The sequence below is a fragment of the Pseudochaenichthys georgianus genome, chromosome 3 (assembly GCF_902827115.2).
Source record: "Pseudochaenichthys georgianus chromosome 3, fPseGeo1.2, whole genome shotgun sequence".
In the NCBI taxonomy this organism is placed as follows: domain Eukaryota; kingdom Metazoa; phylum Chordata; class Actinopteri; order Perciformes; family Channichthyidae; genus Pseudochaenichthys; species Pseudochaenichthys georgianus.
The window spans coordinates 21059470-21131558 of record NC_047505.1 but is presented as its reverse complement, the minus strand read 5'-3'; the positions used below and the strand labels follow the sequence as shown (position 1 = coordinate 21131558).

Here is a 72089-nt window from a genome sequence, read left to right as displayed (position 1 = left end):
AAGGTCAAGGATCATCAATGTCATACTTTTTTAGTATCAACAGTTAAAGTACTTGCTCTCAAGAAGAATGGTACCTTTAACTTATAATAGTATATTATTTGCAACTTTAGTATCAATGTGTAAGTAGTTTAAACACTGGTTTATTATGTTATTATGTATTGCATTTAAACGTTTATTGTGTACTTAGTATGATGTAGCTATAGCTCAGGGAGTAAAAAACCCAATTATTTGTATGTAGTGAAGTGAAGTAGAAGAATACAATGGCATTACTCAATCAAAGAACAACCTGCAAACAGTAGATAAGTACATGCTAAATGCTAACTGATTATAGTGTGAAATATCTAAAAATCCAGACTAGTAACAAGCAAAAACTTCAATCTAGCAAAGTGCCTAATTTGTTTTCCTTTGTGTCACAAAACTCTGGGATTGGCTTCCTTCCAGACAAAACTGGGCGTGTCAAGCGTGGTTGGCTCTTGTGAAACTGATGCTTTGATGAGGCTTCCTTTCTATTGTAAACTCTCTGATAGATGATTAGTCACAGAGGTTAATCATTACTGTCTCTAAGCAAACCTCAATAACAAAAAACACAAAACAAGTGTATACAAGAATTTGGGGCATAAGCCCAGTGTGACAATGTTTGTAAGGTATCAAAAAGGCTTGGTAACTTTCCTTTCCACTCATGTCAGGGCTGGTAAACACTCAAGCTGAACAGTGGATTTTTCTGTCTCTCTTTGTCCTAGCTACGACTCAGATCCCAGTCAAAGCTGAAAATGAAGTTATCAGAGAGGCTTTGATGGACGAATACCTCATCGAACAGTCTTTACTCCCAATATTGACAACTAAATCGCCCAAAAGAAACACTACCGTTCAGCAGATAACTGACACTACTCAGGAAAGTGCTAAAGGGGTGTCCATGGATCACATATCTACATCCACCAACTTGCCAGAGGACACTCAAGACAACATTTCAGATTCAACCACTACCCCAAACCCTCAGCTTAGCTTTACCTCTTCAGAAGAGCCAAATGAAGCCAAGTCAGGCGTCACGGCCACCCACATCACAGTCCCTCAAACTACTGACCTTACGACTGCCTTCGACATTGCCTTCCGGTCCACCCTGAGTTCTGAATCAGGCTCTAGAGATGGAGAGATGTTTACCCAGCAGCCGACTACAACACCCAGTATGACGTCAGGCTCTAGAGATGGAGAGATGTTTACCCAGTACCCGACTACAACCCCCAGTATGACGTCAGGCTCTAGAGATGGAGAGATGTTTACCCAGTACCCCGACTACAACCCCCAGTATGACGTCAGGCTACTAGAGATGGAGAGATGTTTAACCCAGTACCCGACTACAACCCCCAGTATGACGTCAGGCTCTAGAGATGGAGAGATGTTTACCCAGCAGCCGACTACAACCCCCAGTATGACGTCAGGCTCTAGAGATGGAGAGATGTTTACCCAGCAGCCGACTACAACCCCCAGTATGACGTCAGGCTCTAGAGATGGAGAGATGTTTACCCAGTACCCGACTACAACCCCCAGTATGACGTCAGGCTCTAGAGATGGAGAGATGTTTACCCAGTACCCGACTACAACCCCCAGTATGACGTCAGGCTCTAGAGATGGAGAGATGTTTACCCAGTACCCGACTACAACCCCCAGTATGACGTCAGGCTCTGGAGATGGAGATGGAGAGATGTTTACCCAGTACCCGACTACAACCCCCAGTATGACGTCAGGCTCTAGAGATGGAGAGATGTTTACCCAGGACCTTACTACAACCAGTTCACCATCAACATACATGGCTGGTTTTATCGCACCAAGAATGTTTGCAGGAAGCGAAGGATCAGGTGAAGGATCAGGATCAGATATTGAGAACAGCGGTATAGTGCTAATCAATGAGACAGCTTCGAAGCAAGAACCTTTGAGAAATAGCGAAAATAGTAAGTATCTAAAACCTGCCTCAATAGTTATGCCTACAATCATGAACATTGTGTTTTATTGATTGCCAACGGGAAATATAAAACCTGTTTTTTCTGTTGTTAGGTCAGATAGGCCTACCGGACGATCCTGCCACTAACATAGGACACAGCACACCAGGTACGTTTTGAAAAAATTGTAAATCAGATTTGTTCATGATCAAACTCTGCCATCGTCAGTCCTAACTTCTTATCTCCCATATCTCCAGGTTGGATCATCATCGTTGGTTTTATTGTGGGCCTTGCAGCATTGATAGTGCTATTTGTTGCCATCGCTACCAGAGACAAGTAAGGCTTTGAAAAAGGACAAATATAGCTATATATTTGTTGTTATAACTGGTTAAGCCAAGAAAAACATTCTTATTGTTCCTTATTTGTGCAGGTGGAATGCACCAAGCCAGGCATCCAAGACCAAGAGTAGCTCCTCCAACCAGCAGAAGGAGATAGAGATGAAGACGTTCGTGCACAAAGACAATCCCAGGGAGAATGGAACGGCGGGAGAGTACACGGTCATCCCCCTGGAGGAGCTTCCAGAACCTTCCTCACACTGAGGTTCAGACACAGACTCTCCGGAGGCTTCAGACTCATCACAGAAACACAAGTCAGAGTTTGAAACAGAACGCTTTGATCAGAGCAACAAAAGGGTCGGGGCTGTGGAGCACAAACGGTTCCTGTGAACTTCTCAGCTCTGATCCTAGTCTGAACACGAAACATAATGTGACTTTTCCTGTCAACTTTCATAAACTCTCATTTACTTTTAAACTTCAGCAATATTCATGCTTTTATTTCCATTGTATTATCCGGAAATAAATGCTGTTAGACGTTTTATTGTTTATTTTTTGTATGTTTTTTTAACTGGCAATGATTCTGTGAAAATCTATTTTTTGCAATAACATTATTATTTTAAGCTGTTGTGTTGTTTCCCCAACCTTTATTAAAAAACCTCTGATTCCTGAACAGAGCCCGACCCACTGACTCTTATGCAGAGGCGCGGGAAGGTATTTTGAGTGGGGGTGCTGAGGTGCTGGACTCCAGTGAACACTATTACGAGCACTATAGAGCACGCACAAAAGCAATCCCCACACGCAAACACACAGTACACCCGCGACTGTTATAATGAAGGCTCGATAATCAGCTCACGGCATATAGGCAGGGGTAAAGTGCTATTTTTTACTAGTAGGGAGCGGACCTCACATCCTCTAGGGGGGTCCGGGGGGATGCTCCCCCGGGAATATATTTTTTTAAATATTGAAGTTAAAAGCATCAATCTGGTGCACTTTAAGAGCAACATTAAGAGATCTATGGATACATCTCTCAACACCCAGATGAAACACAACTGTAAGCAGATGTTCTTTTTCTTTATGGATATTTTACAAATCACTCCCCTTTCAAACTATATTCTTGTTTGACTGCCATATAGTATTTCATAACTTTTTTCCTTTATTCTCTTATTTGTTTTATAACTATAATGATCATATGAAGGTGTGCCGCGGAAATAATCTTTTGAATAATTTGTGACCAAACCATTTGAGACCCACTGAGATAACTTAGACTAAAGTTAACTATCTAAACACTCAGAGAGTCCTTTAGCTCACCTGAGCCTCTCAGTCTGAGAGGAGAGCTCTCCTCCAGCTTGTTGTGGAACAAACAACAGCTCCGTATGTCCGTTAGTGCAGCTAGCTAACCAGATGCTAACAACACGGTCCCTGCTGCTGGCACCGGTCCCTCCCTCTCTCCCTCTCTCCCTCTCTCCCTCTCTCACACACACTAAATGCGCTATGTCCGCACACACACACACACACACACACACACACACACACGCACACACACACACACACACGCACACACACACACACACACACACACACACACACACACACACACACAAACAGAGCCGAGTTTGAATGACACAAGCACACTTTTATTTCCATGCAACTCTCTGATTGGTCTGGTGTCTTGCCTCTGTTGCATTCACTGAACACGGGAAATTACAGTCCTGCCATCCTCTCGAGTGTCATGATGAGGTTCACGTAAAACACGGTTAATGTATTATATTATTGATGTAGAATTGTCCGGTGCTACAGAAAAAACATTCGGGGCAGGCCAAAATATTATTTTACCAACAATGTGGAATTTATTGGCTACATATTACACAGATTATGCACAGCGGGAGCAGCAATAAACGTCAAATAATAATTCAGAAAGGGGAGCTCCGCACCCCCTGCCTGTCGCTAGGGGGTGCTGCAGCGCCCTCAGCACCGCCCTTCCCGCGCCCATGCTCTTATGGCACATTTCCACTGCAGCGGGGTAGCCCCGTTTAAGCGTCCCTAAGCGTCCTCGCTCAGGCCTCGGGCTGCCTCGCTGGCCGTCCGAGGCCGTGGCGCATTCCCATTACAGTTTAAGACCTGGGGTAGCAACGCAGTGTAGGTGGGGCGATCGGCTTTGTTGTTCCGTCGAGCTCCCGCTGGATTTTATCATCCCCAATGAGATGTAGGAACGTCGTCACCTCCTCGGTCGACCACGGTGTGCTTTTCTTTGACGTTGCCATTTTTGTAGCTCCTCCGTTTACAAAAATGCTGTGTATAAAAATGCTGCAAGCTTGCTTCTAGATATATATGCGACGCTAGAGATGATCTCGTGCGCGATCTTGTGACGATTCTCTCTGACCAATCAGCAGTCAAGAGTGTTGACGTCACTAGCCCTGGCCTGGCCTGATAGAACCACGATTTTATGGGGCTGGAAAAAGAGGGAAAAAGTACCCGCTAGCCGGTGCTACGCTATATGGAAAGGCCACCAAAAACTGGCCTGGCTGCTTGAGGACGATTAAGGATGCTTAAACGGGGCTACCCGCTGCAGTGGAAATGCGCCATTAGACAACCTACACAGCACTCCATCTGTCGTTATTGCATGTTCATATGATGAATTAAACCGCATTTTATTTGAGAAATAAACACAACCACAGCTTATCATCAATAAACATTTATTTGTTTCCATTAATATTTACACACAGGTATTAAAACAGTTACACACTTTCAGTCCATTTGCCAGGCAAATATTGTTTGTGCTACATTCAATCCTTCTTATTCTAATTTACAAGAAATGTTGCATCACAATAAATGTCAGACACAAGAGAAATATTGGATACATTCTTGGACCGAAATGTGCATCAAATCATAAAGGAAGATAAAAAATATATGTTTTGTTTTGTAACGATTGAACGATTCCATGTTCATGTTAGGGTTGGACAACAATGCTACACTAGGCCAGTCAACTAAGGACATTTAGATCAAGGCCCGGAAACAATGCAACAGAAGTGATGTAACAAATAATTAGATAATGGGTTTTACATAAGTCAGGCTACGATGATAATTTCCTAGGAAGAGTCTTCAATTTGTGAGAAAGGTAGTGCTTGAGCCAAACAAAGGATGACTTGCAAAGGTATCACAGCAGCATGGTGACATACTGTATAGCTGCCAACACAAAACCGAATCAATGTGCTGATGACCATTATATACTTAAAAACAAAATGTCCCTGATTGAAGAGGAGAGCAATATTGGGCTCCCTTCCCCTAAAACATTCAGAGATCAGTAGTTTATTTTGAAAACAAATAAATGTAATGCATTGTTTCTAAATAAATAACTCTAAACTTATAACCTATAGGGACCACAAGTGGCTCATAAAATGAAAATTAACATTGTACTTACATTGTGTTAAATAATATTGTTAAAGTCTTTATAGAAACGTTTAGCATAGCAAAAACAATTCTGATGCTTGACATGAAATGTCAAATCCTACACATTTGATTTATACACTTTATCTAAAGATGATATATAAAGTGCAAGGAGGCACTTTAAACATGAATATAAGCTGTCGCTTATCTGAAAAGGGAAATAAATAACCTGTTTTAACTTTGAACAGAGTTTCTACACGGAGTCAAACTCAAAAACATATTCAGCCGACATCCAATGACCTTGTTGTTACGGCTTCAGATTCAGAGGCAGAATTTAGTGTGCATTGCTAAACAGACATGACCACAGTTAAACAACTCTGTGTATACACAAGCGTGTTATTTATATATAAACGTGCACTTTTTATCATAATGTGCGAAATCGCACTGATACCTTGTGAGGAAATCCAGCATGGAAAAACTTTACTTTTTCTATTGAAATGTGTGTCCCAATATTCTAAAGAAATGAATAGTAATACATGTTATTCATTGTTAGTCATCACACTGACTGCACTCTGCAGTTGACATCGTCAAGGCAAGGTTGTCATTTAGCAAAGAAATAAACAGTTTGAAATAAAACACAGAGCAATGCACTGGCCTGCCGAGAGTTTGAGAGACACCCCCTACCCCCCTTTTACTCTTGTTGACCCTCCGACTTCCTTTCCTTCAGAATCTTCCCCTTGCTCTCAGAAACACACACAAACACAGAAATTCCAGTACACAGGCATACTTCTTGACTAAAAACAGAAACACAGTGCGTCACCCATAAAGAACATATATACAAAAGGAATAAATAAATAACTGTGAGGGCACCCTTCACATACATTTCTATTTCTGCTTTACAGCTCTCTGCAACACATCCTGTGCTGTTTGTTGCCACAGTTAGAGGTCAAACACTCTGCTCTTATGCTTTAAGTCCTAAGCTTTGCTTCTTAGGCTTGGCCATGTGTGTGACATCAAGGAGTAATCCCATAAGTCAAAGAGTCATAGGTAGCACAGTGTTGAACCATTACTTAACTCATAATGACAGAAGCACTGTTTCATTCTGTTCATGTTCTATTTTCATGAACACAGTTCCCATTATTTTGAACCTTTTGACCAGATTTGGACATTTCACGAGAAAACAAAATACACAAACATGTTGATATTGACAACGATACAGTAAGGAAGTCTGTCAGACTCTGATATGCCGATCTGGTACATTTGTTCTGAGTCAATAACACCAACCTTTGTATTTTCTCTTAAGTGGTCCTTGTATCAAAGGTAACAAGGCCATCATCCACGTTTCATCGCTCCGCCCTTAAAGCTACAAAGAAAATGCTTCAAAACAAAAGAAAAAATTGATTTTGCACAAGGTTGAAGAATTATTTCGTTGACAGAACAAGAGGATTGCAGCAGCAATGTTGTCAACCGAAGGATGTATTCTTATTTACAAAGTGAATTAAATGAAATGCACCAGTTCCTTACAGTTTGTGTATAATACAAGTTTCTGAGTTATCTGTAGTTTACTCAGTAGCTACCCTGATGGGTAACTGAAAGGAAGAGACTGGCCGTCTAAGGACAGAGGGTGTCGTTTTTCTCATACTGATATTCTGAACAATCTGTGCTGTTGTATTTGCTGTAAAGTGTCTCTACTGTAGGCTATTTTTATTTTATGTACAGCACTTTGGCTCGACCAAAAATCGTTTATAAATGTGCTATATAAATAAAACTTGATTTGATTTGACTGTTAGTTCTTGTGGTACAGTTGACTCTGCTAACTTTTCCCCCTTTCTTTTCTACGTAATTATTTTTTTGGTTCATTTTTAAAGCTGGAACTCAGGGTAAGGCGTGGCAGCATCTGGATCTGCTTTACTCGCATTTCCATGGTCCTTCCTCAACAAGAGAGAACCCTCCAGTCCTGCCATTTTTGCCCATGCCGACCTGTAAGCAATTATTGAGAACATCTAACTTTATGGCCAAGGCACTGTTATTTACACCGTCAATGGTTGGGAGCAAAGAAGCCATGCGTCATTACATTCAGGCCCTTTTACATTACATGAATCTACAGGCCATCGACCTTAGGGTATAATAATTGAGTGAATCCCCAACATTGAAATACATGCGATGAAGCAGTGATGCTGTTTACATGTCAATGTGGTAACAAGATGATATTAAAACAAGGATAGTTCCCAGAGTTGGCCATGTATTGTATGGATTCTCCGCCCAACCGAATTACAATAATCAAAGAGCAACTTCAGCAACTTTAGCATCAGAATGCGAAAGTTGCATTGCACAAACAATGAAATAGCAACACAATTGAGTGAAATACTCTTTAAAATATCTTTGATAGGCATGTCATGAATGTGTGCATCACTTTGGGTGAAACATGGTGAAACAGCAGTCTTTATGTATACCACTGGCTACAAAAAGCCAATGATTGAAAATTGTAATTTGGTCAGGGCTGCCAGAAATACATGTCCAATTATGTAGACCAAAATAAATAACAACAGTTTCTTAATGAACTCAGAACATACCACGCAATAAAATGCAAGTGAAATATAATTGTGAACAAGACAACACATTAGGAATGGTTGATGCTTACTGTCATTTGGGTTTCATGAGAATAAAACTTATTTTATATATAAAAATTATAAAAAACAAAGGTGTAGTATAACAAAAGAACAAGCTTTGCTTTTGTTGAACCTGGTACCACAAAAAACTGCTTTTTCATACAAGTAACAGGTGAAGAGCTAAATATGGAAATATTTATTTAGCTCTTCACCCCATTCAAAAAAACATTTTCCTCAAAGAAAATGTAACATGTACTATTTACATAGACACTGATGTATAAAAAAAGAAACACACACACAGAAAGGAAAAGAAAGGGGAACACACACACAGAGCAGGGGAGGTTTCTCTACATACAAGTCTCTATGTCCGTTAACGTGAAATGTACCTTGCAGTCGTCTATCAAGACTGAGTTGCGGTGTGTGTATACATTCTGGTTGGTGTTATTTTCAATGAAGGATTGCGTCTTTGACATCTCAAATTCTTCCATCCGGGCCTGTTGATCGTAAAGGTCAAGTTCGTGCTTGGAAAGGTGGTACACGATGCCCGCTCCATAGGAGTCCCCGACCACATTGACTGAGGTACGGAAACGATCCCTGCATGAAGAGAAGGTGTGTTTAAAGTGTGAATGATAAATGAAAGAAAAAGCTAAATGGAGCGAGTCTTCTTTTTGTTTTAATTTAAATGTTTATGCTTAGTGACAACTGGACTGTTGGGGATATATGAGTCAATGAGTTAGTTAGAGTTGTGCTTTGAAGCTGTCATGTATAACCGTTGTTATTTAGCCTCGAGTGAATGATACCTTTCTTATTTTCAATGTAGTCTTTTTGGGGGTAAAGAAGTAAATTGTCCAAACATTATACTATACTTGTATGAAGTATGGGAAGTTACCATTATTCTCTTTATCTTTTTCAAGCCTTAATGTAAGAAACACCTGTATGGTATTGGAATGTTTTTTATAATGATAGTGTTTGTGTTCATGGTGAACTCACAGCAGCCAGTCGACAGCAACCAGGAGGCTGATGTCCTGAGTGGGCAGCCCCACCGCCGTGAGGATCAGAAGCATGGTCACAAGTCCAGCGCTGGGGATACTGGCCGCTCCAACACTGGCCAGGGTGGCTGTCATACTAATTAGGAAGCAAATCCAACTCTCAGCAGGTCGGACAAACCACAGGCTCTGAAGCATCAACATACCTCTGCCACTTTAAACATGCAGATTCTGTATTTCTAAAAAAAAATACTTTGACAACAAATTATAGTTTTGAAATAATCAATTAAACTAGAAAGAGTCTAAACCATGGACAAGAAAATGTGGATAAAATGATGATAAAATAAATCAAATGACTGTGTTTGAAAACAGTTGGATGTTCACATGTTTTACAAGCATTTATAAACAATTATTTTTGCTACATCAGATTTAAGGGAGTGAAGAATGTGGATAATGTGTTTCCAAATGTTGCCTTGCTAATGTGCTGTGTTATCTATAGTCGCATGTTCACCTGACAGTCACAATCTGGCCCCAGTCGAGGTGAATCCCATTCATCTGAGCGATGAAGATGGCAGCCACAGCCTCATAAAGCGCTGTGCCGTCCATGTTGATGGTGGCACCCACTGGGAGTACAAAGCGAGTTACTCTCTTGTCGATGCCCAGGTTCTCCTCTAAGCATCGGAACGTGACAGGCAAGGTTCCAGCACTGCGGAAAATAAAACATAAAGAAATGCTTTGTTGTGATCGTCATCAACATCATATAGTGTCGTTCAGTTTGCAAACTTTGCACCCAATTTGGCTCTAAAACGTGCAGAGATGAATCTGTCTTGTTCACACTTTCATGTTGCAATAGTGTTAAAATTGCATAATTCCTTTATACGTACTGAAATAAATCAACTCTGGTTATTTGATCATTGAACAAAATATACAAATTTAGGTCAAAACTTTGATGAATTACAAAGAAATAAGTTATACTAGTTTGAATGAACTTTGAGTGGAATCCCATAGAGAAAACTGCAGTTGGGACTCAGCAGTTGTTTTGTATGTTTTTGTCTGATAATTATCAAGTGTCTCTGGCAGATGGAGGAGCAGTGAGCAGCACAGACATTGAGAGAACTGAGCTCACCTCAGGAGGCGAAGGAGTGTGTCATAAATAAAACATTAAGTTATCTCACATTGAGGCAAAGTGAGAAACCGTTGCTGGCAAGACTACTTATTATCATTTGAAATAAAGGTTACTTTTGTTATTTACCGTATGGCCCTGGAGGAGAAAAGGTGAATCTGAGTATTTACAGAAATCATACAGCACACTAAAGAACAAACCTGAACTACACTCTCTGAGCTCACCAGGGTCAGAAAGTCTGAATCCTAGAGTAAAGAAATGAAGACATCTTACCTGGATGCTGTTCCAAGTGCCGTGACCCAAGCTTGGAATATTCCCATGAAAAACGTCCAGGGGTTCTCTCTTACTATCACACAAATATATCAGGCGGGAGGAAGATCCTCCATGGATAAGGAGCCCGACTATCACGGTTACCATGTACACATCCCCAACTGCCTAGCAACCACCTCCAAATCCGCAATAGAGATGATCTTTCCACAGATGAGGGCAGGGCAATACCAAAAGGGGAGTACCTGAAGATAGACACAGGGATTAATCTTGTCACAAACGAGCTGAGGACCAAAATGCAAACACAACGGGAAACCAGGGGATATCAGTAAACCAGCTTTATTGAAGCAATAGGCTGGTGGGAGACAAACGGAAAAATAGTAGGCAAAGGGTTGGTCGGGGACAGGCGAGGGGTTCCAGGAGAAAGCAGGACGGGAGTCGCCGGTACAGAACGGGTCAGGGAGCAGGGCGAGGCAGGCTGGGTCAGGGACAGGCAGGGGTCGAAACCGAGAGAGCAATCTGGAGGGTAATGCGGGGAAAGACCTGGCAATGCTGCAAGTACGATCTGGCACTGAGGTGAAAGTGAAGTGGGCCTAAATACTAATGGGAGCTGATGGGTGTAAACGAGTGAGAGAGAGACAGGGTGTGACTACCAGGTGACTAAGGAATGTTAATGCAGAAAATAGGTGAGTGAGAAAGCAGACTGTGACAAATCTGATCAGATTGTATTTCATCAAGAATATTTTTTGTTTTGGTATATAGTGATATTTAGGTTATTCAATATACATTAATGTATGTTTTATGTAAGCAAAAATAAGTTAAATAGTTTGACAACTTACCACATAATGGCACCAACAAGCCTCATCACAATCTCATTCAGGACGTTGAAAAAGTCCAACATCAACTTGGCCCTTTCTCCCATTTTTCCCATAATAACACCAAACGCGACAAAGAATCCGATCAAACCTATAAAAATAAGATAATATTGAATTAGTCTTGGATCATGGTGTCTTTCAGAAAATAAATAGCCAAGAATGAGGGTTAACCACTCTTCGAAAAGCCATATGTTAATGTGAATTGCTTTGTTTTCAATAAAACAATAATATTAGGGAAAAAAATGAAATGTATTTTTTATCCGCCAAGGAGGTTTTTGTTTTTAGCTCTGAATGATGAAGGATGCTAACGCACTTTAACTACTGCTTTTTATTTCCAGTCCTACAGTGGGTGGTTCTTTAGACTTTTAACCTACCCAAGACGTTCATCCCACTCTTGAACTGAAGCGTCCTTTTAACTGTGAACTGTGGGAGGTGCTTTTGTTCTGTTAGTGGGCACTGGCACTTTAGTGATTACCGTTTGGATCTGGATAAGAAGCAAAGAAAGAACACACACTTGGAGGAACTGACATATGAATCATACAATGTATGTTGGGGCAACTTATTTTGTGAGACTCCTACCTGCTGAAAGCAGGCCTGCACCAAGTTTTCTGGGAAAAGGTTTCGGATGAGATCAAAGAAAGCGTCCACGCTGGACACATCGCCGTTCTTCTTTCCCTGTCCGAGGCCAGCCCTCATCTTGGGGTTACCTGGGTGGATGACCAGCACCAGGATCACTCCCAGGATCGCAGCGATCACAGTGGTCGACATGTAGTACACCATGGCTCTGGTGCCTAGGCGACCGCTGGATTTAGCGTCCAAACCAGCAAGTCCTGTAGGAAATAATATATGTTACTTATCTAAAAATATATATATATATTATCTTAAACAGATAGTTAAAAAGCGAGATTTTGTTAAAGTCAATATATTTAAATGATATGCAGATATATAGCAGATCTAACCTCTTCTCTTGGTCTGTTTTTTTGTAATAAAATTGATTTAGACATCACAGTTTTCATTGATTAGCTCCACAGACCGGTTGCAGCATTTAAATAGTGAAGCCTCAACACATTAGTCTACACTCATTTAGAGGAGTGTTGTGATTGCTCTGTTTATGAGGACATATTCTCCAAATCTATTGGAAATAACAAATGCTGACCCGACTCCGGATAAGCGGTTGATAATAGATGGATAGGTGTTGCACATGTGAGTCCTATATTCTAATTATATATGCTTTAATCTGCATGAATGCGTATTTTAGTGGACATGTTGCCCTCAAGAGCATAGTCAAGACAATTTAAATACATTTATATAAACTGTATATCAAAAACAAATGTAGTTGGTTGGTGTCTGGCGTCCTTAGCACATCACCTGCCTACTCTCCTGTCTCTCCTGTTGCAACTGAACTCTCAACAAGTCAGACCGTGCAACCTCATTTCAGGACAGTTGTCATCTAATTGAGCAGAAAATGTGCAGCAGCTACTGTACCTCACCCACCTGTGACCAGACTGGAGACAACAAGAGGCAAAATAAGCATCTTCAGCATTCTCATTAGGATCTCTCCAGGGAAGGCGATGATCATAATGACATCAGGCGGGAGAGGCGATATGTGCCGCAGCAGCATTCCAGAAATGGAGCCCAGAAACACACCTGAGCCGGCGGGAAAACACACATCAAACACAAAGCAAGCTGACTGTGAGTCATGAGATACTAACTGTGAACACGGAAGGATTTTATCAACATTGGTGTGATAAATACAACACCTTTTTGCTTTTTGGAGTTTTAAAGCAACACTACAACCTGTCATCTAAGAGACACAGATGCATGGTGTTACCTAGATACTGTGATATTTTGTGTTTATACTGTAATACAACTTTTAACCTTATAAGGTCACTTGGGTTTTAACATTAACAGTGAAAATATAATTGATCAAAGTGTTTTCCCTTTTACTTCTGTCAAAGAAGAAATGCTGTAAAACAATGAAATATCACCTTTTCTCTGTACAATTATCTGGTATTCCAGCCACATAATTAGCTTGTCACATTAGTTTAAACCCCGAGAGAAAATGTTATCAAAGTTCCCAAGAAACTGCTATCGAAGTGTCATTTTATTCCTCATGTTTCCTGGTAAAAGACTGGGTTGGGAAAGGAATTGTTGGAGATATTGAGTGCTATTTAAAGTTGAAAATAGCACTTATTGCTCCAAACATAGAGAGAGACAGACATGCAAGAGCCAAGCAAAAATCCAAAGCCTGCAGACGCTGACACATCCCATTGGTATGGCGTACTGGCGTTTCACTGGAAGCAAGTAGAATACGCCCCCGAGTTGGGAATGAGTCATTCACATTTTTTGGGGGAATTTTAAGAATACCTACGAAATCACTGTTTTGCCATCTTGGGCAAGATACTGCACATTTTTCTACATACACATGTGATACAGAAAACCCAGTCTCCTTTGGTTCCATGAGAACTTTAAACAACTATTCATTGCACTTCTTTAAACATAAAGACAGATACTGTGATCCATTTATATTAAAAAGTATTTTGTAAAGTGTATGGCCTCACGCAGGGAACCAAAAGTGACTCAGTGGTTGGTAATATTTCCTCTAAGCAAGGGAAAGACTGGGGCCTTCCTGAGAGTAGTTTGTATGTCTTCCATGTGCGTTTCTGGGTAGATTGCCAATGAGGCTCCATGTGCCATCCACTGTCCAAAGACCAGGTAAGGCTTAATGCCCACTTGTTAAATGTGTTAGTTTGTTTTAGTGCAGTGATGGTCTAACAACCCATCCAGAATGTACATCTTGTCTTATCTAATACATGTTGGGAAAGGCTCCATAGGAGTGTTGATGTAAATAGCTGACCAGATATACGTACCAAGGATTGTGAGAGTGAGAACCATGTTCTTCATGATTTTATCACACATAGAGCCACATATGCTGTCAGGAGTCTCGACGATGGGCTCCATGTGGCTTTCGCCCATCCTGACCTCCACTTGCTTCTGCATTTTGTTGGCACTGAAAGAAAGAAAAGTGGGTATCAATAAGTGAAAGAATAACAGCAAACCCACTGTATTGGTGATTCCAAACTAAGGAGAAAATAAAACAATATATATTTCTGAGAGCATTACGTCAAAGAGCTCTCAGAAAAGGAGCAAAAGTGAATCAAAAATTCTCTATATTGCATGCAAGCTTACTATTTCAAAAATGTGTTCAATTGTGTCATTAGGTAAGTAATGATGGCTCTTGGACACATGGTTCAATTCCATTAATATCTGCATCCTATGCATTTTAAATGCATGCAACGTTCTAAAAGGTTTGCAGATGGTCTTTCATAATTAGTAACCGACATTCCCGGACAATTAAGGCAGAATCAATAAATAGCCTGTTTTCATCTGCATAATAAACTAATTATTACAGTTTTACTCAATTTGAATGAAACAGAAACACCAGCTGTTACTCATATCCTCCCCGTTGCTTCTGTTGCTTCTGCTGGCTGTCTGTGCATAGTTATTTATGGTCATTTTAGGTATTCTGAGGTATTATTAGTAATTCAATTTTTGATACACATATGTTTTTGTGTAATGTGGTCCTTGATTTTGTTTTATGCTTTCTGTGAGTTAATTTCAGAGAATGATTCAACCAAATCTTCAATCCAGCTCTTTGTCTTACTGCTATATCATCTCAATGAACCACGAAGTATCTCAGGTTTGTTGTGGTCTGCGGTAAAGCCTCTTTGACTTAAAGATCAGCTTTCCCCTGTGCAGCTTTTAAATCTCCTGTAAAGCACAGACGTGCACAGTTACGTAACTGCGAATGCTCGTGTCATTTGGATTCTTTCGACCTTCATGACTTTAACACCTGGATTATTAATGCTGGAAGCAGCCACAACAAAATATGCCTACGTTTCTGTGGGCAAAGGAGTTGTATTAAGTGAACTGTCCCTCAACATAAGGACTTCTCTTCAGGACAATACATAGTAGAGTTAGGCAACAAAGCCTTAATTACTGTATAGGCACTATGGAAACAAAATGTACCTCGAAGATTCAATAACACATTAGATAATTCAATATTTGAATTTACCAAGCATAATAGGGAATATGGAACATTCTGTCTAAATGTGAGGAAAGAACAACTGCCATGTCAATTACGCCTGTCTGATACACTGTGCTCTAGCATTAATGAGACTTAAGCCTTTTAAAGAGGATACAATTAGCACCTCCAGCACACAAGTGATTGAGTTATGCAACAGAAAAGGGGCTTCCCAGGAAAAAGTCAAGGGTGTCACCACCTGACCAATGTTATGCAGGAGATTACACATTTAAATACCAAACTTCAGTGCCCAAGACATTTTTCTTCATTTGTATCAGTTAGTTACTTGTCCTAATCCTTTGACAAGTCTTATAAAAGTAAATTAATGTGCAATTTTAGGTCAGTCACACTTTACAAAAGAAACTAATTATATTAGAATCATATATATTTCCAATGCTGGAAATGTGATGCTATTACCATTAAAAGTCACACAAAATAAACTACCATGGTTAAGAGGCTAAAATCCAAAAGGTCAAAGGGCAGCAAACGACCAAGTACATGTACTGTTTTTAAACAGCAATGACAAATCATTAAGTCAAACGTCATACTTCCACCATTGGGAATACTACCAGAGGAATTATACAGATATCAACGTATGAAAGTTTACCATTATTGCAATGACTTCTTGACAGAAGGCCACAGATATTATTACATCATCTTAACCTGAACAGAAGCTGCAGAACATTATTTTGATGGCACCTCTTCAATGCCAATGTTCTATGATTATTTACATAGAACTACCACATCACAATGTGCTACTAATGATGCTTACCAGTTGTTTTGTATGTTGTTCTGGGTTGAAATTGTATTTGTGGAGAGCTACTACACAGCCATCCGCTTTGGTAAAGAAATTAACGAAGTCATGATTCATGCATCAGTAAATCCAGTCAGAACTTCCAAAAGGTTTTTTATCCCTCCAGAAAGGGCTGTTCACTGCTTAAATTAAAATCTGCAGATGATGTTTTTCCTCAGCGTTGAAGGTATATCCACTGGATGCCTGCTCATTCAGCCTCCGGGAGGTACGTAAAGGTAAACTGAATATCCCAGTGGTCTGACAGGAGTCTCGCAGACACGAAGGGTGGAGTCAACCAGCTAAGATTAGCCAGGAGGTGAAAATCCCTGCTGCTGACTTTTGCCTGGTTTATTTGTTTACTTTTCTTCCAGCAAAAGTCAATTACTGTGTTTTGGTCATCCAAATAGTCTCATTCGGTTCTGATTGAGTATAAAAAAGTTGTTTGTTTGACTGGTCTTACTTCACCAACACCACATTCGTTCTGGATATTCTAAACAATTTTGTTTTAATATATTTCAATATATGTTGCGTGTAGTTTACCCACCTGGGCTTAACATATACTGTTTTTTCTTATGATAACCTTTTTGGTCAGATGTGGTTTACCGGATTTGGATCAATTTCAGGGAACATATAACAGCTGATCACACGAGTGCTGTGTATCTGATAACTGAACATGTATTGGGTGCAGTCCATAAATGCAATGGTCTTTAAAAAATGATTAAGATTCTTACAAACTAAGCAATATATTTGTTATGGTTTCATGATTCATTAGTATGTGAGACAGTGAAGAGAAATATTGTAGGGTTGATGTCAGGTTTTCAATTAATGTCAAGCACGAACTTCACAGTAAACAATAAGTTCCGAATTAAGCAAAAGGCTTCAATGGGAACCCATTTAGCAGAATAAAAGTTGATAATGAGAGCAAAACAGAAGAACTGATTGCAGCTGTTTCCTCAACACATTTTTGAGTATTTAATCAGACATCAATTATGGACTATGTTTGGGTACATTTGTATATTTTCTACCAGTTTTAATGGAGTTCTTTAGCGTGCTTGAGGCAGTCTGTTCCTGAGCTTACACCAACATCAAACCGCTTGGGATGACTTGTTCATTTCAGATAAAGGCAAATAAAAGTAAATTATTATTAATTTTCTAAATTATGTGATGCATTCCAATAATATAACTGAATATTTTCCCATACTGCCTGCCCCAGCACCACATCTAGATTTGATTTGAGGTTGAGTTGCAGTGGTGCAGCCGATAAGTGCTGCTTAGTCATTGAGTGGCAGACTCGGTATGATTAAACTCTTCCTGAGACCCTTAGCTTTCACAGTGTGACATTGTACATGATTGTGTTGCCATGGCAGCAATTATTCTTTAATGTTGGGTTGGGACTTCCTCTGTGCACTGATAATAAGGTGTGTGTGGAAATGGGAACCATTATAACTTCAATTCTGACAGAAATTATTCGTTTAAAAGTCAATCATGATGACGGATAGTCTCTTACAAGGGTATTCTTATCCGCGCTATAATTTAGATGTTGGAATGCGGCAACAGTTAAACACATTGAACATGTTATACTTTATCCCTTGCAGTGGGAATCAAAGTGCTTGTTCATAATCAAAAAATATTGGAACGCCAGCTGTCTGATTACAGAGTGATCAACTATTAAAAGAATAAACAGCTGCTGTCGGAAATAAGTGTTTCGCCACTTTTTGCTGGTTGCAAGTGAGTTTGTAAGAGTTTAAATCTGTGACATGTGCATGAAGATTTCCATTCCTTAGTTATCAGGGAGAAAGAATCCAATCTAAAACACACATGGTAAAGATTTTGTAAATGCAATTCCATATCTTGGTCCTCCATTTCTTTCCTCAGCCCCAAGCAGACCTCATGCTGCAACACCTGACAACGCACACCACGCTTAGACAGCAGGTGTCTATAATTAACTAATCTGTTCTGAGCCATCCTAATCCAGCACATATACACACTGAGATGGATCAGACACACTCAGAGAACATGTCCACAACCGTCCACACCGGGGACATTTTAGAACATATTTACAGAAATAACTAAAGGTCTTATTTATCGGGTTCTTTGTTTATGTGGTGAAATTAGAAGTCGATTAATCCAGTTTTCTTCACCTTTCGTAAGACCTTTAACTACAGTTTGGGAGCAGGAGCATTAATACCCAATAATAGCAGAGGAGAGCGGCACTTGGGCACAACCAAGCTTTAGTTTTACATGAAGAGACATTCTCTTTGGTAAAAATCTTATCTTTCTCCGACCTTTTCACTGCGAGGAATTCTGCAGACTATAATTAGAACACACACACGCACACGCACACACGCACGCACGCACGCACGCACGCACACACACACACACACACACACACACACACACACAGACACAGACACAGACACAGACACAGACATAAACAAAGAGATGGCCCTGCAAAATCAAATAAGGTGATGCTGAGTATTCTCCATTAAGTGCTTTTGAGGTTTTTTTTATGAAAACAATATAGATTTTTGGGGACATGTTTTGGAAAATGTTGAGCAAAATAACATCTTTCAGATTAAATTAAAGATTTATTTTTCACTAAATCATTTTCTTTTTTTTACTTTCCCCTTCCTCATGAAGCTGCATTGCAATACTAATTTTAAAAACTATTTTGTTTAAAGATCTAAAAACAACTAACAGCATTAACAAGTCAGCAATTTGAATTGATTTATTTGCTTCTCTGACTACAGTTGAATGTATTATTATTACATGTTACTTTTATCCAAAGCGACTTACATACTCAGTACCGTGGGCAATCCCCACAGGAGCAGTTTGGGGTGAAGTGTCTCAGGGACACAACGACATTCAATGTGATCTAATGGTTGATGACATACAGTATGTTTGCTGTCAGTGTGAAAAGTCCATTGACTTCAGGGATTTAGTCTAAAGATACCACAACCCAGGGGTCAGTGAGTCGGTAAAATAGTGATAATTCAATGGGCCAGAAACAATAGGATTAATGGTCTTTTTCTGATGGTTCCATGTGCCAAAGTGTCAAACTGTCATCGCTTTTGGGATTTCATGCTTTCAGATCAGTTAACTATTATATGCTTCACTGCAAGCTTAGGAATATCCATCAAATTTAGAGAGAGAACATCTTTTCATGGATATTATCTCTGGAGACTAACCAAACTTTGACAACTTTGAAAGTTTCCATTAACAAGTCATGACAACTGTTATTAAGGCCAAATATAGGCCTTAATAACACCTCAAATCTTAATGTAGAATTGTTTAAAAATAAAACTATTTCTACAAAACACAAGTTAGAAGAATACTTATTCAAAGTGCTTTATCTCTTTGAATTGACTACAAAGAAGTAATACATTTATTTTTGATGTTGAACTTTTCCTTGTTCCTGTATTATATTACATGTGATATTTTAATTTCCATCTGATATGTAGCAAAAACAACTAACTGTAAACTCAACTTTGGTACTTTTTTACACTTAAAATCTTAATCCATGACCAATCATTTAAATTACGGTCACAGCAGAATAGTTACAAGAAGTCTAAAGATCCTTGGTGTGAATCTTCCCAGTTAAGGCAATGAGATATATTATGTGAGTTTCTGGCCTATTGGAGATCCAAGGAGGAAAAAAGAGCCTGACTGAATAACTTTTTTTTTCAAAAGCAAAATGAGAAAACATACTACAAAAAGGTTTTTTTCAAAGAGCACAACCAATATGTGTAAAGCAATCAGATGTAGTCCTTGTGACATCACCAGCTTGATGTCTATGGTTCTGGAGCCTCGGGTTGGGATTTGTGGAACCAGGAATGACGTAAGAGGGTGTAGCTAAGCACAAAGGAAAGCTGAAAAATGTCCAACATGTATTATTAACTGAAAACGTGCTTTGAAATAGTTTAAGTTGTAAGACAAAAACACAAACAAAACCACGATAGATAACGCTGTGGTACGACTTCTCAGTCATAACGTAGCCATGTAGGAAAATATAACCTGCTTTCTTTCCTATTTAATCGCAAATGGGACCGTCATCCTGCTGTATTGAAATAGTCTTTGAACCAGGGATTAAGACACCACTTTAGTGTAATTTCACCAAAATCTAATAATGTAAAATCAACATAAAAACAAATAAAGACTACGAGACCCTGAAATAAATTACAAATGTTACTTGTAAATATATTTTTTCAGATTATGTGCATGCTCTTATCTAATAGTGTTTTATTTATTTTTTCTCTGTCTTCACCTTTGCTGTCACAATTTATATTTACCCTCTGTGGGAATAATAAAGTTATTTTTATTCTGATTAAGATCATAAACTCATTTCAAACCTTTATTTATACAGATAAATCCCATTGAGATCATTGATCTCTTTTTCAAGGGAGACCTGCTCAAGTAGTTCCACATGAAACATAAAAGGGAAAATGTTTTTTAAAGTTAATAAAACAGGTGAGAAGTAAAATATTTTTCTCATTAACTACTGAGTTAATGAGTGCTCTTCTTTTTCCAATCAGTGGAGCGGTACCTTGCTGGATATTAAACACAATGTAAGAATGGAGCATTACGTTTTAAGTTAACATTAGCAAAATGGGTCCAGGTTTTGGCTCAGACTTTAAGGTCCAACTGTAAATTAAAATGTTAATTGAATACAAATAATTTTAGGGTTTTTAGAGTCTCTTAACAATGCTACAAAATGTATGCAGAAATTCAGCACATACCAAAAAAAGACGGCATAGAGTGTTGTCACTGGCCTAAGATGGATGATTCACGGCTGATGATCCTGTTACACTGATGATTTTGATGATTACATCTGTCTTGTAAGATGTGTCGACTGGATCGGAGACTGAGCTCTGCACCCGTTCATGATTATGAGAGTTAGCTGCTCTTACTTATGCAGGAAATGTACAATTAAAACACTTCAGATGGATGAGGAGCTTTTGACTTGCTCTGCCATCAGGCCCTCCACTTGAGAGTGAAGTTGAAACAATTTTTGCAGCTAGGATTTCACTTTCTCATGTGGGAAGATTGAGGAATTTCTATCTGTCTACTAAATAAGCTGGTTCCAGAACGTGTTTAGTCATGTTTATCAGGAAGCAGTGGGAACAAGCCACCATTGATACAACAAATCCATATTTCAACATCTCCGATATTTCAACATCCCTCCCATATTTCAACATCTCCCAAATATTGTTTACGTGTTGTGTCTTGTTAGCTAGCTGGTTAGCCCCTTATACAGGCTATGGTTAGCCCCCACTGCATCCAAGTTTACCCGCTATGTTTTTGAGTGTTTTTAAACATTTTGGAAAGCTGGCAACCTCACAATGAGACAGGACCTCTGAGAGACTGAATGCTATCACTGTAAGTGTGCACAGCCCAATTGGATCATAGAAAAAAATATAATAATTGAAAAAATATGAAATAAAAACAGTCCTCTTTTTTAGAATTTATAGATGTTTTGGTTGCATTTTCCTCAGCAATTTTAAGGTGTACTTTTCATCTGAGACAATGAGACAGAATGATTTTGTAGGCAAGATTTAAAAGACATATTGTCGTTTTAACGAAAAATATGTGTGTTTTCTTTTAACAAGAGCTTTCATACAGTAGTTACAGTAGGAACGTCTACAGAGCAAAATCTCATAATATTTCACCTATCTGAAACTTTTAGAATATGTTTAATACATGTTTAATATCACTCGAGTACATTTCTCTTGGGATGGGTAAAAAAAGACATTGCCAAATTATGTAACATACATAAAAAGGGTCCACTGTATATTTTGGAAGGTGTGTGACTTGAAAATGATTTAAATGGGCATGGCATTATCTTATGTATTTTAGGTTGTTCTGATTACGTATGCAGTTCAATTCCCCAACAACAAAGCATGAAAAAAGAAACTGTCTGTGGCGTGACCCATCTAGTTAATTCATCTTGATTTACAGTGTTACCCTTTGGGCTGTTCTTTTGAAGTTCATCGCAGCCTTGTCTCAAGTTCGGGAAGTGTGGTGGGAGTGAATCTCAAAGAGCGCCATATCTCTAATGATGCACACAGGGCCCAAGGACAGCAGTTTGGCATTGCTTTAAGAGACAGTCGCTAACATAACATGCACTTGTTCCTGTCCCGAGATGTGAAGTCCTTCATCTTTAAATTCACTAACATTTAGTTTTTTTCTATCATTTTAGGCAGATAGCTTATTTTCAAGACTTTGGACACTGATGATTTTCACTCAAGGCATCTTGTCAGTATCCTGAGTTGACCTACAAAAAGCCATTCAGTCAGGAGTAGGAGTAGGAATACAACCACGAGCTGCACCAACCATGACAATCAGGTGTTCCCAGAATTAGGTCACAGCACTAGAACAATAGTTACAAATCCTCTCTAATACATTAGCTTAATGTTATACAGTTTGTCTAACCAAGCAAACATCTTAAGTACGAGAAACATCAACATGCTGAATGACTCTGCAGAGGATAAAGCAGAGGTCACCCTGAGAAAAAATCTCAGGCTAAGTTGTCGATAAAAACTGCTCACCTGTAGAAGTCTTGTCTTCGTCAAAAGTGTGGGCTTTCCTAATTGGAGAAAATGTCCCTCAATTGTTGGTCAAATTAAAGAAGCATTAGGATTTGCAGAGTTTATGGAGAGAAATAATACAGGTGTTGCAGCAGGTTCGTCCTCTCATGCTCTAAGGTAAACAAATTCTGTCCACCTCCCCTCAGTTATTGGTTAACACCCTGCACATGCACAGTGTGCACACTAATGTACAGCACAGGGTGGGGATTTGAGATGAGAGGTCAGTGCTTGCTCTCAGGTGTGGGTGGGGTGTTCTCTCAGTTAAAGTATGAAATAGATTAACACACTTTTCCCCTTTTGTTGTATTTTGACATCATACAGAATGTAGACTACTGCTATTTAAAGGCCAAAGCCCATAATTCCAATTGAAATGTAGAAATGTTGATAATGTAATACTCTTTGCAATGCATTTCTATAATTTGCATGAATTTACTCATGGGGCCCTGCAGTATTAGAGATTTGTTTCTGTGTCGAGTCTGATGCATTTTCCGGACTTTGCAGCTTTTGTTCAGTAATTTAATTAGGCAGAACAATCATCAGTTGGAACCACTTTGCAAGTATCTGAGACAGACTACTGAGTTACTCATTGTTTAATTGACCGGGATTAAAAGGTGTCCTGCACAAAGCCGCGGAGAGCACAGCGGGTGTGTACGTCTCAGGAGTAATGGCTAAGTTTAGCAAATCCTCTCAGAGTGTTTCTGAATGACAGCACATGTTTGACAGTATACAGAGGAACGAACGCATAGCTTCACATGCAATCGCCACAGACACACAGGTACTGCATACAGTATGTTCTGTGATAGATGCTAGGACATGCTTTACATATGTGATGTACTGCTTCACACATGAACAGCTTGGAAATGCATACAAATTAAGGAAAGGATCTATCATTACATTTGAACTGATCAGGAGTTTTGCTTTGAAAATGCATGTAAACTATGTAAATTGGGAATTTAAATTTAACTGAATTGAAAAATGTCCTTATGTCTCATAACAATTCAGCAGAAGATAATTGCATGCAAGTCTGCACATTGTATGCCCTACTTGGCAGATAATGACTTATCCTTCTTGGAAAATGATTATCTCCTGGATACTCAGAGGTCTGGAGCCTGGAGCCAGCAGTGATCAGGGATTTTTGGGATATTAAAATGGCTTTGTATTATAGTATTTATATTATATGGTGTTGTTTAATATTATAAATCATTATATGATACAAATATAAACTGCATTTTAAAGTAAAGTAACAAATTAAAGTAACAAAGCAAAATAAGATATACATCAAAAGTAATCCAGAGCAAAAAAATGCCAAATAAAAAACAATAACACCTGACTGCTAATGGTTAACTCACTTTTGGAATGAAGCCTGGAGATAGCTAGACCCAGACAGGGCTTAAAAGATAATCAGGTATTAAAGAACATTTCTTAATTGACAGTGATAATGTCATTAATAACTATCATTTATAATATTCTGGCATCTGCTGAGTTTCTTTACATTTTTAAAACCATTTTTATTAAAATTATGAAAAATACACAGCACCACATTACATTCACACATCATGAGCATGTGATTGTGTGTGTTAAGCAGATCCTGTTGAGCTTTTTGAAGTGGCTCAAATCCTGAACAATGACATGCACACATAAGATATACGGGTAGAGTTCCACTCTTCATGATATTGACTCAGAGAGCAGGTACAAATGTTGCCAAATGTTGTGCTTTCACTGTCTGCTCCACCATCACTGTGAGCTTTACCTGGAAATAAATGACCATCTGACAAGTTACAGATAAATCAGCTCTACATTACATATTGAGAGGGTAAACCTACTTCATATTTTTCTCTATCCAGTCTCGGAAATTAGCTATTCTTGTTTGAACTGTGTAAGTCTGTTGGTGGCAGTTCTCTTCCTTGTAGCTATAACTCTCTAAACCAAGAAGTTGCCAGCCAGAGCCTGAAGCTCCCTGAGTCTCCTTGTGACCCGGCAAGTCACCGCTTGTTGATGTCAACACAGCTGGCATGGTTGTGATACCTGGAATAACACTGGAACAGGGCTTTTGAGGACTGGACTTCCTCATGACACACAGTGTATTGTCACTGATCATTGTTGTGTGGGCTCTTCCTTCGGGAAATTCCCTTTCACATTGAGTAACATCAACCAACTCAACAAGTCTTGTCCGGCTTGAGGGAGTGTTGCCGCTAAGGTGATCGTTTGGTAAAATCCACCTCGAAGTGTAAGCCTCAAACGCTGTGACCTCTCCACCTTGAACTTTGGGTAGACACACTGGCAACACACGCTCACTGATCTTGGCCTTGTCTCTTAGCTTAAGCACAGCCACTTGGGAGTCTGGTGCAGAGTAAAAATCTGGATAGACTAAAATATCTGAAACCTGTTGAAAGAGAGAAGAAGGGATTAAACATGGAAGCTAGAATACCTGAGAGAGCCTAAAGTCACTTTGAGCCAACGTTTGTTGTTTTTGGGATATTTGTTAGATTATATGCTCCAGGATGCGCAGAGATTTCAAATCCAAAATCAATTAAAGTTGTATCCCGGTAAAGCTTTAAGTGTACATCTAAATCCCAAAGGATTTTCTTCCTTTTCCATTTACGGTACGGACAAAAACCTATCCAGAAGATTATATTTATTTAATGACCATTACTTGTTTATGACTTTATCACGGCATCTGCCGTTTGGTATATTTTGCAGTCATAGAGAAACTTTTTAGCACTGCATATTATTGAAATAAAAACAACATTATAAGCATGTTGTTTGTAATTTAAAAGTGTAGGCTTCTTGGTTAAAGGGAGGATAAAAGTTGTTGGGTATTTAGACATCAATACCTCCAATTTCTACCACTATTTAAAGTGCTATTTCAACTGGCACTTTACACTCTGAAATATGGCCATTTCAATTATCTTGAGAGAAAATACATCTTTAAATCCAACCCTCCTATTGTCTTCGTTTTCCCCCCCTTACTTTGGTGTTTGCGGTAAAATTTGACCGGTCCTGTATTAACTCTTATTATTACATTAACACAAAAACCATTAGTCATCACCAAATTTGATTTAACACCCTTTCAAACTATATTGCATCAGACTACTGGTACACATGACAAACTTCAGTAAATATACAAAGAATAGACACTGAACATGTATTGTGTGTGCCAGGTGTGATCCATGTGGGGGGAAGGGCACATAAGGCACATCTAGACTATGTGTTTGTTTGTGTGTGTGCGTGGGTGTTTGTGTGTGTGTTTTATCTGATCCGGATGGTTACTAATTCCTTTTCTTTATGGCGGTCATTTTTGACCGGGAACACCATGGGTGTTACAACGTTGACTAAATCATCCAAAATTCGATGAAAGTGGTGATCAGCAATTGTATATGTTCAAATGTATACTGTGAAGGATATCATAAAGCCTTAATGCAATCAAATGTAAAACAAACAAGTTATGATTGATGAAAGTAGTAAATCGGTCAGATTTGACCCAAACAACAGGAGGGTTAAACTAATTCAGCCTATTTTTCAAAATATAAAAGGGTCTGAATGATTTTCCCCAAAACTGTGTTTTCTAACGGACTGCATTTTACCCTGAGGTGGTGCAGGCTTTTCTGACGACCCCTGGATGTCTGGTACTGCAGGCCTGTGACAACCTTTACATGTGCTGGGTGGAGGGTCTGCTGCTTGTCCTTGTCTACCACACACCGAGCGGCCACCAGGACGCTCCGCTGGGTGAGCAGAGCCCCGCTGCAGGCCAGGAGCCAGAATGTGGACTCCTCTGAGGCCCCCTGCTGGAGAGAAACGGCTTCTCCACTGGGCCTGTGGGTGCTGCCAGTATGTTCAGCAGGTGTGCGGATATAGACGGCTGCATGCCATGGCAACAGCGTGTCTGTGAGGTTGTGTAGATTTGAAGTGTTGAATTTGCCACAGACTGTGGGAAAGTAGCAATCACAGAGGAGAAACAATGTTAATTGAATGGATGTGCATAATATTGGTTAGAACCTTTAATTTCTTATACAGTAAGCTAATTTAAGGTAATACAATATGAATATCATTCATCTGCCTTCTCAAACATTTAAAGGCCCTTCATGTATAGGGTAATCTTAATTTGTTCTGTAAATCTGATTTATAGTCATTATGCTAGGTTAACCACATTTTGGTTCTAGTTTAATATTCACCATGCACACGTGAATTAAGTAGCCTATCGATCTTTTCTTCTAACACTCTAGACTAGAGAAAGCTATTTGCCAAAACGCCAAACTACTGTAATGCTCTAAAAGTGAGCCTATTTAACTTTAAACTGACACTGTGGCCACAAGTGGGAATTGCAGGGTTGATGGTTAATTTTAAAATGTAGTGTAATCTGTTTCTTCTGAGCTGCTAACGGCACACTTAAAGGTGGGGTTGGTAATTTTGAAGAAACCAGCTCGAGTGCGCTAGAATTTCAAAATACACAGCTGGAAAAAATCTGCTACTTCCTTACAGAGCCCCTCCTCCAACACACACAAACGCGCACATGACCAATGAGGGCACGAGCAACCCTGTCTCCTAAAAATTACTTTCCGACAGAACTAAACTGCATTCTCAATTACGTTTAGCTAGAAACGTATTTTCTCCCACGTTACGTTCGTTATGAACGTATCTCAAATACGTTTATTTTCTACATATATTTGCCATTTATTGTCTTGCTTATAATAATGATAATAGTTATTTATAAATATCATTTTAGAGCACACCTTTGAAATCGACAATCGGGCTCGATATATGGTTAAATTAAAATCAGTAGACGAGGCTGTAATTTTGCCAGCTGTTACTCTCATGAGCGAGGCAGAAAATAATAGTTTTAACATGACAAAAAGCTGCTGTGTCGTTTATTGCACCTCAAACATTAAAACAAATCCAGAGTTACGTGTTTCTGTACTTCCTCTAAGAAGAAAGGACAGTAACAGAAGAGCTCTGTGGCTTCAGGCGTGATCGCCGTTCAAATGACAGCGTTGGTTTCCCCAAAAGTGGGCGGGGCTGTAAAGTGAAGTAGATTTTACTCTCATCTATTATTCAAAACCATTCTATTTATTCTAACGTAAATTACATGCCAGTGTTTTATCTTTTTATTTATTTGTTTTTATTTTAAATCGTATAATGTCGGACTTTTTTTGTCGTCTTTGAGGAAAAGAAATGGGGCTTAGAGCCTCAGAATACTGAAATCTGTATTTTTTAAAATCTCTTTCTTCTAATTTGTTATTCTTTTCTAAATAACACACTGTTATTTACTCAACAATAACACACAATTATCCTTGTTTTTATTTATTCGTTTAATTCTATAATCTTGGGCCTTTTAGCCGTAAATAAAGTCACCAGAAACAGACAGGACATTTCGAGATTTAGGATGGCCGAAGACACTACACTACCCATAATCCCCAGCTATCGTTTGGGACTACAGTCCCGTTGACAAACCCCGTGATGTTGCGCCAAGGTTACGCCGAGCGTCAAGCTCTTTGAAATGGAACGAAACCACGTTAAAAACATTAAACATTAAAACAAATCCAGAGTTACTGTACGTGTTTCTGTACTTCCTCTAAGAAGAAAGGACAGTAACAGAAGAGCTTGTTGTGTCTCGTCAGATCTGTTAGTATTAAGTCCGTGTCTGCCATTTCCTGTTTTACTTTGTCATTTCTCATTTCAGGTAGTTCGATTCCTACCTTGCCTGTTTGTCCACGGACCTGATTACCTGCCCCGCCCTTATTGTTTGCACCTGTGGAGTCCCTTGCTTCTGTATATATTCTGTGTGTTCCCTGTGCCAAGTGCCAGATCGTTTTGAACCTTGTGAATGGATTACCTTGTTTTATCATCACAGTAAAACCTTTTTTTGAATCATCTTTTGTCTAGAGTCGTGCATTTGGGTCCTATCAGTTTTTGTGTGCTCCAGTCGTAACATTACGATCTGGCCAACAAATGGACTCAGCCGACTCTCAAACCCTGAGGGCAGCGCTCTGCTCTCAGGCTCAACGTCTGCGGCAGCAGGAGGAAGAAATGAAGGACATAAACCAGGGAGTAATGACGCTGACTAGCAGCCAGAGTGAGTTTCGAGGCGTAGTTACAACACAAATGAATCACCTGGCTGAACAGCTCCATAATGTACTCACACGGTTGGATAGTGTGCCTGCCGCTCCTTCCAATGTGGCTGCCCCAGCCCCAGAGCCTACAGCTGTTTTTTCCATGCCAGCTTCCATGATTCGTCTTGCTCCTCCAGAGAAGTTTTCGGGCGAGTCCGGTAACTGCAGTCCATTCCTAACGCAGTGTGACCTACATTTTACCTGCCAGCCTGCTGCTTTCCCCAGTGATCTAGCCAAGGTGGCGTTTGTTGTGTCCCACCTCACGGGAAGAGCGGAAGCCTGGGCTACGGCGGAGTGGGCACGGGAGTCTCCGATGTGTAAATCTCTCCAACTATTCACTGAGACTATAAAAAAGATCTTTGACCGAACCACACCGGGGAGAGAAGCTGCCAGAGCCCTGACACAGATCTCCCAGCAGAATCAGAGTGTGTCTGACTACGCCATTGATTTTCGTACTTTGGCCACGGACAGTGGTTGGAATGAAGACGCACTATACGATATGTTTTTGAGCGGACTCAGTGACTCTGTGCGGGATCTTCTTGTTCCTCTTGATCTTCCGCCGGATTTGGACAGTATGATCGCCTTGGCTATACGCACAGACACTCGGCTGCAAGAGCGACAAAGGGAGAAAGCCAGGAAAGCGCCACCTCCTGCACGATCTCCACTACGACCCGGATTTCTGACCCACAATTCCTCTACTACCGTGAAACCTGCTTCGAGGAACACAGAAGAGGAACCCATGCAGCTCGGAAGGGCCAGGCTGTCTCCAGAGGAAAAGCAGCGGCGCCTCCGGGAGCGTTTGTTTCTACTGTGGGACATTTCCTGGGAGCCTGCCCGTTAAAAGACGGGGCTTACCAGTAAGACGGAGGGTGCTGGTGAGCCGATTGACAACCGCAGATTTCCCTTCAAGATCCATGACCCAGGTTGAGGTTAGTAATAATGAGCACAGCATAGCTTTGAAAGTACTTGTAGATTCAGGGGCTGACGCTAATCTTATGGACTGGGGGTTAGCTAAACGTTTGAAAATTGCCTCCGTGCCATTGACTCAGACACTTGAAGCTAGCGCTCTGGACGGTACTCTCATGTGCAAAGTGACTCATAGAACCATGCCTCTTAAACTAACTATTGAACATGAACACTCAGAGTATATTACTTTTCATCTGTTTAATTCTGCACAGCATGCAGTAATTCTGGGCTATCCCTGGTTGTGCAAACATAACCCTCACATTGATTGGCGGACTGGTAAGGTTTTGGGGTGGGGAAGCGAATGCTCTCATTCGTGTTTCAGGGGCAAGACTGCTGAAATTGTCAGAGAGCCCATAATAGACAATGACAGGGAACATGAAAATAATCAAGACTCAGACTTCCCTGACCTTTCGAACGTACCCAGCTGCTACCGAGATCTCAAGGAGGTGTTCAATAAAACTAAAGCGACATCCCTTCCTCCTCATCGCACCTATGACTGCACCATCGATCTCCTGCCTGGGTCCCCCTTGCCCAAGGGAAGACTGTACTCTCTCTCAGCTCCAGAGAGAGAGTCTATGAGAGAGTACATAGACGGCTCTCTCAAAACGGGTCTTATCCGTCCCTCGTCATCTCCCGCCGGAGCTGGTTTTTTCTTCGTTGAGAAGAAAGATGGATCCCTAAGACCTTGCATCGACTACAGCCCCCTAAACGACATAACCATCAAGAACAGGTACCCCCTCCCGCTTATGACCTAAGCGTTTGAACTGTTGAAAGGAGCTAGAGTCTTTTCAAAACTTGACCTGCGTAACGCTTACCACTTGGTGAGGATACGGGAGGGGGACGAGTGGAAGACTGGTTTCAACACTCCAAGCGGACATTATGAGTATCTGGTAATGCCTTTTGGTCTAACAAATGCACCTGCCGTTTTTCAGGGTCTCATAAATGATGTGTTGAGGGACTTTTTGAATCATTTTGTTTTTGTCTATCTTGATGATATCCTGATTTTTTTTTTTCCCGTGATGAAGGTTCACACGTTTCGCATGTTCGTCAGGTATTAAGAAAGTTGTTGGACAATCAACTTTATGTTAAGGCTGAAAAATGTGAGTTCCACGTCAGTTCCACTTAATTTCTGGGTTTCATCCTGGGTCCTGACCAGATAATGTTGGATCCTGCTAAAGTGAGCGCTGTGGCTGAATGGCCCACACCCTCTTCCAGGAAAAAAGTCCAACAATTCCTTGGATTTGCTAACTTCTAGAGGAAGTTTGTTAGGAATTTTAGTTATATTGCCGCTCCTATGCATGTACTCACCGCTCCTTCTGTTCAGTTTGTGTGGACCCCACAGGCAGACCAGGCCTTCCAGAAGTTGAAAAAAGTTTTCACTACAGCTCCAATACTTACCATCCCGGATTCCCAACGGCAGTTCACGGTGGAGGTGGATGCCTCCAACGAGGGCATCGGGGCGGTCCTCTCACAGAGGGCAGAGAAAGACAGTAAGCTCCATCCATGTGCCTACCTTTCCCGTAAATTGACTGCGGCTGAACGGAACTATGATGTAGGCAATAGAGAGTTATTAGCCGTGAAGGTAGCACTGGATGAGTGGAGGCACTGGCTAGAAGGGGCAAAACAGCCATTTATTATGTGGACAGACCACAAAAATTTGGAGTACATACGCAAGGCTAAGAGGTTAAACTCCAGACAGGCACGATGGACCTTATTCTTCAATAGGTTTAACTTCACTCTCTCCTACCGTCCTGGCTCACAGAACGCCAAACCAGACGCGTTATCCAGGCGTTTTGACCCAGAGGCTCTTTCCAAGGAGACAGAGTCCATTTTACCGCCCACTCAGGTGATAGGAGGGGTGACATGGCCAATTGAGGCTAAGGTAAATCAAGCTATAGAGGGAAAAACCGTACCCAGTGGTGGCCCCCCTAACCGTCTCTTTGTTCCCCCATCTGTCCGCTCTGATGTGATTCACTGGGCTCACACATCTGTATTAACATGTCATCCAGGTATCAGACAAACTATGTACATGATAAAGCAAAGGTTTTGGTGGCCTAAAATGGAGAAGGAGGTACTGAGTATGTGGCAGCCTGCACTACCTGTGCTCGGAATAAGACCTCTACCCAGTCTCCTATGGGTCTACTGCAACCTTTGTCCATTCCAAGCCGCCCATGGTCTGACATCTCGCTGGATTTTGTCACTGGACTGCCGCCCTCTGCAGGTAACACCACCATTTGCACTGTTGTTGACAGATTCACCAAAATGACTCACTTTATCCCCATGCCCAAATCTCCCTCTGCTAAAGAGACAGCAGAAGCGCTCTTATCTCATGTTTTCAGGCTGCATGGATTTCCTCGAGATGTGGTGTCAGACCGTGGGCTGCAGTTCGTTTCCCAGTTTTGGAAGGAGTTCTGCAGCCTGATAGGAGCCACTCCCAGCCTCACATCTGGTTACCACCCACAGGCTAATGGTCAATCAGAGAGGATCAACCAGGAACTGGAGACGTGTTTACGGTGTCTGGTGTCCCAGAATCCCACAACTTGGAGCAAGCAGCTGATATGGGTGGAGTATGCCCACAACACCCAACCTACATCTGCCACGGGTCTCTCCCCTTTTCACTGCGCCTATGGTTACCAACCTCCTCTGTTTCCAGAAGTAGAGAAGGAAGTGACTGTACCGTCAGCACATGCCCTGGTGAGGCGGTGTCACAGAGTCTGGGCAGGAGCTCGCCAGGTTCTCCTGAAGAGTGCTGCTCGCATGAAAAAGACAGCAGATCGACATCGTCGTCCGGCACCTGCCTACAAACCCGGGCAGAAGGTTTGGCTATCTACAAGAGATCTGCCCCTGTGTGTGGCCTCCAGGAAGCTGGCTCCGAGGTTTGTGGGTCCGTTTCCCATAACGAAAGTTGTTAACCCGGTGGCTGTTCGCCTGCGCCTGCCCAGGTCCTTGAGAGTCCATCCGACCTTTCATGTTGCCAAAGTCAAACCGGTTCGGGAGAGTCGTTTGGTTCCTCCATCCAAGCCTCCTCCTCCCCCCCGGATGTTAGACGGCGGTCTGATATATGACGTCAAGAAACTGCTAGCAGTCAGGAAGAGAGGACGCGGCCGACAGTTCCTTGTAGACTGGAAAGGATACGGTCCAGAACATCGGTATTGGGTACCAGCAAGTTTTGTTGTGGATCAGAAACTGATAAAGGACTTTTTCAGATTTAATCCACAGGACTCTGGGCCGTCCGGAGTCGGCCGTAGAGGAGGGGGTACTGTTGTGTCTCGTCAGATCTGTTAGTATTAAGTCCGTGTCTGCCATTTCCTGTTTTACTTTGTCATTTCTCATTTCAGGTAGTTCGATTCCTACCTTGCCTGTTTGTCCACGGACCTGATTACCTGCCCCGCCCTTATTGTTTGCACCTGTGGAGTCCCTTGCTTCTGTATATATTCTGTGTGTTCCCTGTGCCAAGTGCCAGATCGTTTTGAACCTTGTGAATGGATTACCTTGTTTTATCATCACAGTAAAACCTTTTTTTGAATCATCTTTTGTCTAGAGTCGTGCATTTGGGTCCTATCAGTTTTTGTGTGCTCCAGTCGTAACAGAGCTCTGTGGCTTCAGGCTTGATCGCCGTTCAAATGACAGTGTTGGTTTCCCCAAAGGTGGGCGGGGCTGTAAAGTGAAGTAGATTTTACTCATCTATTATTCAAAACCATTCTATTTATTCTAACGTAAATTACATGCCAGTGTTTTATCTTTTTATTTATTTGTTTTTATTTTAAATCGTATAATGTCGGACTTTTTTTCCGTCTGTGAGGAAAAGAAATGGGGTTGAGAGCCTCAGAATACTGAAATCTGTATTTTTTTAAATCTCTTCCTTCTAATTTGTTATTCTTTTCTAAATAACACACTGTTATTTACTCAACAATAACACACAATTATCCTTGTTTTTATTTATTCATTTAATTCTATAATCTTGGGCTTTTTAGCCGTAAATAAAGTCACCGGAAACAGACGGGACATTTCGAGTGATACACACCACAAACCACCCACTGAACTGATTACCCAAGATCCTCAGCTTGAAGCTTGTTGATTGGATGTTTTAGCCGCAATGCACGCTGGGATATGGTGTTAATAAGATATGATATCCGACAACGAAAAATAAAATAATGCCTAATTCGGAGTGTTCTTGCTTTTCTCTTTGGAAGTCATCACATAACGGCATTGTAATACACGGTTCGGCTGCATTACATATTACACATATGCCGTAGTTCTTTATTTATAGAGCCCTGATGAGAAGACTTCTGGACAAACAGGAGAACTGCTGCCAAAACTGAATACTTGACGTGGATCATAAATATATCAACAATTAAACAACATCTTGCATTTCTTTTCACAAAATACGTCTCCTTGCAGTATCAATAGTAATTCGGCTGACTTTTATATTTGATCCAATTGGGATAGGCTGTATTTACACCATAACGGTGCACAGCTGATAGAAAAGGACTTGTAGTTTTTAAAGATATTACTGATTTTCTTTGAATATCAGAATGTAAATACCGAGTTGAGAGAATAGTCAGGGGATTTGGGTGATGGGAGACACATCTATGGAATCACAATTTCAATAGCTTACCATTAAATGACGGATATGCCTTTCTGTCTGTGATGTTTTACAAATCAGATATTAATGTGTAGAAGTAAAACAAGAGAAATAGTATAGCAATATCCTGTAAAATTATGTAAAAACATGAATAAAACTACACATCTTCAGATGTTATACATACATAAGTGTCTACACTAATAATACAAAGTTATTATTAGTATGCTGTGTGTACCTTGTGTGCACCGCCTAGTGGTTAAAGCATGTTATTGAACTATTTTTGTTGAATAATGTTATTTGATTAAAACAATATTAAGAGTACATACTTTCATAGGGGGAAAGTAGAAGGTCAATGATAGAAATATAGAATATAAAAAGTCAAGAAGATTCTAAGTGATCTCTACAATAAAACAGTTTAGTGCCGGATGTACACAGATATTAATAGGAGGAGGTGCAAAACAGAAAAACGAATTAACCTTTATTAACACATTAAAGAATACTTTAGGTTAAGGTCTTCTTTTAAACAAGAAAAAAGCTTTGGGGGTATCTATCTACAGATGAATATTAAGCCTGACAAAGTACTTAACGTCTAAAATATTGCTTTCCTGCAATGTTAACTATGTTGAAGCACTTATTTTAACTGATATTATACACATTAATTATACTCTTATGTATGTAGTAGATAGTATAAGAAATGTGCAGAATATGACAGTTTAATGGTGGAGGTATACAGTACACACATATTGATAGATGTCTTGTAATGCGCTGTTGAGGAACCTGCGACCCAAGTTGTGTATAAGATCAATACACCTTAGAAAATCTTGAAATCTTGAAAGGGATGTGCAAAATAGCCATTATACAGTTTTTAATTAACTATTAGAATAACGAGTAATGAATATACTTTATAAAGATCTGCAGATAAATGTTTAGTCTTCTCAAGCACCAACTATCAAATATCTCTCCTGATTGTTGGCACTTGACAATCACCTTCCCTGAATTTTACTCAGGTGTAACTAAAGTCTGCTTTAAGGGTTGTTTATATTTTACATCATTAATCAGAATCTGCAAAGTAACTAAAATAAATGTAGTGAAGTAAAAATACCAGGTTAACCTCTGAATTGTAGTGGAGTAGAATTACAAAGTAACAATGAGCTGTCGTGTGAGTATATATTAATGCTGCCCATTATGGATACAAGCGATTTTCACCCATTTAGTAATTACATGTTTTAAATGTGTACACACCAATGTGTTTCCTATCGCCTAAACCTCCAGGGCTGTACACAGTTTAATACTGTCAACTTCTAAATTTGGGAAAAACGTCTTTTAAAACTACAATTCCCATTAGAGACGTGCCATAGAGAACATGTTGCGAAACACAATAGCCAGCATGTGTAGTTCTGGTGGGGCGTTCGAGTCCAGTTTTGAATAGTCTGCCGTGGTTTCGTTCCATTTCAAAGAGCTTGACGCTCGGCGTAACCTTGGCGCAACATCACGGGGTTTGTCAACGGGACTGTAGTCCCAAACGATAGCTGGGGATTATGGGTAGTGTAGTGTCTTCGGCCATCCTAAATCTCGAAATGTCCTGTCTGTTTCTGGTGACTTTATTTACGGCTAAAAGGCCCAAGATTATAGAATTAAACGAATAAATAAAAACAAGGATAATTGTGTGTTATTGTTGAGTAAATAACAGTGTGTTATTTAGAAAAGAATAACAAATTAGAAGAAAGAGATTTTAAAAAATACAGATTTCAGTATTCTGAGGCTCGAAGCCCCATTTCTTTTCCTCAAAGACGACAAAAAAAGTCCGACATTATACGATTTAAAATAAAAACAAATAAATAAAAAGATAAAACACTGGCATGTAATTTACGTTAGAATAAATAGAATGGTTTTGAATAATAGATGAGAGTAAAATCTACTTCACTTTACAGCCCCGCCCACTTTTGGGGAAACCAACGCTGTCATTTGAACGGCGATCACGCCTGAAGCCACAGAGCTCTTCTGTTACTGTCCTTTCTTCTTAGAGGAAGTACAGAAACACGTAACTCTGGATTTGTTTTAATGTTTGAGGTGCAATAAACGACACAGCAGCTTTTTGTCATGTTAAAACTATTATTTTCTGCCTCGCTCATGAGAGTAACAGCTGGCGAAATTACAGCCTCGCCTACTGATTTTAATTTAACCATATATCGAGCCCGATTGTCGATTTCAAAGGTGTGCTCTAAAATGATATTTATAAATAACTATTATCATTATTATAAGCAAGACAATAAATGGCAAAGATATGTAGAAAATAAACGTATTTAAGATACGTTCATAACGAACGTAACGTAGGAGTAAATACGTTTCTAGCTAAACGTAATTCAGAATGCAGTTTAGTTCTGTGGGAACGTAATTTTTAGGAGACAGGGTTGGCACGAGATAAGTTTGTGCACAGATGTACAGTACTACGGCTTCCACAGATGACATTTTTGTATGGATTTTTTGTCAAAGCACTTAAGATATTCATTGCTATCGGGATGTTTAGAGCATTCCATGGAATATAACAAAAAGTGTATCTCGAGCCGGTCTCTGAAACTTACCTACCCCACCTTTAAGAGTCATGAAAATTGTGAGTTAACTTATAAACAATATCTGTCTAACGATTACTCTCCATAAAGTATTGGTTGAAACAGGTTCAGCTTTTTAATTTGCATTTCAACTACTTTTGATAAAGTCTCACTCTATAGTTCAATAGCTGGGTCTATAATGTTGCTGCTCTCACCTGGTGAGCAGGAAATATGGCGACCACTCCACCTGCCAGATCTCAGACAGGTGCGTCGGGTGCTACCTGTGGGGCGATATAGCGGGGAGGAACATTTGTACCCAATCCTTGTGTGCACTGGGTGAAAACCTTTAGGAAACTCCAGGAAACCGGTGTCGTCTTTTTCTGACTGTTTATTCAATTTGAGTTGAATAAAGCCAGCTGATAAAAGATCATGCATGTTGTATCTTGATGAAAGGGGGATTCTTTGGTCTGGATTCTCGCTGTGGAAAAGATCAAATCTGTTATTCGCTATGTTTCTAACAGTATACTATAATAATAATAATAATAAATTACATTTATAAAGCGCTTTTCCTGGTGCTCAAGGCGCTTACTATGCATACTTACAGATTGTTCTAGAGCTTTCAACCACATCTTGTTGCCTTTATAAGCAAACTGATTGCTAATTTCCTTGTGCAAATTTAGATTTTTGGTCAAACTACCATTTGGAAGGTTAATGATGAACCTCCAATCACTACTTATTTAATATATACTACTGTAATAATAATATAATACTATAATATAATAATAATAATAATAATAATATAATATAATACTACTTATTTAATCACTACTTACTTATTATAGCCTACTTGTTCGCGTTAGTGAAAAATAAAAATGAAACAGAGGAATTTTTTGTTTTTTTAACCTGTTAAGCCCCAAAGACCCCCTCGGCAGGTCCTTTTTTTATGACACTGTGTCTCAGGGGATCTTAATATTTAAGAACCTATTAATGTGTTATACCAGATTAACGAGAATAATCTCAGCTAATTGACGATACAAACCATTTTTACCAAAACAAAACACAAGAATCACTCAAATTTCTTGGCACTCACATAAGCAATAACCTCAAATGGAAGACCAACCACATCTACAAAAAAGCCAACCAAAGGCTATTCTTTCTGCGGCAGATCAAGACATACAGAGTGAGGAAACATCTCCTAATCCAGTTCTACACAGCCATCATCCAGAGTATCCTCACATCATCCATCACAGTCTGGTACATCAGTTCAGACAACCTCTCCCGGAATAAACTTCAACGTATCGTCAATAAAGCATCAAAAATCACCTGCAGTCCCCTTCCATCACTCGAATCACTTCACCACCAACGAACTGTCACAAGGGCAAAGAAAATCATTTCTGACCCCTCCCACCCAGCTCACCATGTCTTCCAGCTTCTGCCCTCAGGGATGCGCTACAGGTCACTGTCCACCAAAACCGCCCGCTTCAAACACAGCTTCTTCCCCTTTGCAATACAGACACTAAATGGACTCTAAATAACCCCTATGAACAATAACAATCCACCACACCTTGAACTTTATGTTATGATATGTTGCCGTGTGCTGTGTGTTGTACTTTTTATTGTCTGTTCAACATTGTATGTTGAATTGTATGGAACAAACTGTAATAATCTGCACTGAACACGAATTCCACCAGCCTGGCTGTGTGGTCATTAAAGATTCTAATCTAATCTAATCTAAATCTCATAAGAAGCATCTAAATGACCCCTGAGTGAAAAATGCTAACGCACTTTGGCACAGAACTCAAGATAAAAGATACCCTTATTACTTATCGTAGCTGCACATATAAGATATCCGATTAAAGCTGAGGTTCCACAGATTATTTAGAAGAAGTGTTTTTTTTTTGCTAAATCTCTCTAAAAATGTCAAATTTCACTTGTTTGGCATCAATTTTGATACAGGGTACTTATTATATGTTGTAGTTTGGATTCCTAAAGCTTTTACTGTACCATCCCATCATTCAAGGGTGGTTTTCACTATAAGTTTTTTTTTTTTTTTTTGAGCGGACACAATAATTTACATTTTTTTACTGTGTTCAATCTGAATTTAATTTAAAATAAAAACATCTATATTGATTCTTCTGACACTTCTACATCCAACTCACCGATGTAACCTTGCTTTGAGAAAAAAGATTATTAATGTAACCCTTTTAGAAGTGAAGATATGGTCATTTGTTCTGGGAATGTCATTGTTGAGCCTGAGACCTGAAAAACAGGCTCGGGGCTTAAATAATGCTGCTATAGACTGAGTTAACAAAACAGGATCTAAGTACCTTGATATCCGATGTGGCTTCACAACAATTTGTCGCACAAGTTCCGACACCTTGGGCTCCCGACATGCTGTAGGGGCAAATAAAGCAGGAGACTCATTGTATGGGTATCGCTTTATGAATATCCTCGACATTAACAATATGACTTTAGTAGCATGAATAATTGTAAGCATGTATTATTTAGAGGATATTGAAACAATTCTATGCATACATTAAAAGGGACTAATTTGTTTGTTGAAAAATTATTTATTAATATTATTATATCAACATATATATTAGCGCTCTCATTTTTACTTTTTCACTCAGGAAAATGTGGCTTTCCAGGTATAAGGCTGTCACATAAGCAAACGACCTCCAGCATGTTGGACACATGTTGTACAGTCCTTACATTGTAATGATGCGGAAAATAGGCTACTTTGGGTATGTAACATTTTATTCCCAACCCTAATGTCTGAAAACAGCTACCTCTCAAACACCTGGGTGGCCTGCTACTCCAGGATCCATTAGAGAGGCAGGTACTCTGGAGGTTTCCAATTAGGATGTAAGAGTTTTTACAGAAAAACCCAATGGTTTCTTCACCTCCAGCTGTGTCACTAGCAGGTCTGTGGTAGCCATTGAGCAATTTAGAGGGAGGGGCACACCGGACTCTGCTTGTTCGGCCTGCATGAATTATGTGTTTGAGACAAAGACAAATAATTGTGTGGGTTTTAAACCGGAAAAACATCAGACATAAGAACCAGGTGCCAATTGGTGGAAAGTGGAGTTTACCTTTGACACACATGGGAACTGTGCCACTCCATGTGCTATTAGGCAGACAGATCCTCTGCTGGGAGCCTATCAGTGTAAAAGGTAGATGACACCGGTAATGTACAGATACAAGCTCCTCCTTTGATCCATAAAAAGGCAGCAAATTCCCATTCACAGGTTTCTCTGGAAGTATACACTCTGGATTATTGGTGGCTGAACCTGTGAAGATAATTTGTGGGTGATACCTCCATTCCAATGAAAATCACAATAGGTACAGCCAAAATGTTTACAGTTCACCGAGTTCACAAAACGGTTCAAATCTCATCAATCCTCTTATTGAGCTACTGATCCAGATTTGTTGAAAAACTGCTGTGGTATGTAAACACTTTTTCTGCCTTAAAAGGAAAACATTTAAGTTGAGTTACCTCTTGCTGTGGCAATCACTGATTGGATAAGCAACCATTCCGTTTATGATGTATAGTTCTCTCAAGAAGACCTAACTTTTTCAAAATTATGTTTGTAGGGAAGTAAAGATTGTTGTTTTGATATATTGTGGAAAACTGTTTTAGCAGAAGGTGAATGCTTGAAACATGCACTAAAGCCCAGCAGTTGGTTGTTGTATACATTTCTTGAGATTATCTAACTAGATCTTATTCATTTTCTCAACGAGATCCAGTATTTATTACTTTGACATTCATGTTCGATACATTTTTGGCAGATGATTCTAATATTGCTGTATTCACCGCATGAGCAATTTGCTTATTAAATTATTACGTACACAGTAAAAAGACTAATAGCCCCAGGATACTGCCCTGGAGGCCACCAAAAGTTAAAGTTTTCCAGCACAAAAACGATACATTTTCCCCCCCAATAATTGATTATATGCTAAAATACTTTAACCTTTCTTTGGCTTATTAAAATAAGCTTTACTTTAATATTGCTAAGAGGGGCACTAAAAGTGTTAAGAATTGTGATCGTAACATTGTGATAATGTTCAGGTTAGCTATAGCAAAAGTGTTCCAGAGGGGAAAAACTGGATAAATGGGATGTACGTTTGATGCATGATTTTATTCAAAGGGGGCAAATGGGGAGGGATGAAAGTGATAAATCTGTGTCGCTGACTGTCCGTCTCACATCACTGCATTGTATTGGAGCCTGCTCACACACACAGCAGAATATAATAAAAAAAAAGTCCTGGAGCAAACATGGTGCATGCACTCAAAGAGATGTGCTGCATGCATGAAGGCAGAGCAAAGCATTATATGTATCATGTACTCATGAAGGAAGAATCAAAGTAAGTACCTGCAGTATAATAATAATAATAATAATAATACATTTGATTTATACAGCACACTTTAAAGACAACGTCATCTCAAGGTGCTTCACAAAGCTATAAGGAGAACATAATAAAATAAATAAAATAAAAATACATCTAAAGGAGCATATTGAATAAAATACGATAATATAAAAAACTAAAATAAAAGGTTAAGAGCATAAAAGGTTTTAAAAATATATATTACATTTTTTTTTTAAATATATATATATATCCTGAATGACAATAAATCAGACTGATATATTCCAGATAGATAGATTCCAATCCAGATATTAAATGACCTTCGATGCGGAGTGTGTGGAAAAATACCACACATTATGATGCATGAGAATAATTTAACAATACCTTTACTGCAAAAACACACCTGAACATTTTTTTATAGTGTGATGATTTTCATGTACTTGTATAAGATTGCATCATACTGATGTGTAATTATTTTAATTTGTCTTATGTGAAAGAAGCATTACTAACAACAATTATACCTGCCTGAACTTTCCTGAAATGTCAGAACAAAGCCTTCAAAGTTGTTGAATCCATCTGAAGAGAACAGGATGTGCACGTTGTTCCCAGAGCTTTTAATTGGAGGAGGCAGCTGATCCCCACAAAATCTTCCAATCACAGGGGAGCTCAAATTGTTGCCGTCACGCAACTCAACATAGTCATAACGACAGTTATGGTCTGACTCCAGGCTGAGCAGTGAAAACCTGCAGCATAACCAAACACATATTATGTACTTTTTTTAAACAATTTAAAAGGCTTAAACGATGAATGTATCTGTGACACTCCCCATGTTGAAGTCTCTACATTTGTGATGTAAACTATGTTTTTCTTGCATGCCTCTGGTGAATGTACCAGTGTTTTAAACAATAAGGTTACAGTGAAAAGGCACTGTTTGGGAAGTACAGAATATACAATTTGGATTTGCTGCTCAAGTTATATGCGAGTGTCTAAACTGATGTTTTGATAAAATGGTATTGTTGGTAAAGACAGACACAGTTCATGGACGTGTTAAAACATTGACCCACCTCAGCTCGATGCTGCTGTCCCTCCCCACTTGCACTGTCCATTCACACAGAGTGTTTGTTGGGTAACTCTCCATGGATATGTGACCCTGGGCCCGTTGAATGACGTCTCCACATGCTACCAACAAGAGAACTGTAATCACTTTCACTTGGTAAATGCATACTTTAATTCTCAACAAATGTGTGTTTATCACAGTAGCACTGAGTATTGGTACAGTTGAAAGCAGGATCAGTAATGTGGCATGCTGTTTAAGAGGGCAGATCATTTCCAAAAAGATTATTGGGATGACGGGATACAACGAGCCACTTCAAAAACCATGATTATAAACATCATGCTGGGAGTCATGCTGTTATGTGTGTTTTTCAGATGAATACAAAAGCTGAACAAGATATTAAATGTTCAACAAATTGAGTTCTCTCAGTCCTTGCTGCTAAAAGGGACTGGGGTGAAGGTTGACACTTGGGTTTAATTTGACATTTACTGGTTAAAGATTTTCAAATGTTTAACAATTTAACCATTCACAAACATGTTTGCAAACACTGCTACCTTAACAGATAATGAAAATCATGCAGCCTTTACATTTGAATGATTGGCCACTTTACCTATAAAGACTCTAAACTGCTTATCTAGGACAATTGAGGTTGAACATAAGCTTCTCCTTATTTATTTAAACTAGTAGTACGTGAGAGAATGGCATTACAGGGCCAATTATGGGCCATCAACGATAACAATTGTAAAATGTAATGAGCATTTAACCAGCAGGTAAACTGGTTTTCTTTCCACTATGAATAGCAACATGTCACTAGTACATAATGTGCCTTATGGGAGTTGCTGTAGCTCGATGTGTTTTCAATTTTTAACAACATTTAAATGTAGCCATTATATCTTCATTATTTTTGAATTACATGTATTTATTTTTCACTGAAGCTTGTCAGAAACCAAACCAAAAAACGTTGGCGCCACCTAGTGTTCAAAATGTGTTTTACAGATTTGGTGCAGCAATCTGAACACTGTGAACCACAGCTTATAATCATTATGTGATGGATCATTAACTTACAATAGGCTTATAATTAAAACAGTTCCAATAAATATTTACAAATGCTGGATAAACAATTTTTTAGAGGCGTTGTAATACATTAAGCAGTTTTACATTTATCAGATATTGCCTGTTTTCAAGAGCCCTATCATTGTGGAATGAGCACCTTGCATAGAGACTTAACTATTCATTTCACTTGTTGACTTTATATTAGATTCTGCATGTAATTTATTACATTTTAATCAAAAAATGTAAGAATGCATTCAGCCGAAGAGTTGTGCGGATGTTATAAAAGAAAACACTTATAGAACACTCCGGAATTTCCCCATGGGTATTACTTAAGGTCAATCTTATCTTATCTTGTTCACAACTGCATCAATGTGTATTTCCAAAATATATTTACCTTGTGCACCATATTTTCTCATATCAGCAATTTGATTCAGAATATTCGGCCTACATAAATGGTACTGTGCCAAAAAGAGTCTCACATACTGCATTCAAGCAACCATACAGTAACTCACTTTTACAGTCCCCTCCACTCCAGCCTTGGCGACACTCTGTGCAATACTTTCCATTGACGAAGAAGTCGTCATTAGCTTTCCATGTTCCATTGTGGCAAGCTTTACAGTTCTCAAACAGACTGCAGCCTGGCAAAGACAAAGGCAAAAAGAAGATTAAAGGTGGGGTAGGTACGTTTCAGAAACCGGCTCGAGATACACTTTTTGTTATATTCCATGGAATGTTCTTAACATCCCGATAGCAATGAATATCTTAAGTGCTTTGACAAAAAATCCATACAAAAAATGTAATCTGTGGAAGCCGTAATACTATAAAAAGTACAACCAATCCGTTTAGCCGCCCTGTCTGTCAGCCTTCCATCTCGTGCACGCACAAATGTATCTCGTGCCCCTCATTGGGCGTGCATTGCCCAACAGTCAAGCCAAGATGGCTGATGGTGTGTGTCGTGACTCGGTAGCTCCTGATTCAAACCACCGGCCTCGATTAAAACCTACAATATACAAGACTGTTGACGGCCTAGTTATTGTAGAGGATGAGTTACTCAACTTCCTGGCGGTTAAAATTAAAACTATGACCCAGGACGAGATAGTCCTTGTAGCCTCTAACACCTTTGAATCCGAATGGATCGAGACTTCTAAAAAGACGTTGTTTGAACTCTGTCCTGAAACCAATCAGCGGTGTGTGGCCTTTAAAGGCAACCAGAAGGATACAAACAATATCAAAAGCTGTCTAAAAGTGCTAAATGAATGCGGTGAAAATATCCCCCGTTTTGTCTCCCACTACCTGGATGAGCTGCCGCCTGTTACGTTTAACAACCTGGATGTGTCCAACCTGCTGAGCAAGATGGAGCGACTGCACAGCGAGGTTTGCGCATTAAGACACGTAGTGGAAGTTCAGGCAGATATCGGTGAGAACCTGCGTGCTGTGGCTGCGACCATGGACAGCAGAGTTGCTGCCGTAGAACGCCAGTTGGAGCCGAGTCATGGTGGAGGACTGGCTGTACCAAGTGACGCGGAAACTACCTGTGGGAGCGCTCAGGGTGATGGCCAGAGATGGGGTCGTTACTAAAAAAAAGTAATATATTACATATTACTTTGTAACGCGTTACACCCAACTCTGGTGATGGCCAGGATGGTGCGGTGTCGGTGAAGGATGCGAGCCCCCCCGGCTCTTCTACTGATGTACATCCCAACTGTGTTGACCCGGTTGCTGCGTCAGGGACCGTGAGTGCCTGTGTGAGCCCTGGAGGAACTGCGGTAAATTCGCAGGTAGGTAGTCAAGTTGTGAAACAGGGCTGAGGTCGGAGGAATAGGGCTGAGGGCCAGCCTGCCTTATCTAAACAGCTTGTTGGGAAACCTGAACGGAGGATGCCTAAGCCTATTGTTGGCACTGCTGCACAAGGGAATATAAAAGTGATCCGTACGAAGTTGGTGAGTGTTTTTGCTACCAAATTCTCGCCAGACCTTGACGCTGAGACACTGTCTGAATATCTAACTGAACAACTCGGCCGTGATGTTAACTGTCACCGTATTGACACTGCGAGCAGCAGATATAGCTCGTTTAAAGTGTGTGCTGAGTGCAATGAAGTTGTGGAGATGTTTAACCCAGAACTCTGGCCTGAAGGCTCAGTTGTGAGGCGATACTATGAACCACGTAAAGCGGAGGTGATAGGGGCTAGCAGAGCTAGACCATTTGCTGGTGCGAGGGTACTGACTGGGGCTACGGCTGAGCTGCTTAGCTAAACGTTATGCGGGTTGGATCATTTAACTGTCGCGGGCTGCGCCTGGGCAACAGCGCTGCTGATAGGATCCGACGTGTAGTGGTGGACAACTTGCTACAAAAATGTGACATTTTATACTGGCAAGAAACTTTCTTACCAAAGCAGGACTTGGGAAAGTTGAACTCTCTTAATGACAATTTTCACGGGGCTGGTGAGTCCACTACGGACCTATCTCTGGGAATAGTGAGAGGAAGGATAGCAGGGGGCGTGGCTATCCTGTGGCACAAAAAGCTGGACACTGTCATTAATGTCATCAGGCTTGAAGTTGACTGGTGTATTGCTGTACAGATCAAAATGAATAACAAGGAGTTTAGCATTCTCAATGTATATACACCATATGAGTCACAGCATAATGAAGATGAATACCTGAACAGACTTGCTTTTATACATTCTTTTATTGTTGATAATCATTCCTCCAGTGTTTATGTAGTGGGTGATATGAATGCTGACATATCAGACAAAAGGTCCTTGTTTGCTAAGCATATGCTACAGTTTTGTGATGATAACAATCTTATATTATCAAGCCAAATACTTCTGCCTACAGATAGCTATTCATATATAAGCGAGGCCTGGCATACAACTTCATGGCTTGACCATTGCATAAGCACTGCTAATGCCCATAACATTGTAAGATCAATTGAGATTGTGTATGAGGCATCAATGTCAGATCACATTCCTTTTGTAATGTCACTAGATGATGATAGTCTCCCTGAGATGTCTCAGGAGGTTAAAAATGCCTGTACCACTAAAGTGGACTGGTCCAAGCTCACAAATGAGGATAGTACTATGGGAGAACTGATGTCCTATTGAGTGATGTATATCTACCCAAAGTGGCAACTCTGTGTGTTGATGTGGGTTGTAATGAAAGCTCTCACCGTGAAGACCTCTGTAACATGTATGATTGTATTGTGGGAGCTGTATGGGAGGCCAGTAGACCGTGCTGTACCTACTCTGGGAAAAGACACAACGTCAAGCCAGGGTGGAATAAACATGTGGCTGATCAATATGCTGAAGCCAAGAATGCTTTTGGGGCCTGGGTCCAGGCAGGAAGGCCCAGAGAGGGGCCTGTCCTGGATCTCAAAAAGCTTACAAATGCTATATATAAATATGCAGTTCGTTATGTCAACAAACATACAGAAGCATTGAGAGCGGACTCTATGGCTGAAAAGCTCCTTCATAATGATGTGACTGGCTTCTGGAAGGAGGTGAGAGCTCTGAACAGGGCCAGTACGTCGTTACCATGTACCATAGAGGGAGGATCTGGAGCCCATAACATAGCTGAGTTGTGGAGGCAACATTACTCTACTATACTTAATTGTGTTAAAAGTGACCCCTACAAAGTTGGTAGTGTTGTGAAAAGTGACACAGTGGGAATCACAGCTAAAGAGGTTTATCGAGCAATTGCACAGCTAGCTGATAACAAAGCCGCCTCTGACCGAATAACTGCAGAGCAGCTTAAACTGGCAAGCCCGAAGGTTGCAGTTCTTCTTGCCATTTGTTTTACCGGCCTCATGGTGTGTTGCCAGACTCCATGTTGACTGTTACTTTGGTCCCTGTCATTAAGGACAGAGCGGGCAAGGTAGGGAGCTTGGATAACTATAGACCAATTGCTCTAGCCAGTGTGTTATCCAAAGTCCTGCCTGGAATGAATGTTGTTAGATAGACTATGTTCTTATTTATGTACCTCAGATAACCAGTTTGGCTTCAAGGCTAAGCATGGTACTGAGCTATGCATCTATGCTTTGAAGGACATGGTAGAAACATATAGAAGACAGAATTCCACTGTTCTGATTGGTTTCATTGATGCCTCTAAGGCTTTTGACCGAGTTAACCATCATAAACTGTTTTTAAAATTGAGACAAAGAGGTGTGCCTAACAGTATAATCAGGATCCTGGCTTATTGGTATGCCAACCAGAGCATGCGGATCAAATGGGGGAATGCAGTCTCTGCGCCATTTGGTGTAGGTAATGGAGTCCGCCAGGGGGGGCTCCTCTCACCATGCCTTTTTAATATCTATATGAATGATCTATCAGATGATTTAAGTGTCTGTAAAACAGGGTGTGTGATTGGTAATGTGATTGTAAACCATCTTATGTATGCCGATGATCTGGCAATTGTTTCTCCTAGCAGTGCTGGTTTTCAACAGTTGCTAAATGTGTGTTCTGATTACGGAGTCAAATTTGATGTTAAATACAATGCTAAGAAGAGCGCTGTAATGATCTGCAGAGCAACAGGGGATAAGAACCTTTGTTTTCCAACATTCTACCAATCAGGACAGGTGCTGTCTGTTTGCTGTAACACTAAGTATATGGGACACATCATCACAGATGAAATTGATGATGATGATGATGATGATGATGATGATGATGATGATGATGATGATGATGATGATGATGATGATGATGATGATGATGATGACATGTATAGACTGCGGCGTGTCTTATATATACAAGCCAACATGTTGGCTAGAAAATTCTCTTGGTGTTCAGATAAGGTTAAGGTGAACCTCTTTAGAGCTATATTGCACTCCTCTCTATACTGCCCCCTTGTGGGTCAAGTATAAGAAGGCGAGCCTCCGGAAGCTCCAGGTTGCATATAATGACTGTTTGCGTATACTGCTTAGAAAACCAAGGTGGTGCAGTGCAAGTGAAATGTTCTGTAATGCACGAGTCAACACGTTCCATGCTCTTTTGAGAAATCTGATGTACAAATTCATCTGTCGATTGAATGTTTCTCATAACTCTGTCATTATGCTGCTTTCAAATCCGTGTTTCAGTGCTGTACGATACCAGTCACCTCTGTGGAAACATTGGTATAATTGCCTTTTTTTAGTTTGCATTTGAGTGTTGTATGTTTTGTAATAATGGACCAAGAGTCTCTTTAAATAAAGATGATGATGATTGCAGCAGTACTTCAATGACTCGTCGCCAGCAACAGGCGGCCACTTTCACCATGGCAGAGTTAGGTTCAACATCGTCTACTGGTGGCAAAAGAAATAATGTAACGGAGCAAATTAGGAACAAAAACAAAGTGGAAACTAGGAGAATTCAAACCAGAGTCAATATCGGAGTTGCTTTTCAACGGTAGCGACTACTGATGGAACACATGGGGGTTATTCCCTATCTTTATTCAAGAGCGTGGTATTTAAATTTGAGAGCATACTTTATGTATTTATTTCCCTCAAACTCTGTCCTCGCACTCAAATAGTGCCTGCTTGCACTTAGATTTGCTCTGCTTCTGCTCAAACTGTACGCTTGCACTCAGATATATTGCTGCTTACAGATTTGTTCTGCTCTCAGATTTATTCTGTGCGCGCTCGAAACTTTTGTCCAACAATCCTGTCAAAATCCCTCAACCAATAGGAGGCCAGGTGTCCTTGCGGGTGCGTTCGCTTTACTTGTTACAGCGTCCCGTAAGGGCGGTTACTCTTTGGTTTGTCTTTGGTGCGATGACAGGGTTTGAGTGAAGGAAATCAATAAAGTATGCTCTCAAATTTAAATACCACGCGCTTGAATAAAGATAGGGAATAACCCCCATACACACCGAGTTGAAATCTGACGCCGTGGTCGCTCTTTTTCTCTTGGACAGGTAATTATCTGTTTTGTATGGTTTACAATTCCCCTGAACTATTATGGGGGTTATTCCCTATCTTTATTCAAGAGCGTGGTATTTAAATTTGAGAGCATACTTTATGTATTTATTTCCCTCAAACTCTGTCCTCGCACTCAAATAGTGCCTGCTTGCACTTAGATTTGCTCTGCTTGTGCTCAAACTGTAAGCTTGCACTCAGATATATTGCTGCTCAGAATTATTCTGTGCGCGCTCGAAACTTTTTCTGCTCTCAGAATTATTCTGTGCGCGCTCGAAACTTTTGTGCAACAATCCTGTCAAAATCCCTCAACCAATAGGAGGCCAGGTGTCCTTGCGGGTGCGTTCGCTTTACTTATTACAGCGTCCCGTCAGGGCGGTTACCCTTTGGTTTATAAACTCCAGCCCTCCACGGCTTTATAACATGTAGCCTACTTCACTTCGCTGTACAACTTTTTTTTGGGGGGGGGGGGTGTAAGCACAGTTAGTACATGTTTATAAAACGGACAATTCAAATCAAGCAATCTGATGTTTCTTAGTCGTGATATAATGAGCGTATATCCCGGGTATAATTGTAGTTACTTTTCACAAGTCAGTATCCCTCCGCGTCTGAGAACCGTGGTATGATATGATTACAACTGTTACATTACGTCCGTCACGAAACTAACTAACTAACAAAGCTTAAAATGGAAACATTTAAGGTTAACTTCGACCTCCGGGGTGGCCTTACTATGGAGGAGTGGATTGAGAAGTGCCTATCTCCAGAAAAAAAAGCACCTAAACGACGACAATGCTGTCTGTCTATTATGTTCTCTAGCTGTTATTGTTGTTGCATAGCAACCACCTCGCACTATGTTTTGTGCAGAAGGCAACGGAGGGACTATTTTATTTTGAACATCATTATTTAATAATAAAAACTATTTAAATTGGAGTGTGTGGTGACCACCTATTTAACCACTGGGTCATAATTCAAACCTGGAACTACAGTTGCGGTTATTGTTCCCACACGGACATGTTATGGGTTACCTATAAATAGGTGTGCCCTCTTGGCTCTGTCTCTTGTCGACCCGGGCTGCGACCCGACAACATGTCCTTTGCAGCATGTGAATAAATAACTATTCTTGCACCTTCCTTGCACCGCCTCTGACTCCATATCTCTCGGCACTACACTGGTGACCCTGACAAGTCTCGAGAAGTTTCCGGGACAGACCCGAACACGGCAAAAGGAACTCATGTTTCTTTCTCGAAATGCCGGGGATTTTTGGAATCGTCCGTGGCTGCCACCGTCACGCGGACTGAGGCTCGGTGCGCGCCCCGCAGAAGAGCTGGGGACGTTGCTCGCCGTTCCCGCATCAGCCTTCCATCCAACAGGGGGTCGATGCACGACCTGCTGGGTCGACCAGCAACTCGATTGCTACCTCGTGGGCTTGTTTCTTCGGGGCTTGCGGCTGCACGTCCTGGCTGCGCTAGCTGACGACGACTAGCGGCTAACCACGAGGGGCTAATAACGGCTAGCAGCTACCGACGACAGCTAACAACGGCTAACAGCTAACGACAACTAGCAGTGGCAGCTAACGGCTAACAACGACAGCTAACAACGGCTAACAGCGGCAGCTAACGGCTAGCAACTAACGACGTGTTGACATCTGACTGTTAACAATTTTTTTCCGGTGCCGGAGAGGAGGTTCGACCAGCCGGTTGACCTCATGTGGACACTCATTTTTTTCACCACCTCGACGGCGGTTCCAGACGCCACTCACGGTATCATCGACGCCTGGGTGGTGCACTCCTGGACCCCCTCTCGCCTCGACAGTTCCGGACGTCGCCCATGCTCCATCGGCCCATGGGTGGCGCGCTCCGGGACCTGTCTGGCCTCTCCTGCTTCCCGGTGATGCCTCAGCACCTGCTGAGGACTTCATGCCCGCCGCCGCGGCACGTCTGCCTGCGGCCGGGTTGTGCTCCTTCCTCCCGGGGGGACTGCTCCTCTCTTCCGGGGATACCTCGACGCCTGCCGAGGACTTCATGCCCGCCGCCGTTGTGCGTCTGCCTGCGGCCGGGTTGCCCTCTCTTCCGGGGATACCTCGACGCCTGCCGAGGACTTCATGCCCGCCGCCGTTGTGCGTCTGCCTGCGGCCGGGTGGCCCTCTCTTCCGGGGATACCTCGACGCCTGCCGAGGACTTCATGCCCGCCGCCGTTGTGCGTCTGCCTGCGGCCGGGTTGCCCTCTCTTCCGGGGATACCTCGACGCCTGCCGAGGACTTCATGCCCGCCGCCGTTGTGCGTCTGCCTGCGGCCGGGTTGCCCTCTTTCCTGCTGGGTTCTTCGCAACACCTAGTGCGGCCCCCTTACGACGGCCCGCCCTCGGTGTGGGTGCCCTCGCCCTCGTTAGGGCCCCTGCCCTCTCCTGCGGCCCCACCCTCCTCGGCCCTTGTGGTGCTTCCTCCACGGACGTGGGGATATATTTTTTTGTTGCCATGTTTGAATTCTGGGGGGGCTTGTGTGGTGACCACCTATTTAACCACTGGGTCATAATTCAACGCTGGAACTACAGTTGCGGTTATTGTTCCCACACGGACATGTTATGGGTTACCTATAAATAGGTGTGCCCTCTTGGCTCTGTCTCTTGTCGACCCGGGCTGCGACCCGACAACATGTCCTTTGCAGCATGTGAATAAATAACTATTCTTGCACCTTCCTTGCACCGCCTCTGACTCCATATCTCTCGGCACTACAAGTGTGTATTTTTCTTTCACATTGCCAGCCACACGTGGTAACCGTTTTATAAATGCAATAGCTCACTTCAGGCTGTGATATACGAATATCTATCGACACTCCGCTTCGCGTCGGGCCGAACCAAGCCGTAGCACAACAGTGCTGGAGCAGAACAACAGTCTGGAGGAAGAAGTGGGCCGGTCGGAAAATTCACTAGCAATCCCCCCTCCCAGAGCTCTATATATGGCGCTGCCCCCTCCTCCCGTTGACAATTTACTAGCGATAACGAGGGCCGGTCGAGATTCTCGGGCTGATTTTTAGTCCCAGTACGCCACTGAACGTAGCTATTATGTAGGGTGCTGGTATATATATATATATATATATATATATATATATACTAACTGTGCTTCCCCCCCCCCCCCCCCCCCAAACCAAAAGTTGTAAATCAAACAAGTGAAGTAGGCTACATGTTATAAAGCCGTGGAGGGCTGGAGTTTATAAACCAAAGAGTAACCGCCCCGACGGGACGCTGTAATAAGTAAAGCGAACGCACCCGCAAGGACACCTGGCCTCCTATTGGTTGAGGGATTTTGACAGGATTGTTGCACAAAAGTTTCGAGCGCGCACAGTATAATTCTGAGAGCAGAAAAAGTTTCGAGCACGCAAAGAATAATTCTGAGCAGCAATATATCTGAGTGCAAGCGTACAGTTTGAGCACAAGCAGAGCAAATCTAAGTGCAAGCAGGCACTATTTGAGTGCGAGGACAGAGTTTGAGGGAAATAAATACATAAAGTATGCTCTCAAATTTAAATACCACGCTCTTGAATAAAGATAGGGAATAACCCCCATAAACTATATAGCCAACCTAAGTCATGTGCGCGTTCATGTGTGTTGGAGGAGGTGCTCTGTAAGGAAGTCTGAAGGAAGGGGCGGATTCTTTTCGGCTGTGTACTTTCAAATTTGAGTGCACTCGAGCCGGTTTCTGAAACTTACCTACCCCACCTTTAAGTATTGAATGTAATAGATTATAACAAATAATATAATAACAGTATGGGTTGATGAGAGTGTACCTGGGTGATAGATACAGGGGTCACACTCATCCAGAGCATTGCGGCAGCAGGGGACAGTGTAGCCAACCCTCGACCCTTTTGAGGGACAGCGACACTGGATCAGCTGGTACTCACAACACGGACGACACATGGCGTTCCACTGAAAGCTTGGGCAGTTGTCCCCTGTAAGAAATGTCGAACCAAAGCAGAGAAAGGAAGCAATAAACCTCAAATGCACCTAATGACACCTCTGACTTCTGATACTCATGATTCACAGTTCTTAGAAGGTGGATGAGGAAGACTACAGCAGATAACAAACATTTATATATGTTTAAAAAGGGCTTTCTTCTGGTGTGGTTATAGACACGCAGGAAACAGTGTTGAGGTTCAAACGTGCCTTTTTAGCATAACTTAAATGATGATGGAGATACAAAATTCTGGTCAAACACATCTATAACCAGTGTTGGGACTAACCGTTACTGTAACGCCGTTATTTTTGGCAGTAACTAGTACTCTAATGCATTACTTTTTAAATTCAGTAACTCACTTACCGTTACTACATGGTGCGATACTCCGTTACTGCATTAGTTTTATTATATAGTCAACAGCCAGGTGAACAGAGATGAGAACTGTACTTAAGTACAGTACTTGAGTAAATGTACTTAGATACTTCCTGTGTCACATGCGGAGACGGGCTGTGGGCGTGTTTGTGTTGTTTACTAACAAGACTGTCATGGCGGCGGCGGAGCTCAAGTCTAGTTTCTCCACCTGGAGATATTCTCACTATTTCACTTTTGTCGAGCACAAAGAAAAGAAAGTTTCTGTTAAATGTAAGTTGTGTCCTGGCTGGTCAAAGAGCCTATACTGCCCAAACCAGTAATTCAAATCTCTTTAAAACATCTGCAAAAACAACATGCTGGGACGGAGCTAGTAACTAAGACCGGCACAGACCCAGACTCATCCAACGCCACTCCACCTCCACCTAAGCAACAGCGGCTGGATTTTAACCGAGGGACTGCTAGCCAGGGAAAAGTCGATAAAGCCATTGCACGGTATGTTGTAGAACACATGCAGGCTATTGCTACAGTGGAGTCACCCGCTTTCAGGGAGCTAGTTAGCATGATAGCATGTCCGGGCGGCACACGGCATATGGGACGGAAAACTTTTTCCAACTACCTGGAGAAAGAATATACAAAAAGGGAAAGCCAGCTAATATCGATGCAATCCAGTATGCGTATAATGCATGTCAAGTTGATCAACAGATTGTATTATTCTGCAATGCAATAACAGTACTGAAATGAAGGCTATAAGGGCATTAATGGGAGCCCTTTTTTAAGTAACTAAAAAGTTACTTTTTACAGTAACGCATTACTTTTTGGTGTAAGTAATCAGTAAAGTAACTGAGTTACTTTTGAAATGAAGTAACTAGTAATGGTAACTAGTTACTGGTTTTCAGTAACTAGCACAACACTGTCTATAACAAATACAATCTGATCTCACCAGAATGCGTGACTCCACCACGACTCCTTAACACCACAATGCCTGGTGGAGTCACGAACTTTGTTACATTTACGTGTCGGCACCACGCAAACAACCCCAATGTAAAGTGAATAAGGCTCCTTTGTCGTGGTGCACACACGCATTTCTACAACGTCCCGCAGTGAGCTTTTATTCTATAAAACGTTTTTTTAAATCTACTTTATAGCTTGTAGTAACTCACGGGAGGCTTCTTTTACTTTATTTGTATTCATAATAATTTGAATTTAGTTACGAATTTGTGTTCTCAAAAAACAGTGCATTGTGTGTAATACAACTGTGATTTTTATTAAATTAGTTAGTTTTTAAGGAAGGCCAGAGCTTCAGCTGTGTCAAATAGATTGTTCCCTTCAGTTAACGTTATTTAAAAGATAATGATCATTTCCCCTGTATTGTATTACGAGCGTCCATTCCCATTGGATAACGGAGAATTGTACTCATTTTACAGTGATATCTGAACTACTCATCGACTAAAAAACACCACATTATCCTTGTTAATTACACAACATTGATTGGTTTGAATTGTGCACAATGCTTTTGTATTTTCCCCCTTCAATTCGGAGAAACAAAGATTTTTTCTGAGATTTTGGATGGCAGAAGACACTACACTACCCAGAATCCTCAGCTATCGTTTGGGACTACACCATGTGCTTAGCTTGACAAACCCCATGATCAGTCCTCAAGCTCTTTGATTGGTTGACCTCCAACTGCATTCCATATAAAAAAAAGGTTTCGTAAAAGAGAAAATCATACTTTATTCAGCAGTGCTTGCTTTACTCTTTGAAAGTCATCACATGAATGCACTGTAATAAATGGTTTGGCTGCATTAAATATTACACATCCGTCGTAGTTCTTTATTTATCTACAGAGATCGGGCTCAGAATAGACCGGAAACTATTCTTTTACCGTTCTGTTTTAATTTCACAATAAAGTTAGAAGTCATATTTTGTTTTGATATTATTGTTTTGTATTAACTTCTAGACCACTGGGTCATGTTAAGACCATCTTTTTGTTGTTGCTCTGGGGTTTTTCCATCACTTTTGTGTTACAAATATCAAAACAATAACAAAATAATATTCGTCGTAAACTAAACCAGAAACAGCAGTATATTTTATTTTGTTAACACTGTAAACTTTACAGCTTTTTAACCCAAACCACCTACTGGTTAAAGCACGTTATTACACGTTTAGAGTAATTGCAATGCAGGTAGATTATGTTGCTTTTTAATGACTGTTTAAAATGCCTTTTTCTTAATGTCTTTCATTTTTGTAAAGCACTTTTGAATGTGTTATATTTTATGAAAACATTTAAATATTAAGAGTACATACAAAATATTGGGAAAGTAGAAGGTCAATGATATAAATATAGAATAGAAAATATCAAGAATATACTCAAATGATATCTAGAATAAAACAGTGTAGTGCCTGATAGGAGGATGTGCTAACTAATAAGGCATTATTTAAACATTAAATAATACTTCAGGTTAAGGTCTTCTTTTAAATAGGAAAAAAGCTTTGGGGGTATCTATCTACAGATAAATATTAAGCCTGACAAAGTCTAAATTGCATGGTTTGTTTTGGAACTTGACAATCAACTTTCCTGCAATGTTAACTAAGTTGAAGCACTTATTTTAACTGATATTATACACATTAATTATGATCTTATGTATGTAGATAGTATAAGAAATGTGCAGAATACGACAGTGTAATGGTGGAGGTACACACATATTGATAGATGTCTTGTAATGCACTGTTAAGGAACCTGTGACCCAAGTTTTTCATTCATTGCATAACTACACTATTGTGTATATGATATGTCAATAAACCTTAGAAAATCTTGAAATCTTGAAAGGGATGTACAAAATAGCCATTATATACAGTCTTTAATTAACTATTAGAGAATAACGAGTAATGAATATGCTTTAAACGGATCTGCAGATAAATATGTAGTCTTCTCAAGCACCAACTATCAAATATCTCTCCTGATTGTTGGCACTTGACAATCACCTTCACTGAATTTCACTCAGGTGTAACTAAAGTCTGATTTAAGGGTTGTTTATATTTCACATCATTAATCCAAATCTGTATAGTAACTAAAATAAATGTAGTGGAGTAAAAATACCAGGTTAACCTTAAAGAAAGCCCTCAGGATTATAAAAGACCCCCATCACCCCAGCCACAAACTGTTCTGTCTGCTGCCGTCTGGCAGGCGGTACCGCAGCATCCGGACTAAAACCACCAGACACAGAGACAGCTTCATCCCACAGGCTATACGATTATTAAACACCTGAACTTAGAAACAACATCCATAACATTCATCTGGCTGCTACTTAGAAATTATGTATCTAATATATCATATTCCAATCACTTGTAGACTCTTATTGCCGTATTTCTCTATTTTTTCTGTGTAGGCCTATCTGTTTTATTGCGTAGCACTGTTGGAGGAGCCTGTGACCTAAGGGGGGGGGGGGGGGGGTAGGACACGTTTGATTCCTGTTTTGAATAGTGTGCCGTCGATGGGTTTCATTCCATTTCAAAGTCCTTTTTGACGCTCTGTGTAAACTTCGCACACTGCCACTCCAACATCCAATCACAGAGGTTGAGGACTGATCACAGGTTTGTCAAGCTAAGCACATGGTGTAGTCCCAAACGAAAGCTGAGGATTCTGGGTAGTGTAGTGTCTTCGGCCATCCTAAAACTCCGAAAAAATCTTTGTTTCTCCGAATCGAAGGGGGAAAATACAAAAGCATTGCACACAATTCAAACCAATCAATGTTGTGTAATTAACAAGGATAATCTGGTGTTTTTTAGTCGATGAGTAGTGCAGATATCACTGTAAAATCAATCGACAGTAAGGAGAATACTTACTTCCGGGTGTACAATTCTCCGTTATCCAATGGGAATGGACGCTCGTAATACAATACAGGGGACATGATAATTATCTTTTAAATAACGTTAACTAAAGGGAACAATCTATTTGACACAGCTGAAGCTCTGGCCTTCCTTAAAAACTAACTAATTTAATAAAAATCACAGTTGCATTACACACAATGCACTGTTTTTTGAGAACACAAATTCGTAACTAATGTAATTTTTACATTCTGACGAAAAATAAAAATTATTATGAATACAAATAAAATAAAAGAAGCCTCCCGTGAGTTACTACAAGCTATAAAGTAGATTTAAAAAAACGTTTTATAGAATAAAAGCTCACTGCGGGACGTTGTAGAAATGCGTGTGTGCACCACGACAAAGGAGCCTCATTCACTTTACATTGGGGTTGTTTGCGTGGTGCCGACACGGAAATGTAACAAAGTTCGTGACTCCACCACGCATTGTGGTGTTAAGAAGTCGTGGTGGAGTCACGCATTCTGGTGAGATCAGGTTGAACAAATAATGATGACAGGACAAACTCCTGAACTGTGAAATATTTTATGGCAGGTGATTTTGTTGCAGATGACACCACTATGCTCAAGCTAAACCGTGTACTATTTGCAAACCAAATCTCAAAACCTTGAGCTGCCATGGAATACTATGAACTTTGACCTGCAATGATCCACCATGTTTTCACTGCTTAAGATATGTGCCCAAACCCCCAATTTGGTTTGAATAAACGTACAACAGAGCAGTGGAAAGTGGATTGAAGCTCACAAGGAGCTATAGCTAATTGTCATCATCACAGGTTTATTTCTTCCCATCAATAATTATGGATTTCTGTGCTAAATAAAATACAAAAGCCTCCCAGATATCGAACCCTCACTAATGTGTTCAATGTCTTCATTAACTAGCTAGATTAAGGGTTGTAAATTAGCTTTACCAGGAGAAGTTACGTGTCATTCAAATGTTGGTGACGAACACAGAGTCTGTAACATGAACTGAGACAAGTCTTAACAGCAGAAGTGACTCATTGTCGAAGAATAGTTCCACAGTTAGTCAGCAATAAAGTCCACAGGCTTTTTTTATTTAAAGGTAGCAACATTTTCACAAAGAAGAGGCCATGTGATGTAAAAGCCTCTCAAATACTATTTTCAGTAACGACTAAAACAACTCCCTTATACTCACCACGTGGCCAAGCTGTTGCACAAAAACAGACATTTAGGAGTAGGTAGTAGAGTTTGTTGTCCAGAAAAGTTGATGTGCGCAATCTCCTTGTTGGGAAAGGGAGCATGCTGGCTGCCAACTCACAGCAATATGTTTCCAAAGATGTCCCAAGAATAAAGACCCAGCTCACTGTTACCAGACCTTCCCTTTTTCTCAAAATGTGACGTCGCTTTGGATGATTAATTCTTCCCTTTCAGCATAATGGACAGACATCCTTAACCCATTCCTTCCATGATGCTTTCATCTGTTTTCGCTTTGAAATTGTTCAGTTCAAATCAGTGCTAAGTCTCCAACTAGTTCCTGTTCATCTGCTCTCGTTGGGAGTCCAGAATGAGAGCTGCGTGAGGAATAGCGAAAGAGGGGAAAATACTTGTTGGCAGAGGAAGTGGAAAGTGCAATTGGGGGGAATCAAGAAATGCTAATGAGGAAAACAGTGAAGAAGGAAGTCCAGAAAAAAAACAATCCATCAGTTTATTGTTAGGGGTTTCAGGGAAAGAAGAAACATAATCTCGGTTTGGCAACTATTTATATATTTAAAAATATTCTTATTCTCCAAAATACTTCAAAACCTATGCAGATAAACATACATATATATTCCCAGGTAGATCAGTCTTGTTGCTTCATCAAACAGCAGCTGTCATGCCGGACACGAGAATTTCACAACTTCTTGGTAGACAGATGACAGATGTCTTTTTTATTAAATGTTTATGATGTCAGGCTTCATAGATTTGCCTGGAGCAGTAACGCTGACAGGATAGTCACAGCCTATTTCATGCCCAAGGTTGCTTTTCTATTACCTTGGCATTTACCCAGGAGTTTCCATGTTATCATATCTGTCTCATCTTTTCCTCTGCAGCAGCTTGTAAGCAGACAGATTGAAGCTGAAACATATTACATGATGTCCACTGTTGTTTGCTGTTTATAAATGAGGTTGTCTTTTTCATTTGAAATATCTGATTTGTATTATTATTGGATATGTATTATCTGATAATAAAGAACAGCTGTTTTTTTTTTAATAATGTAGGCTACTTTTTAAGAGATAATTGAGAGATAATCTGCTCTTGGCTTCCTGATTACATTAAATATACCCATAACAAGTGTGTTCTGTTCTTTTTTTGGTTACATAACTGGTGGTATACATAAGAATAATAATTATAATGTAGATTCAGGGCTTTTATTGTCATTCGTACATACACTGAACAAAAATATAAACGCAACACTTTTGTTTTTGCTCCCATTTTTCATGAGATGAACTCAAAGATCTAAAACATTTTCTATTTACACAAAATAACCATTTCTCTCAAATATTGTTCACAAATCTGAAAAAATCTGTGATAGTGAGCACTTCTCCTTTGCCGAGATAATCCATCCCACCTCACAGGTGTGTCATATCAAGATGCTGATTAGACAGCATGATTATTGCACAGGTGTGCCTTAGGCTGGCCACAATAAAAGGCCACTCTGAAACGTGCATTTTTGCTTTATTGGGGGGGTCTGGGGGGGTCCGAAAACCAGTCAGTATCTGGTGTGAGGGGTAGGGTTAGGGTTATGGTTAGGGTAATGTTGTGAATCGAGTGGCCTGTGTTCGTCGTCCATAACATACGCCTGCCCATACCATAACCCCACCACCACCATGGGACACTCGTCCTAACCCTAACCCTAACCCACTAACTGTCTATTCACACATCTAGAATACAAAAACAACAAAAAGTATGGTCTCTAGCTTGCTAGTTAATTAGCTTCACTTCACAACCTTGTCTTTATCTGTATGCTGGTTGTTGCTAGGCTGCCATGAAAATCTCTCCAGCTTGACTGGAGTAGAAATGATGTGGTAATTACAGATGCTTCAAACTAAAATTAAAGCTGTAATTAGTGCCAAAGGGGAAAAGTAGACACTTGCAGTATATATAACCGGCATCTAAATTATATTTAATTTAGACATCATTTTGACATCAAGTCAAGCTTTCATGCTGACATTCAAGTTATACCCCATACTTTTTTAGCAAAAGGTAAATAAAAAAAACCTCTCACACTTTCAAGTCCACTTGTCAACATAAATGATTTACCACAATGAACATACACAGCCGGTTTGGATAACAAGCTATGATCACATTACAATGAAGAATTCAGGCAAAACAATACCCAAATGTTGCCATCTGGCGGTCAGACATAAATCCAAATGAATGCTAATATTACAGTATGTTAAATATGGAGCTATGTGAGGGTCATACGTTTATTTGAAAGTTCAAGTTTTTATCCTGAAATTTGAAAAATACAATGATGTATTCAAACAAAAAATAAGTATTTGAAATAATTTTTCAGGTTGAATATTATTTTGATTCAGTTCAGCAATTCTTTGGAATAAAATATTTATTTTCATTACATTAGATTACATTGCATTTAGCTGACGCTTTTATCCAAAGTGACTTACAATAAGTGCGTTCGACCAACAAAATACAAACTTGAAGAAAACAGAATCATATAAGTACATCAGGCTTCATAGAGCAAAATAATTTCAAGTGCTACTCAACTGGCTTTAGATAAGCCAGCCCTTTATTAGTATATAAGTGCTTTGTTAATAGTTCTATCGCTCGAAGTGGAGTCGAAAGAGATGAGTTTTCAGTCTGCGCCGGAAGGTGTGTAAGCTATCTGCTGATGTCAATGGGGAGCTCATTCCACCATTTTGGAGCCAGGATAGCAAACCCACGTGTTTTTGCTGATGGGAACTTGGGTCCCCTTCGCAGCGATGGTGCAGAGAGCCGTTTGGTTGATGCAGAGCGGAGTGCACGTGCTGGGGTGTACGGTTTAACCATGTCCTGGATGTAGGAAGGGCCAGATCCATTCGCAGCATGGTACGCAAGTACCATTGTCTTGAAGTGGATTCTAGCAGTTATCGGAAGCCAGTGAAGGGAGCGGAGGAGCGGAGTGGTGTGGGAAAATTTAGGAAGGTTGAAGACCAGGCGAGCAGCTGCATTCTGGATGAGCTGCAGAGGTCAGATGGCACATGCAGGTAGGCTAGCCAGGAGGGAGTTGCAGTAGTCTATGCATGAGATGACGAGAGCCTGGACCAGAACCTGCGTCGCTTTCTGGGTCAGCTGGGGACGTATCCTCCTGATGTTGTAAAGCGTGTATCTGCAGCAGCGGGTTGTAGCAGCGATGTTTGCAGTGAAGGACAGGTTGTTATCTAGGGTCACACCCAGATTCCTTGCAGTCTGAGTCGGGGAAACAACAGAGGTGCCAATGTTGATTGTTAAGTCAAGAGTGGGACAATCTTTTCCCGGAAGGAAAAGCAGTTCAGTCTTGTCAAGGTTGAGCTTGAGGTGATGATCAGACATCCACTGAGAGATGTCAGCTAGACAAGCAGAGATGCGTGCGACGACCTGGGTCTCTGAGCGGGGAAAGGACAGAATTAATTGGGTGTCGTTAGCGTAGCAGTGGTATGAAAAACCATGCGGGCTAATTACTGATCCGAGCGAGTTTGTGTACAAGGAGAAGAGGAGGGGACCAAGAACAGAGCCCTGAGGGACCCCTGTAGTTAATTGACAAGGGTCGGACTCGGACCCTCTCCAAGTAACCCTGTAGGTGTGGTCTTTGAGGTATGAGGTGAGGAGGGAAAGTGCAGAGCCTGAAACTCCAAGTTCTTGGAGAGTGCGAAGGAGGATCTGATGGTTCACCGTGTCGAATGCAGCAGACAGGTCCAAAAAGATGATGACAGAGGAGAGGGAGGCTGTTTTAGCAGTGTGTAGTTCCTCAGTGACAGCAAGGAGGGCAGTTTCTGTGGAGTGACCTGCCTTGAAACCAGACTGGTGCGGATCCATAAGGTTGTTCTGATGGAGATAGCAGGAGAGTTGTCTAAAGACAGCGCGTTCAAGTGTTTTAGACAGGAACGGGAGGAGAGAGACAGGCCTGTAGTTTATAACATCTGACAGGTTGAGAGTGGGTTTCTTTAGGAGAGGGTTTACTCTTGCCTCCTTGAGACTGTTTGGAAAGTGACCAGAAGTTAGAGAAGTGTTGATGAAATGGGTGAGAAACGGTAGAATATCAGGAGCGATAGTCTGAAGGAGGTTTGAAGGGATAGGGTCCAGAGGACAGGTGGTAGGGCGGGCAGAGGTAATGAGGATAAGAACCTCACTTGGAGAGAGAGGGGAAAAGGAGGTCAGTGTGTTGGTGAAAGGAGGGTCTGGTGACCCAGCGGTGAGTCAGAAAAAGAAGAGCGAATATCATCAACCTTTTTTTCAAAGTGGTTAACAAAGTCGCTTGACAGATATTTTTTATACATAGTTTGATATTTTAATCCTTTTTTAGTTTCAGTTGCAGATTTTACGTTTTCAGATTCAAAACAATTATTTTTTAGTTTCAAATGTTGTTTTTTCCGGTTTCACATTGTTTTCTACGGAGCCCTGCAGGGTTCATAGAGAGAAAAATAAATAAAACGAGGCCATGTTATATTAATTTGTGCGCACAAGATGTAATTCGTAGCCTCAATTTAAATCAAACGAGGCCACGTTTTATTAATTTGTGCGCACGACATGTAATTTGTGGCCTCAATTTAAATAAATGAGGCCACGCTTTATTAATTTGTGCGCATGATATACTTTCTCGTTCACACAAGATACTTTTTTGTGGTTAGAAACATCAAACTGCCCGATTATTACGCCATATTATTAGTTTTATGAAGAAGATGTCCGGTCGCCAGGGCGTATGTTTGTGTGTGTCTGTGTCTGTGTCTGTGTGTGTGTATGTGTGGGCATTCTTTTCAGAAGATATTATGTTGTTCGTTCCGGTGCACTCCGACAGCATTTAGCACTAGTTTACATCGAGATTAAGATTAAACAAACTTCTTTCACTTGGGAATACATATATATACAAAGCACTTATATACTAATAAAGGGCTGGCTTATCTAAAGCCAGTTGAGTAGCACTTGAAATGTTTTTGCTCTATGAAGCCTGATGCACTTATATTATTCTGTTTTCTTTAAGTTTGTATTTTGTTGGTCGAACGCACTTATTGTAAGTCGCTTTGGATAAAAGCGTCAGCTAAATGCAATGTAATGTAATGTAATATATGGAGTTAGCCAGATGTGAAAAAAAAATGCCGGTGTCGGAGTCGGACACACACATACACCGAACACACACACACACACACATCATGAGCATTTCACGTTTCCATAGCAACAACAACTTCCTATCAACAGCGTAAACTCGCCTTCAAAATAAAAGCATCTAAATAAAACAGAAAGTTAACCTAAATTACATTTAAGACCTATACAACTGCAACGAAAGTAACAAAAACAATGTCATATTCTTTTCAGTTTCAGAGAACACAAATTGGGTTATTTACACATCATGTGCCCTGGTGACCGGACATCTCCTTCATAAAACAAATAGGGGGAATAATCAGGCAGTTCGATGTGTGTAGAGGTGTGTGTGTGTGGCTAAAACGTATGCAGCCTCGATCTCTATTCAGCTGTTCTGAAGGTGCTGCGTAAAAGACACAGCTCTCTGCGCGCAGATAACAGATACTGTGAGGGTCACGGACATGAATTCATAGATCAAGGCAGACTGGTTCACAGACTCTCCTGTTTTACGAATTCGGTGCTTAAACAAATAGCTCTACACCTCTGGCCGAAATGTCCCTAAAATGAAGTCTGAGTTTGAAATATATCTCAAATAATGTATGCACTGTCATTTCCCCACATAAACATAACAGTCTGCAATGAAACGGTTGTCTCCTGTGCGCTCCACTTCCTGGAGGAAGTGGCCTCGTTTTATTTATGTTTCTCTCTATGAACCCTCCAGGGCTCCGTACTTTTCACCTTCAGATCGTTTTTCACTTTCAGATCTTTTTTTTCCGCTTTCAGATCTTTTTTTTCGCTTTCAAACTGTTGGCCCTGATGTTGCTTAGGGGGCGGGGCTTACCAAAGAGTAGTTTGGCATCCTGAGTGACAGGCCTCCCTCTGTCATGTTGCCTTCATGGATGTTAGTAGCGTGAGAAATATAACTCAACACTTTCTATACACAATACTCCGTCCCGTGATTGGTGGTAAACAAAACTGATACCAGTGTCAAACACCCTCACCATGGGGGCCCAAACTATTTTAGAACATTAAGAAAAAAATGTTTAAGTAACCTTTCCTCATTCATCAAGAATTAACATTAATATAATGTTATATTGATAATGTACTCACTAAACATACAATTCAATTAACTTATTTTCTTCCAAAAGTTAATTATCCAAAGCCTCTAGTTTGTACAGCCCCTTCTATTTACATGTAATGGTTTGGTCGCGCCTCCGCCTCCGGCACTTTCTAGCAGAGAGTGAGAGCATGTGAGGAGCAGGGATGCTATACATACTTACGTGTGTACACATGTCTCAACGACTAACAAAGTCAGGCTTTCAAAAAGAAAAGAAAGGAGAGAAAGACAAGAGGGACTAAAGAGCGACAGTATGTCACCCAGTTTTTCAAAAGAAAAGGTGGGTGTGGTCCATGAGTGCTGGAAATTAGTCTGTTAGCTAAGCGTAGTCCATTTTAAATAATAATTGTTGCACGTCTGCACAGTGTTATATTTTCACAGCTCACTGTCAGTAAATACTGTGCAGTTAGTATTGGACTACAAGATAGATGCAAGCCTGTACAGGTAGAGTTATTTAAAGCATAAACGAGTCGGTTGGGTTCTGGAGGTGTGGTTACAGCAATTGTGCTTGGTTGGCGTGGCTTGGTGGTGGGGCCCAATGTGATATCTTATAGCCGTGGGAACATGTTTCAAATGGGGGGTGCTGTGGGGATGACACCAGGGCCGGTTCTGACCCATTTGCTGCCCTAGGAAAGATTTTTGCTGGTTCATTTATATCTTATTTGACCAGTTAACATTTATTTATTTATCCATATTTTTTTATCTCCAGTTTTAAAGGATATTGTTGGTTTACTGTCCTATAGTATACATTGGAATTATTTCAAACCTGTTTTTATTTATCCTAATAATTATAAAGGTGTGCCTTGGAAATATTTGTTTACATAAATTCCGAAAAAAACGTTTGAGACAAACTGAGATAACTTAGACTAAAGTGAACTATCTAAACCCTCACTTACCTCATTCACACCAACGCAACTCCGGTTCAAGCTCCGTGCTAGAGCTTTTCAGGTTCAGAACCAGTTCTTCGGTTTAGCTCTGGCTCTTTTCACACCGCCCAGAGTCAGACTGGTAATGCGTCTTTGCGTCATCGTTTGCGTCATGACGTAACCGTTTGCGTGCCTGCTTCATAAAGCCAAATCTCGCGGATTAAATCAGTTGCATTAATTTCTTATGGCTCTATCTGCAGCTTTTCCGGAGTCATTTCTGTGGTTTAGTTATATTCTTATAAAAAAGTGTACTCGTGTCAATAAAGGTTTTTTTAAAACACAACTGCTTCCGAGGTCGGTCTTATTTCTTAAGATGGACTGAACCATGAGTGTGGAGTAATGTTGTATCTTTCATTTAAATGAACTGTAACCTTCACCCAGGTATGTAACAGCTGTTCTCAAATGAACACGTGAAGTAAAGTTTAATATTTATAGTTTTATAGATTTATAATGAGTTATAATGAGAGGTGATCAACGTGAATGCTCAGGTTCCACCTTAACACGCAGACACGTTGCTTCACCATGAGCAGAAACCTTTATATATACAGTCTATGGCAGAAACACTGAAACTCTGAAACTCTTGTTAAGTTTCTCCATCGTTGTGTACAAACTGGATAAAACGCGGGCTTTTTGTTGTTGTTCAGGAGTTGATCTGTCTCTGCCCCCGCCTCGACGTAAGCGTGACGTATGTGGTGCTTTTGCTCTGGCCGGACAATTTGTTGGTGCTTGAAACGAACCGGATTCCGGAGCTAAGAGGCTGCTCTGCTGCGGTGTGAAGAGGAAAACCCGGTGCTTTTCAAGCTCCGAACCGGCCCTGAAACACCGTTGGTGTGAATGAGGTAACTGAGCCTCTCAGGGCAAATGGAAAATATAACCGGGGTGAAAAGGGTGTTATCTTTACTTAATTATGAATGTGAACAGTTGTATCAACAGCTTTTACAATGTGCTGCTGGAAAGTGGTTTTACTTTAATGTATTTGTTTCGTCCATTGTGTTTACCTGCTAATGCAGGTGGGGCCGACCAGTTCAACCCGGTATCACGGCAAGACGTGAACATGTGACGATTTACCATGCTGGGAGACGTGAAGATGTCACGATTTCGTCCATTCAAACGTGACAGTTACACGGTATTGTTTACATGGCCCAACCAGTGGAGAAATACCCGGAAATGCCAAGCAAATGCTACCCCGACGGTCGGTTGTTATTGTCAATATTAATATAATAATTATTTATTTTTTAATAGTCACACTCGATTTCGGCGATGTTCTTGTTGCCCCAGCTGGTCGACACCTCTTTTAGCAGAAACAAAGGCTACATTAATGTATTAAATCGATGTTAATCCATGTGTGTGTTTGTGGAATTAACGGACCTGACGTTGTGCGATTGCGTTGCCAGGCAACAGCTTCGGTTCATGTTAATTGACAAACTCTTCAACTAGAACCATAGTTATATTTAAAAACATTTTAGAAGGCCTCACAAAATACTTTAATATAAATTTAAATGTGAAGGAATGTATGTACAACAAAATACACCCGTCATAAGCAATACCGGAAACAGACGTATAGGCAAGATCCTCAGCACGCTGATTGGATGGTTTAGCCGCAATGCACGCTGGGAAATGGGGTTTATGCGATGTGAAATCCGAAAATAAAATAATACTTTATGTGCTTACTTTTCTATTCATCTTACGTCCTCACATAACGGCATTGTAATACACGGTTCGGCTGCATTAAATATTACATATCTGCCATAGTTCTCTATTTATAGAGCCCTGATGAGAAGACTTCTAGTGAAACAGGTACAATTGCTGCCAAAACTGAAAACGTGACGTGGATCTTAAATATATAAGCAATTAAACAACATCTTACATTTCTTTTCACACAATACGTCTCCTTGCAGTATCAACACTAATTCGGCTGACTTTTATATTTGATCCAATTGGTAGATAGGCTGTATTTACACCATAACGGTGCACAGCTGATAGAAAGGGACGTTATTCTTAATAGTTAATTTAAGACTGTATATAATGACTATTTTGCACATCCCTTTCAAGATTTCAAGATGTTCTATTTATAATATCAGTTAAAATAAGTGCTTAAACTCAGTTATACAAGAGGTAGATAATAGATGTACTTTTTTTCTAAGGATCAACATCTGATAAAACAAGAACAAGACACACCTAGTTTTAGTTTTTCTAAAAACAAAACAATGAGGTAGATAATTGCTGGAATTCTTTTTAAGGAGGGGCAGCTTGGGCGTTTTGTTGTTACCTTGCCTGTGGAAATAATAAAAAAAAAATTATATATACTGACTATTATTTGATCCATTCCACCATTAGCTTTATCCCAAATTATCCCAAATAACCCCTTATTTTCTAGTGACGGAGCGTCCACACTACAGCTCCAAAAATAGCTTGGAGCTGGGCGTGTCTGGAGCTTGGGGATTTTATTCAAGCAACACGGCCAACAACCAATCACATGAATCTCCCGCCCCCGACATACAAAGCAAAAACCCCCGGGGATTTTATGCGAGCAATATATATATAAACTCCCCAAACAGGCGAAAACCTACCAGTTTCCCCCACTGTCTCTGCCACCTCCCTCCATGCCTGGTTCCTCCGGTTTGTATCCCGGTAGGTGAAGAGGGTCTGGTCATACAACACCGGCTGATTCGCTACGGCGATAGTTAGTTTCTCCTCCGACTTTTTTTGAAATATAGAAATGAACGGCGGGATATCTCTCCCAGCTTAGACGCGGTTTGATAGCGCTTCAGCTGTCAGATTTTGGGAAACGGGATTTGATTGGCTGGCGCTGGCTACTCCGGCGTCCAGGCGACCAGAAGTTGAATAATGTTCAACTTCTGGTCGCCTGAGACGCCTCGCTCTGCTACCCACAATTCAGTTCGGCGAAAAAGCGCGGCTACGTGACGTCACCCAATTGAAAGTGAATGGGCAGCTTGGAGCAGCTTGGAGCTTTCGACGCTGTCGACGCTGTAGTGTAGACGGGCCGTGAGATGTATTTTTATGTTCATATAATAGTGATTTCAATACCACCCCAAAATTATCACTGGTTCCATCCTGGCCACCCCACTGAACATGTCCTGGCTCAGCCACTGCTCACAGAGAGATACCACAGCCGGTCCTTCCTTCCTGCAGCGGTCAGACTATACAACCAGCACAGCCCCTAGAACCCCCACAAAACAACACAGACTATAACACCTCTTGTTGATAAATAATACCAACTATGCAATATTTGCAATATGTGCAATATACAACATGCCGTTAAAAACTGTGTTATACCTGGCTGCTAAATCCGCAGAACTGTAACAGGGTGTGTATTATGTAAAATGTGTAACTTTTTTAAAAATAAAAATTTCTTTTTTTAATCTTTAATACAAATTGTATGCATGCTTTGGGTTAGGGTTATGGTGTCTTTGGCTCTTGTTTGCTGTAACAATGTAAATGTATCCCCTGTGGGGACAGTGGGACTAATAAAGGTATTCTGATTCTGATCGCAAAAACCAAGCCAATACTATGCTGCGTTCATTGAGCTATGTGGAAGTGGGGAATGACAATGCTTAATTGCGGATATATAATTTCACATTCTAGCAGTTTATTGCTCTTATACTTTGATTGTTGCCAACTACGATGCTCAACAGCTCGCTTAACGGAACGCTGACAGTTTTGTTTACCACCAATCACGGGAGTATTGTATAGAAAGTGTTGAGTTATATTTCTCGTGCTACCTAACATCCATGAAGGCAACATGACAGAGGGAGGCCTGTCTCTCAGGATGCCAAACTACGCTTTGGTAAGCCCCGTCCCCCAACGTTTGAAAGTCAACAAATATATATCTGAAAGTGAAAAAATATCTGAAGGCGAAAAAAAATGTGAAACCTGAAAAAACAAGATTTGAAACCTGAACAAATTATTGTTTTAAATCTGAAAAGGTAAAATCTGCAACTGAAAAAAATAAGAATTCAAATATCAAAATGTGTATAATAGTGAAATGTGAAAATAAATATTTTATTCAAAAAATTGCTGAACAAAAAATAATATTCAACCTGAACAATTATTTCAAATACTTATTTTTATTTTGAATACATCATTGTGTTCAGGATAAAAACGTGAACTTTCAAATTAATTGTATTTTTTTGAATGATCAAAACTTATGACCCTATAGCTCCATAGTGCAAGTTAAACATATCAAATTGGTAAGGTGACATAAACAGGGCACTGTTTATGACTTTTGCTGTCCTTAAGTAACCAAATAAATCAATGGATGCATGCTGAATTTTATCACAAGAATGAGATACATAACAGGGGTCTTCAGTAACAAAAAGAGTGCGACTGTCCTCCTCACACATTAATCAAGAATGTGTTTGGTTTGAACACACAGCAAGAACATACTGCAGTTGTGATTGTGAACTAAAATGATCCCAGCAGCAATGAATGATCAAATCATCAAAGTGAAAACCACATTTCTTTATATGTGTGGTCAACACATATAAAGAAATATGAGTGACTTATCACGATGCGTTCAGCCTTTGAACTGTCAATCAGTTTTGAAGATTTTTGCCTCGTCCTGTCATTTTGAACTGAGCCAAGGACGGGCGAAAGATGAGGAATGAGGGTTTTTCTTATTCCACATTATCATAGTTATACAAATTGCATTGCCCATTTACTGTTGAAATGAGTTCCTGACATCAGAAACAAGTGTTTTTCTGGTACATGTAATTAACCGTGTAGCTCTGTCAGCTATTTGTAGCCCCCCTGTTGCTCTGACAAGTTTCCCCAGAGACTCTTATCCAGCAGTGCTCCACTGACCTTGCTCAGCTCCATAGTGTGACAATACCGACAATTGTCTATAGTGACAAAAATGAGGGACATCGGACTAAAACACACCTCATCATCTCAAATGAAGCCCCAGCTGTAGCCAGGATTATGAAGATATATCTTTTTTGAAGCAGTTACTTGCAATTATCAATGTATGTCTTTCAGACATTAGTCCCACAGAGACATAATCAATTTGAGCTTTTTGTCATGTTTTATCAAGCTGCTTTAAGACTAAGTAATATCTCATTTTACTCCTCTTTGGATTGCAGTCTCAAACCAAAAAAGGTAAACATATATTACTTAGTTTTCTTTATTCAAACAGCAGTTTGGTGGTACTGTAGATTGCCCCAAATCATAACCATGCTAAACAATGTAGCTTTGCACCTGATCCTACTGGTGATTTAAAAAGGATAATTTCAGTAAATTATAAGCATGTTTATTCCTTTTGTATCCTCTCATTTTGTATGTATTCATTTCAGCTGTTCTGAGAATGAACACCTTATTTGCATCATTGTGGTCATAAAAACATTAACAATGCTTTGTCATTGCTTTGTTCTTGTCCCTTCATATTACACATTAACTCCAGCAGGAGGGAGGTGTTCAAATGTTCCCTTATCAGACACCTCTGCATGTGGCTAACTGCTCCGTGTGCCAAGCATTTGTCACCTTGAAAAACTGGCATCCAGTGGTGTGTGTGCTGATACATTCAGATTTTTTTAAGATAACAATCAATGTATTGTTTTAACATCAAAGTGCCTAAAACCACCACCTACAGCATTATCAACGCTCACAAGTTCTGGTTCTGAATTATGATTATATTACAATTAAAATACAACCACAGATGAGAAATTATCTGAGGATGAGTCTGTGTTTGAATGATATGTTATTTTTGTATGTGTCACAATTCACATGTTAGGTCACGTTTGTAGTTTTGTCTGTGTTGGTGTTTTTCTTGTCTTTGGGTTTCCTGTCTTATTGTGTTAAGTGTTCACCCCCGTTTCCTGCCTGTCTGCTTTCTGTCTGTTTCCCTCCCTGATTACCCGATTGTGTTCACCTGTTGTCCTTGTGTTTCTCCTCCCCTGCCCGGCTGTTTCTCGTTGTCATGATTACCCCTTCTTGTATTTAGTCTTGTCTCTGTCTGTGTTCAGTGTTGGGTCATTGTTTGTTGGTGACGGAGTTCACCGGAGAGTGTTCTGTTCTGTGTT

The 72089-nt window shown here is 40.5% G+C and overlaps 3 protein-coding genes across 3 annotated transcripts; 1 reads left to right on the top strand and 2 right to left on the bottom strand.

Annotated features, from left to right (window-relative positions):
• Nucleotides 1-1418: 1418 nt before the first annotated feature.
• On the top strand, nucleotides 1419-2836 carry LOC117443265 (uncharacterized). The gene is made up of 4 exons (XM_034079240.2): nucleotides 1419-1946; nucleotides 2050-2103; nucleotides 2192-2270; nucleotides 2365-2836. Exons 1-4 carry the CDS (start codon nucleotides 1427-1429, stop codon nucleotides 2531-2533), a joined length of 822 nt encoding a protein of 273 aa, XP_033935131.2. The 5' UTR covers nucleotides 1419-1426; the 3' UTR covers nucleotides 2534-2836.
• Nucleotides 2837-7561: 4725 nt separating this feature from the next.
• On the bottom strand, nucleotides 7562-18282 carry slc1a2a (solute carrier family 1 member 2a). Its single transcript, XM_034078213.1, is given in 15 exon segments — nucleotides 7562-7633; nucleotides 8649-8856; nucleotides 9253-9387; nucleotides 9760-9954; nucleotides 10645-10724; nucleotides 10726-10791; nucleotides 10794-10859; nucleotides 10862-10883; nucleotides 11478-11604; nucleotides 11888-11942; nucleotides 11944-11997; nucleotides 12093-12343; nucleotides 13008-13160; nucleotides 14384-14523; nucleotides 18278-18282. Coding segments are annotated over 15 exon segments (1629 nt in total).
• Nucleotides 18283-24462: 6180 nt separating this feature from the next.
• On the bottom strand, nucleotides 24463-59133 carry pamr1a (peptidase domain containing associated with muscle regeneration 1a). The gene is made up of 11 exons (XM_034103609.1): nucleotides 58892-59133; nucleotides 53316-53477; nucleotides 44166-44291; nucleotides 42611-42725; nucleotides 42072-42289; nucleotides 40274-40471; nucleotides 39971-40165; nucleotides 39509-39575; nucleotides 37397-37659; nucleotides 26559-26899; nucleotides 24463-25357 (listed from the first exon to the last, which is right to left on the bottom strand). Exons 1-11 carry the CDS (start codon nucleotides 58995-58997, stop codon nucleotides 24794-24796), a joined length of 2355 nt encoding a protein of 784 aa, XP_033959500.1. The 5' UTR covers nucleotides 58998-59133; the 3' UTR covers nucleotides 24463-24793.
• Between the last annotated feature and the right edge of the window lie 12956 nt (nucleotides 59134-72089).

What these genes read in the sequence shown, in the direction of transcription:
- pamr1a (XM_034103609.1), bottom strand. Translation starts at nt 58,997, where the DNA reads ATGCTCCCTTTCCCAACAAGGAGATTGCGCACATCAACTTTTCTGGAC. An exon ending in GAGTGGAGGGGACTGTAAAA is followed by an intron (nt 42,726 to 44,165) that starts GTGAGTTACTGT and finishes TCTTGTTGGTAG; the next exon opens with CATGTGGAGACGTCATTCAA. An exon ending in AGTTCCCATGTGTGTCAAAG is followed by an intron (nt 40,166 to 40,273) that starts GTAAACTCCACT and finishes TAATTCATGCAG; the next exon opens with GCCGAACAAGCAGAGTCCGG.
- LOC117443265 (XM_034079240.2), top strand. Translation starts at nt 1,427, where the DNA reads ATGACGTCAGGCTCTAGAGATGGAGAGATGTTTACCCAGCAGCCGACT. An exon ending in TTTGAGAAATAGCGAAAATA is followed by an intron (nt 1,947 to 2,049) that starts GTAAGTATCTAA and finishes TTCTGTTGTTAG; the next exon opens with GTCAGATAGGCCTACCGGAC. An exon ending in GCCATCGCTACCAGAGACAA is followed by an intron (nt 2,271 to 2,364) that starts GTAAGGCTTTGA and finishes TTATTTGTGCAG; the next exon opens with GTGGAATGCACCAAGCCAGG.